Below are 60,274 nucleotides of genomic sequence, written 5' to 3' on the forward strand. Positions count from 1 at the left end.
AAACAACCGCTGTCCTAGTATACTACATTCCCTCTCTTTCTTCGCTTAGATGGTTGACCTCGAAAGACAGAAACATTACAAACTTCCACTTTGTTTAGACACCGTAAAAGTTCAATTCGATTCCAAATGTTCAAGACAAAAATCACGCTAAACATAAACATAGCCTTGGCCGTTCAGCTTATAAAACAACGTTTCAATGTCACTCATGTAATAACAACGAACAGTAATATGAAAATGCCAATGTCACTAGTTTTAGTACAGAACGTAGTCACTCAGAGCCTTTGGACGGCTCGTAATTCTGCCGGATCTTCTCACATGCTGCTCAGCTGTAGGTACAGTAGAAGGTACATCTTCTGGTGGTGATTCAGTCATTGGTACTTGATCCTCTGCCACAGGTGGCGTCTCAAATGACTTAGGTTGAGTCCGTGGTTTAGCGTCCTGTTGTGGCGTTTCCTGTTCTTCTAGATCTGGCATATTAAAGGACTTAATATGCTGAAGGCTGCGTTTGTACTGGACACCTTGAGGCGATCGCAACACCACCTGGTCCCCATAACGAGATATCACCTGATATGGTTCTTTCTCGTAGCAAGGTGACAGCTTATTTTCTTTCTTCTTCTCAAGCAGAACACTGTCTCCTTCTTTCACATTTCGATCTCTGGCATGGAACTTCTTGTCCACATAGTCCTTGTTAAACTGCTTTCTCTGATTGTCCCGATCACGAACGGCTTGGTCGCTCACTTCTACCTCCTCCTCTTCAACATTGACTAGCTCAGGCATTTTAGTTGTCAGCTTTCTCCTAAACAATAACTCGGCGGGACTCTTTCCTGTAGTTGAATGTGGCGTGGACCTGTATGCCAAAAGGAACTTGTTTAGCTCCTCTCTCCAGTTCTTTCCTTCTGCATGGGCTGCTCTCATGGATTTCAGAAGCGACCTGTTTTGCCTCTCTACCTCACCATTAGCTCTTGGCCATAGAGGTGTTGTGTAATGGTGATCAATCCCCATTTCATTCAGGTAATCTTCTACTTCTTTAGATACAAGATTTGAGCCATTGTCGGTACGCAGACCTTTAGGCAACCCATGTCTTGCAAATTGGGCATTCAAGCAATGAATGATGGTTTTGCTGGAAGTTGTTCAGATAACATCAACCTCTATCCACCGGCTGTAATAATCAACGAGAACTAACAAATGTTCCCCAGAAGGTAACGGACCCATTAGATCCACAGCTACTTCTTCCCATGGTTGGTTGGGTAACGGTGTTGACTTCAATGGTGGGGGTGGAACGTTCTTTGTGACCATCTGGCACCCGTAACACTCTGCACATCTTTTCTCGGCATCACGATCCATAGCAGGCCACCAGACTTTTGTTCTAAGTCTCTCCTTTGTCTTTGTGACTCCTTGGTGCCCCTCGTGTGCCAAACTAACGACTCTCTTGCGAAGTGCTTGGGGTATAACAATTCTTGTCCCCCGGAGAATTACATGGCCAATAAAAGTCAACTCATTGCGCACTGACAAATACTGCTTTGGGGCATTGTCCCATTTCCCTTCGATGAGACAATTCCTGAGTGCTTGCAACTCAGAGTCTTGTGCTGAGACTTGTTCAATCTCTTTGATTCTCAATGCAGCAGGGACAGCATGTAGAGCTATCGCGCGTACATATCCATCATCTTCCGCGGAATTGTCTGAAGCAGGTATCTTCGTCAGTCGGGAAAGGGCATCTGCGATGTTTTTTCTTGAAGGCACATAGCAAACTTGATAGTTGTACGGTTGTAAACGCAGAACCCAGCGCTCTATTCTGGCTGAAGGTTTAGACTTCCTTGAATAGATGACTTTAAGTGCTTCATGGTCTGTCACCAGATCAAACTGTGGAAGCCCGTACAAGTAGAGGTGGAAGCGTTCACAAGCCCAGACTAAGGCTAGTGCTTCCTTTTCTGTCTGACTATAACGACGCTCCACTTGACTCAAACTACGACTAGCATAACAGATGGCACGGCTTTCCCCATTCTTTTCTTGCACCAGCACGGCGCCAAGTCCAACAGGACTTGCATCAGCAATAACACGGGTGGGTGTGTCCTTATCGAAGTAAGCTAGGACTGGTGCACTTGCAACTTGACTCTTCAATCTCTGAAACGATTGCTCCTGCTCCTTACCCCAAACGAACGGTTCCCCTTTTCTTGCAAGTTTTCTGAGGGGATCAGCAGTGGTAGCAAAATCGGGTATAAACCTGGCACTGAATCCAACGAGCCCCAAGAAGCTACGGACTTCTGAGGGTGTCTGAGGCTGACTTGCCTCTGCAACTGCTCTGACTTTTTCCTCCGTTGGGCCGATGCCATGCTTACTCAGCAAAAGACTCATGAATACCACTTTAGTCATTCGGAAAGTGCATTTTTCAGCATTCAAAGTCAGCTGCTTCTCACTAAGACGTTGCAACACACTGTGTAAGTTCTTATCATGTTCCTCAGTGTCTCGACCATGAACGATAAGATCATCTGCTATGTTTGACACCCCTTGTAGACCTGCCATTGACTGGGTGATGATATGCTGGTACTTCTCTGGTGCGGCATTTACACCGAAACTCAAACGTTTGTAGCGGAATATACCATCATGGGTGGTAAAAGCAGTGATATGCCTTGAATCAGGATCCAGCTCAATTTGGTGAAAACCCCACCTTAAATCTAACTTTGAGAAAACACCACTCCCATTTAGACTTTCAAGGACTTCATCTATGGTTGGTATGGGCAATCTTTCCCGAATAATGGCCTCGTTGGCTCTCCGCATGTCGACACACAACCTTATGTCTCCGGACGGTTTAGGAGCAACAACGACTGGGCTTACCCACACCGTCGGCCCCTCGACTTTCTCAATTATGTCCTTTTCAAGGAGTTCGTTAACCTTGGCAGTTACTTTGTCCTTTACAGACAAAGGTACTCGTCGCATTTTTTGAACGACTGGAGTTACACTGGGGTCAATGTGTAGCTTCAACTGATAATCTTTAAGCTTTCCAATTCCCTGGAATACACTGGGGTATTTTGCTTTGAGTCCTCCCACGAAGGTACCATCAACAGTGTTACAGTCTCCTGTCCCAAGAGTTCCCGAGAGATCCACACGAAGGATTCCAAGATCTGTGGCGGACGAATATCCCAGCAAACAACGCCCGGATTCAACAACAATGAAATCTGCCACAACCTTTGCTTTGGGTACGGAAACTTCTGTCTGAAACTGGCCCTCAATTTTAAGTTCTCGACCCCCATAAGCATACAATCTCTTCAGACAAGGTTTTAATTCAATCTTGCGCCCCTGATACTTAAGTTCCTGCAGTGTATCTTTACTAATGAGGTTACTTGCAGAACCTGAATCAATCAACACATCTCTGCTGATTCCGCCAATCTTCACTGAGATAACGGGTTCAGAGGAATTTGACATAGCACATGTCTGTTCTTCTATAGTAAAAGCAAAACTGTCATCCTCACCTGACTCGTTACAATGACCCTCAACATGATTTGCCTGTCTCCCCTTACCATGACGCTGCTGTCTGCCTCCCCGTTGTTGGGTGTTACCTTGTTTTCCAGGCTTCGAGTTCCTTCCCCCTTTGCAACAGCTTGCATAATGACCATATTTACCACACTTGCTGCACTTGCGACCTCGGGCTGGACAATTTGTACTTTGAGCAAAATGACCTTCTTTACCACAGTTGAAACAAACGCTTTTCCCTTTGTCTCCACGCCCAGGACGTTCTTCAACTGCATGAGTACCTGCTCCAGGTTCTTGGCTTGGCATGACCATTTGACTTGCCTGCTCGTGTGAGGCTTCCCACTTTCGAACTTTATCCATTGCTGCTTGCAGAGTAATATTAACGACTTCCAATAGCTTCTTCTTTAGCTCAACATTAGGCAACTTTTCAATCAATTGATCCCGTAAATTTTCTTCCAAAGTTGGACCAAAATTACAATGACGAGCTTGTTTACGTAAACGAACCATGAACTTATCGGCGGTCTCTCCCTTTGTCGGCGTAAGTTGACGAAAGACATGACGCTCGTACGGTACATTGTCCTCGGCTCGAAAATGAGCATCCAACTTTCGCAGACACACCACATACTCATTATCCTCGTTAGCATTCAGTGGTCCAGGATCTGGAATATCTTCGTAAATATCTTGTACTTCCATACCTGCTAAATGAAGTAACTGAGCTGTTTTCCGAGAAGGATTCGTAATTCCCTTACCATCGATGTAATACTGATACGATCGTTTCCACTGTCGCCATCGTTCCGCGACCTGAGAGGAAGACCCTGTTAAATCTAGAGGCGGAAGCGCCCTTTCTACTGAATTCGACATCCTCGTCGCCAATTTGTAGTGTCTAAAAATGAAGAAGTATGCCACAAAAGGCAGCCACGAAGGCGAACAACAACAGTACACACAGTACACGTTTCTTTTATAATCTTCCCGCGCTCTCACTTTCCCGGATGTATACTTTTACATAAACAACCGCTGTCCTAGTATACTACAGGCGGGGTGTAGTTTTTGAGGTGGGGGAGAAGTTGGTTGGTCTGATCATCATTCCACTTTTTGCAGCTGAAATTGGATTTCCTAGAGGGCAGTGGCATAGAGTACTATTGTACCACCATCCTATCCCACATTTCTTCACACACATATGCCCTGTATGGCCATTGCTGACTCGATCTCTTGTGGCAAATTTGCCCATTGGAATATTTCAATGGCCCCCAATCACTTCCTAGACAAATAAAAATAGAGAGATATATACTAGCTCAGTTAATTTGCAAAGTTTGAGCTTGGGAGATAAGTAACATTAGCAGGCGATGCATGCAGAATATCCTGTCATCAACATATCAAACTGTTTCCCCACTGCGATGGAAATTTGTTTTTTGTCGGTTCCAGCCTGGCGCGGCCGCTAACCCAGATGCCCTCCTGAGCAAATTTTCAAAATGGCGGACAAGCCAAAGAGAGAGATAAGAGAACCAAAGCCATTCTGCAACGAATACTCAGCATACACCCCTGTTTAAAAGGTCATTTGACAGAGAAAAGATACAAAATTGTATGATATTGAAGACACCGAGGTTGACAAACCCAAAAAGAGACTGAAAATTCACTAGATTGGCTACAGTACACGCTGCGATGAGTGGAGACCCATCGGGGTTCTGTCCTCGTGTACCGGTTCACCAGAGCCAATACAAAAGACCAAACAATATACAATAGCTAACCGATAACTCCTAAACAAAGAAAGAACAATGGTGATTCCCTTGTGAACCGGTACACCAGGACAGAATCCCCTTCGGGGACGGTCAAGTATCTGAATATTTTCCTTCGAAATTGTATAGATTAGTAGGCTGCAACAAAAATTTATTGGACGACGTTTAGGGTAAAAACAGTAATCTAACCTGAAAAAAAATTATTTATTCCGACTCTTTCGGAAAATAACTTTACAAATCTTACTTGTTTATCACGTAAGTAAACGATGGTGAAGCGCTTTCCAAGCTACCTGATTCTTCTCCCACTGCTTTCACGCTTATAAAACAGGAAACGAGCAAAAGGAGGAAGGTGTGGCCGTTTTGACTAGCCATTTGACGAGGTTCCGTCTGCTCCTTGTTCGACAATTTACATATCAAAACAAAGAAAATTTGTTCCTCTCTGTGATTTTGGCGTACATTTTCAATTTGCGCTTGCGTAAGAGAGAAATCGCCCAAGACTCCTTGCTCGGTCTTGTTTTGACCACGAACGCCTTCTTAATTTTGACGGACCCGCTCGGGAAAAGGTGAAAATGACGAGGGAAAAACTTTACTTTGTAGTACGAAAATACACGAAATGGAAAGCAATGATATTATAGTTCAATATTTCGGTGGTACATTGTTAACTTTTTATACACCGAGTCGGCAAGATGATATAACATCCAAAAATCGCACTCGATTTGATTGGGCCGATGAAGTGGGTGTGGTCACGAAATTCAGTAAGAGACTATTTGTACCCCGTGAGTTTGATATGATCACTGATTGGACGTTGGTACTTGAGAATTTAGTGATTTTTCCTTGTGGAAGCTCAGGTATATTTATTTGTTGTTTTTGCCATTTTAGCGTTCTCAATTCATGCGAGTTTCTTTCAATGTGATGTTTTTAAAAATATATAGAAAAGCCACAGTAGTTTTTGGAAAAAGATCTTGCATTGTTACTTTGTCTTCATTGTGCGGTAAATATAATGACAGATTGGTTCTCATGGTAGTTGGCAGCTGAGTTTATACTCGTAACTTCAATTTCCTTTCCTAAAATCAAACTTAACACCAACCTTTCTTAGATAAGCAGAAACTTTTAATTCTATTTTTCATTTTATTTTATAAGCTGCTCTGTTGTGATTACCATGGGTATGTTTTCAATATCAAAGTTGTGAATTCTCACCTAACTTTCCTATTTTTAGTGGCATACAGTCTAGGGAATCTGCTCTTTCATTTTTGGTATATAAATATTTCAATGTAAAACATTTAGCTACCAAGAGAAGTTTTCCGTTTTCTTTTTTTTAATTCTTATTTAAATACTGTCAATTTAAAGAACAACAGAACCTCACACCAATTCAATACATAAGTAAGCACTTTTTAAAGGTTTCCCGATTACCAACTTGAGTAAGCTGGAGGTCATGCCAGTTGTTGGCCTGACTCAGAATTAAAAGTTTGCTATGGAAAGAAAGGGTTGTCTCGTCCTTGATGTCCGTAAAAGCTCACTCCAAGCGGATCGACGTGTGCCAGGGAATCGTGACGAGTACCCGTTCTAGCCGCGAGTCGCTCTACAAAGCTAGTCCTCCCCCCCCCACCCCCACCCCCGTTGTTGTATTGACTTCCGAGAAAGGTCAGTTGGTACGCCGAAAACGTATCGTCACAACGTAAACTGAGAAGGGTAAGTGTTTTTTATGACTCATCAAAGACCTAACAAACAAAGAGACCTCAAATGCTAAAAGCAACTGAGCATCAACGAATTTTAGAGGCGAAACGACTTTTTCAAGAGTTCCTAGATACTTTTTTAAAACCTCAATCGCCGCTTCTTTTCTTACTCTCATCGCCTTTTATTTTCGTTTCAGACCAACAAGAATCTTTCCTCCCTTAAGATAGGGCATTGGAGATATAACAACAGAAACAACATCGCAAATAAATAACGACAACAACAACAAGCCATCGGCAATGATAAAAATAGTAATAATGAAGAATATTTTAAAGAATTAAAGGAAAAAAAAGAAAAGAAGATAAGAAAAAGAACAGAAACCGGAACCCGAGGCAGGATAGTTAAGACAGGATCTGAGTCATGATCGCAATATATTTGTCTGTGAGCAATGTACAAACTACAGAAAAATGGGTCGGCAAGATGTGTATTATCATTGAAGCCTCATCATTACCTGACCCCTCCACTATCACTCTATAGCAAGCTTCCTCACTTTCGACTTGGAACTGGTCAAAATGAAAACGAATTGAGTTTTGCGTTTTCCAATAAACAACAAGTTTGTAATTGTCACTTTTTGTCAGGCGATGCACTTTGTCCAACCCGAGCCATAAATTTTCAGATAGATTTCCAAAACCATTCTTGTAGTCAGTCCAGTTTCTGTTGAAGTCGATGGAGTCGCTTAGTTTCCTTTGGAATACTGTCCATTCCCCTTGGCCTCTAGTTTGGTTACAGAAAACATCAAAGGAAACTTCACCGTCAGGGTCAATTGTATGAATTCCATTGGTATGTTGTCCTCTTTTGTACGCCTCAGCACAGTCCTTATAAACTGGGGAAAAATGTCCTTAAATTAATCTTCGAGAGGAAAAATAAAACTCTAAAAATGTGTCTCTGGATTTTCTACTCTGTTCTCGACTGAAACAGAGAGGTTAAGTATAGCGTTATAATGTTATCCTCTTTAAAAGATGTTCTCATGCAACAGTAAACAAAAAAAAAAGGTTCACTGGTCATGAGCAGGAAATTGTTTTCAATTTTGTTTAAGATTTACTTTAGAAGGGAGAAAGAGAAAGGTATTAGTTTGTCTCTCCTTTTTATTCGTGTCAAAAATCAAACAAAAAATGCCTTCTCCAGATGGGACCCACACAATTCTTTCACGCCAACGTTCATGTCTAAATTATTGCGATAATGCATATAATATGTACCTATTGTCTGAATGGAAGGGCCGGACGGAAAAATACTTCTCTCCCATTTACTTTCCAATCAATAGGCATTTTATCATATGACCACTTGCTGTCGAGAAGTTCAACCTCAATGGGGCACGATGGACAGGTATAAGCCGTTACACGGCCACAAAAAAAAAAAAAAAAAAAAAAATTCTGCAATTATAACTTTTCCATTATTTGTTAAATCACAGACAGAAACTCCCCGTTCCCTGTAAAAGCGACTTTTTTTCATCATGGTCTTATATTGGATTGCGTAAGCGTCGTCGGACGGTTCGTATGATTATTTACCGTATGCGTAGACGTCATTGGGTCATAGACGGGATCATTTACAGGTATCTAGCTAAGAAAAATAATCTTTATCTTACTGGGCAGAACTACTCAACTGACTCCGGGAAACCTTCTTCGCACTATTATAAACTTCCTTATGTTGGCCGGTTTTGAAAAATCGCTTAGACTAAGTTAAGATAACTACTAAAACGTTATTGTTAAGCTGATTTGGACGTTAAATTAGTCTTCAGTACGTTTAAACTCAGAAACATGTTCAGTGTGAAATATTCAGTACTTCTAGGTCTACGTTCGCGTGTCGTTTATAAATTTTCGTGTGCTGGCTGTAATGCCAGTTACATTAGTGAGACCACTCGCCACATTTGTACACGAGTTCGTGAGCACCTCTTCTTGTCAGACAAGTTTTCGCATATTTACAGACACCTGCAATCATCAAGGACCTATCTTGACTCTCGTGATACAGGATGTTTCACGATCTTAGAGTTTACCGCCTCAAAATTCCAAATAAAGATCAAAGAGGCATTACATATTAACGGTGGGAAAACCCATTCTTAATCAGCAATTGAAGCAACTAGATTTATCTCTATCCTTTTAATTATGTTCTTTCTTTTGTCTCTTATTATTTATTTATTTATTATTATTATTATTATATTTTTTGGTCTAGTTATGCGCGAGCTACTTTCATTTTACGCGTATTCAAACGCTGTTTTGTCTGGCGTGCAACTATCTGTAGCTCTGAAAACAGACTCAAGATCCCGTCGCGTTTCGATTATTCCATCTTTTTAAATAAAGTATTTTATTTCCAACTTCATAATTCATAGTGCCCAAACTGAGGTGGTTTATGGCGGAATGGACGAAACCTTTTTTTTTTTCGCTCGTAAATTGCAGCAGCAGCTGGACAGCGAAGGGCGCGAAGTGGTTACTTTCAGATTTAGCGTGACCCTTTCACTACATTACACACGTGTAACGTATCACTTGACGTGACTTGGATGGAACCGTTTTTAAAATGGCCGTCAATTGAGCATCAAAAAAAATTTGTAGAAAACTTAGTTTTTGCGCAAAATATCGTTTATTTGCTCACTTAGGATTCTTTAACTCAAGAGGAATGTATCGGTACAACTAAAATAGGGGAAATTTTGGACGTCAGTTATCCTTTAAGGCGAGGATGGTGATTTCTGCCCAAGATGTAGTTTTGACGACAGCTTAGTTCCCTGTATTACCAGGTTACTTGCACATCCCCTATTTTCGTTTATCTTACAACCCATACCCTTTGTTTTGTTTTTGTTTTTTTTGGAACATTTATCATAACTTTCTCTGAATGATATTTTCTTTCCGCTGATTAATAAGTATGCCATCGGACGGGTATCTAAAAATCACGATTAAGTGCACCATTACCGTAATAAAATTTCGTTTGGAAAATAAAGGCATTGTTACACTCTTAAGATATTTTCCGACAAAGTACGATCGTCTTTTGTATATTTATTAATTCCATCCAAGATCCATCTCAACTCACGCGTGTCTGTGCGACGGAAAATACAGATAGACTTTCCCATCTCTCCTAGAAGGACGTAGTGATACAATATGGCGATTTTTCAATATTTGTCACAACTTTCATACATCAAAAGAGACCTTAGAAAATCAGATATACTCTGTAAGGGCTCTTAGAGTCCAGATGCCTTAGAACTTCTCTTTACATATCTGTTTCGTTATTTTAAAAAAGAGTCGTGTAGAGCCTATGAATTATCAACTACCCTCTGAATAAGCTAGCACAGTCTTCAAACACCTTTATGACCATTCACGCTAAAAGCAATCATTAAAAAAAAAAACATTTGTGGGATCAACAGATGATTGTCCATAATTTTTAATCTCAAAATTTTCCATTCTATAACTTCCTCTGACGTGTAACGAGGATAAGTTATTTAATTTGATAACAATTTGGTTTAAAATTTCATTTCCACAATGGTATTCAAAGTCACGACCAGTGAGGTAAACTCAAATTATTCAGTACAACTTGAATATATAATGTAGGAAAATTATTGCGGAGACACAACATTGGAACAGAGCTAGAACACGTATTATCAGTCAAAACTTTTCGCCGTACTGAATGAAATTAAAATTAAAATTTCAAAACATCGGAACTAGAGCTTCCTATACCTTGTATATACCTGGTTTCGAATCCAAACAATGTGATTCCCTCTCTAGTGGAGACTGTCGATAAAATTGTTCAGAAAGTAAATTAACAGCAAGATAATTGTTTTACGTTTGCTTTGAGGCATTTTACGTGTAACTTGGGGTAAATTACACTAAGAGACATAACGCTTTGTTTAATTATTCAATACTGATTTCATCTAAGTTGATTAACAAGTGTCTAGGTTCATTTATCTGGAAATTTCATTTTCAAAACTGTGCCAGTGAAAAGGGTTTGAACTCACAGAGAATGGTAAGCATCAAAAAACTTACGGAGATTTTAAGAGAAATAGTTCCTAATCAGCAGATTCAGAACAGTTCATATTTTGTACATTAATGGCAACATTTCTCTTGATGTACATACTTGGTAAGGTACAGAATCCCTGTGACTTTGGAGGAAAAACTTCAGCTCCCTGGTCAAGTTCAATTCTTTTGAATATCTTACAACGCGCAGTCGGTCAGAAATTATATGGAGCTTGGATTAAAGACCTTAGTGAAATACCTCGGAAAATGCTTGATTATAGCATTTTCGAAGAGAATCTCAGCTGTTTGTTCATAAGATGTTTTAAATATTCAAGAAAAATAGTTTTTGTTACATGGAAAATTAGCGTGTAGGAACTGTACTACTCTACATACATGGCTCTCATAAATGCTTGCCTAAAACGGTGCTATAGTTAAAAAATACATCCCTCCTGCAGTTCGTTCATGTATCCGTATCATTTAAGCGATAATCTCGAAAAGAGTTAGCTCCACATTTCCCTCGATAAATTTATAGAATGAATTGAAGTGGTCAAGAATTTTTAGTTCCTAGTCACCGATAACAGGCGACAAAGGAAATAATTTGTGTGAAATGATGCGTCAAACTGGTTCAAATAACTGTTTCACAATTATTGTCGTCCTTTGATGAAATATAAATAGCTAAGTAACATCACTGCGTTCTGCCTATTTTCCACGGCGTTAGTGGAAAAGTAAATTTGGTTAGAAAGAAAACATAGCTTTTGACGCAAACTGAATTATTGGCTGAATCAACTCTTAGAAGCGAATTTAAAAATACTAAAGTTTTGAGCATTTCTTGGATTCACTGGAAAATTATCACCTTCAAAACATTTAAAAAAATTAGTGGAAGATATTTCGCCAATACCTGTAAAAAACAACTTTGGAAGGTTCAGAATATTTCAGAACTGCTCAACAATCCCAAACAGGAGACCATTTATCTGTCAACTTTTTTTTGCCTGTACCACTGGACTACTTATTTGAAAGGTGTTTCCAAATAATTGAACATTTAAGCGCCGGCTGGGAAGGATTTTTAAGGTATCATATAAAATAACCAACCTGCCAGAACCTCATGCCTTTGGTTTTCTACTAATTACTGTGTGCAAAGTCGTTACTGGGTATATTGTATCAAAACTGCAGTCGAATTATGATATGAATGAAACCTTGAATGAAATTAGTAAACAGAAAAAAGAAAAAGAAAAAGAAAAGAAGAAAACAAATTATCTTTAACAAAAACAAACACGCGACAGAAAGTAAAACAAAACAAATTACTTAGAAGTCACACTCCCTCAAAAACTCCAATGTCATATATAACGAATATGCGCCATATCTGTTTGAAATAATAATAATAATAACAATAATAATAATAATAGTAATTATAATAATAACAATTAACAACTATTCGCCGAAGATGAGGTGAATATCGTCGAATAATCCCCAAGACGAAGTCGAGGGAACTATTCGACAATAGGGAGTTTTAGATCCGAGTTTACCGCGAACCTCTAACTGCTAGAGGTCACGTGACAAGTCTTCGCGTCACGTTTGAGGTTTACGACGTGCGTTTTCAACGTAGAGAGGTATGTTTTCACGTATGTCATTTACCTGAAAGCCTTTAGCATATAATTCTTGTTTTAACCCACATAATGATACAAAAATTTTGTGGAGCAAGTCTTTATCCATTAATAGAGGCATAAATTCGGGCGAAATGCTACATTTGATAAATCCTATTGGATCTTGAAAACAAGTCCTATTCTCGGCTGCTGATTCAAAATGGCGGCCGTAAATTTGCAAGAAGAACTAATGTAAGAATGTACAGCTTTTTGCAGCTAAATAACCCAGTTTTAGAGTAAATTTCTTTTATTTTATTTGATCGATATTTTCTCTACTTCTAAATGGAAAAATAAACCTAGAATGGCTCCATTTCGTTGGCCAGAGGCTCGACATGAGTTGGCTCTCGCCAAGGAAGTTGCTCAGCACAACCCCGAGAAACCTGATGAGTGGGAAGCAATAGCTGGGAGACTCAGCAAAGCATTTTCTACGGATTCATATACTGTCGAGCTTAAGGGAAGAGGCTGCCGTGGAAAAATAAATCGGATTTTAACCAAATACAAAGAAGAAGACATGAAAGGTTAAAGAGGTAAGTTTGCTTTTGGTAGGCTTTTTGATACTCAGAATGGAGAACAATGCTCAGCCCTCTGTCTGGCCCTCTGTTTTTATTAGTCACAATAACATAATGTACGACAGGTTCATATGTTTTTTTCTTGTATTGCCTTTTTTTTTAATAATCAGTGCTTGCTCTTTTGATTCTTAAATGGTAAAATGTACAATCTATCACGAAAATAAATTTTCATGCAAAACACGATTGATAGCCTTCAGGTTTAAGCCTACAATTTGATAGTGCCATAGAGTCTAAAACCAAATTGAGATTTGGACTCTGGCCTACATTTGTTCATTTAACTTAATTCAAGGCAAATCCAATCCTTTATTATAATTTTACAATTTACAACTTTTGCAATTTTCCTGATTAGCTCCACCCTCCTTATTTCGTTTTTAGACAACACTGGCTCAGCATTAATGTCAAGATTTTTAATTCTGTCGTTTATTTTGGATTTGGGATACCTGGTTTGTAATGGGTTTAGGGAGGTCTTAGATACAAGCAGTTAAGGTCCCTCCACCAACTACTTAATTCCATTAGATCACAATACATAAATAGTTATCAACAGAACTTTGTCAGACCTCGCAGACAGCTACTTTTTGGGGACAGCCATCCACTTCAAAGCACTCTGACCATACTGATCAAATATGCTACAATGTGACTACAATGTCATGATGATTATTATTATTTGTGTTATTGAAGATCAGGCACAGAGGAAGAATTCACTGAGATACAGCAGTTATGTGAGGATATCTTAGTATATAGAAGAGATATTGTAGAGATGCAAAAGATAGAAAAGGAATCAAGAAAGAAAAGGGAGCAGGAAGATAAAAGGAAAGGGGAGGAGATGCGGCAGGCAGATGTGGAAAGACTAGCAAGTTAATTTCAAATTCAATATGATTTTTTCGAAACAAGCATCGGTTTATGGTGACGAGATCCATCAGGACCATAACTCATTTTGTGTTAACCAGTTTAAATAGAACCCATTGCTTTCATTTTAGAGCGCCGTAGTGATGCTGGCACATCAGGTGGTGCTACGCGCGATGTGTCTAGTAGCGGGTCAGATGAAGAAACTCCTACAAAAGGTAACATTTGTGAAATCTAACAAGCTATTATTCCAACTTCTCTTACCGATTGGTTACAATAAATATATGAAGTTGTTTTTCTCTTCTACTGGGGCCACAAAAAGGAAAGGCTTTGGTTGATCTTTTACAAAAATAAATACAACACTTTTTCTTTATTTCTTTTGAAAATTATTTCTTCAGGAACCAAAAGCATAGTTGCCAGGTCAAGCAGAAAGTCAGCAATTGAAATGCTGTCTGAAAAGTACAAAGAGAAGGCAAAGCTGAAAGAAAAAGAACTGGAAGGGAGAAAGATGGAGCTCGATCTTCAGAAACAGAAGTATGAAGATGAAGCTGAAGAAAGGAAGCTCTTAATCTCCATGCCTCGAGAACAACTGAGAAAACAAATCATTTTATCTTCAGTTGCTCTTGAAGCATTGACAACATAAACTTTTTCTTCTGCTTCATATTCATACTTCTATTTTCTTTTCTTTCAGTGAACACAAGTTATGTCAAGGGTGTCAATAAAGTAAAACAAAAAATTCATATCTTGTTTTATTTCACTCCCGTTGCTATTTACATAAATAAAATAATTATATTAAGAAAGACCAAGTAAACATGGTCATCGATTGGATAGATAGGTCTCCAGGGATGGTGGGTCTAAATTAAAATAAGTGGTTGTCTGTGACCCATATAAACAGGTGTGACAATTGATAAGAATACATGCAACTAAATAATATCTACCCACAGGCTGTAAAAGGATCTTCAAGTTCTTTTTAAAGTCTAAATAAGCAAAATTTTGGCAGATTTTGCCAAAACCCCATTCGACACATGTCCAAACTTTACTCATTCTTGAGTTGAATTCCTGCTCATCATCTGTAAGGTGTGCTTGACGGAATGGAGCAATAATATTCTGAGTAATGCCATAGGCAGGATCCCCATAAATAATGTATGGCTCTCCACTGGGTTGAACAAATCGACGCAGTTTAGCTGACAGGCCACTCACCCCAAGCATGAGCGCATCGTGTCGGCGACCCTCTATAGGACCAAACATATGGGCTATCATGCCATTTGGGGCTTGAACAGACTAAAGAGTAAATGAAATATAGAGTTGTATTACAACATCCTATATATTTTTCCTGGCTGAGGTTAGGGTCATTTTGCTTGGCTTGGGAACTTGGTTTGGAACTAGTGAATTTTAGATTTTTCCAAAGCAATCTTTATTGAATTGGATTTTATACCCTCCTTTACAAATCTTTAAAGAGTAAAACCAGTTTATAATTATTTATTACAAAGTCACTCCACTAAATTACAAATAGATGGTAAACTAAATTAATTGTTATTATAAAGAAGTTGTGGAGAAGTAGACAGCCAAAAGTTCTAATGCACTGTACCTGGGATGCCCCCAATAATTAAGATGTAAAAAAGCATATACAAATAAAAAAAATAAGATGCTCTATTAATCCTTATAAGGATAATAATTATTAGATGGGTTTCTTATGGCAAAAGGGAACCCAACCCCTTCCCCTGCATTACTGCTTGGAGTGCCTTCACAGGAGAGTCCTTTGTTTTGATATTTTTGTCTAGTCAAGGAAGTTTGCTTTCTTTTATGCAACACCTTTTATATACCTGGAATTTTAAGCAGTGTGTTCTCTTGTGACCACTGAACATAAGTCGATGATTACGGACAGGACGAGTGATTGGTCAGGGAGTCCCATCGATAAAACCCCAACACCCAGTAAGAGGAGCTCCTTTTTCATGAAAAGCCTTGGCAAAAGCCTCAGGATCAAGCAATACCAAGTCAAGACTATCTAAGAGGTGTTGAAATCTGTCATAGATATCATCCATAGTCTGAAACCCATGGAAAGTACAGCAGTGTGAATGTGCATTGTTTTCTTGTGTTTTTTTTTCTTTTGTTTGTTTTATCGTTTTTAATGAGTTGGGTTGTTTGGAACCACATGTGGGAATATCATTTTAATCACTGTAACTGCAAAGAGAGTAGGGAGCATGGTTGGTGCAGTGGTGAGAGCACTTGCCTTCCACCAATGTGGCCCAGGTTCAATTCCTGGACTTGGCATCATAATTAGGCAGAGTTTTAAGGTTCTCTCTCTACTCTGCTCTGAGAGGTTTTTCTCCAGGTACTTTGGTTTTCCCCTCTCCCTAAAAACCCACATTTGATTTGACTTCATTTGTGACAAGGGATTTGATAATTAGACTTGTCATTTGTAATTTGAATTGTGATGTGCAGATGAAAATTATCATATTGATATCTGTGCAATATAAGTTAATAAATATTATTATTATTATTAGTAAAGAGTTATTCCAATGAATATGATGAGTTGATTTTTTCACTCTAAAAGCAAAAATCAAGAAAACAAACACAGAATGTACTGAAATGCTCTCTACACCTCCTAGTCTAATTCAAGAGTTGTAAAGAGAAAGAGGAATACAGGAAACCTCTACAGGGATGATGGATGAACAAAGCAACATCTTTACCTTGTTAAATATCAAGCTCAGTTCTGATACCGTTCGGCCGAAAACAGGAACCACATCACTCCATCGATTAGGGTACGCCAATCTTCTTAAAAGAATCATCAGTGCCTCCATCCCGGTAGCATTAGTCTCTTGACTGCAAATGTAATTGGCTGGTAGTTGTAAAGCATCCCGGAGTTTTTCCATATCTCCTTTTGAAAATCTGAGATTGAGGGTGAGCATTTTTAGCTTGAACTTGCTGAAGTCACGTTTACAAGTATAAAAACTCAGCCGTTCAAGAAAAGACCAAAAGCAAAGAATCTGTACCTAAACATGGCCTCGCACTGGACATCAGGTATATCCTGGAGATTAATACGGGGGTAGTTTGCATCGTCTTGTTGTGGAAACATGAATTCCAGCAAAAGTTCATCCAAGTCGTCTTCGCTACTACTCGAGTCATAACTGCTGTCTTGCCACAGCATCACGTCGACGATATCATCAAGGTTTTTCCTGATGGACACAATTTTTGATGCCAAAAAATTGTTTTCCAATGCATAAAACTAATAATAAAATCACCCTTGTCGAAAAATGTTTGAAGTTCTGACAAACAAATAGACACTAACCTTGCAGCAGCCGCCATTTTAGATTTTATTACCCAGAATCCACTTATTTATCCACCGCCAATCTAAATCGAATTATGTTTGAACGTCGAACCACAAACGGGTAACCGCAAACCGCGGTGAGAGGTTCGCGGTAAACTCGGATCTAAAACTCTCTAATATTCACCGAACCTGAGGCGCATAATTGTTTTAGTATAATTTCAGAGCTGAACAACAGAGCAATTTCTAAAATCATAACATTTTAGTAACATTTATTAACATTTTATTCTAACATTTTATATAAACCGCGTGGAGCGGTTTATATAGCGTCATATAAGGAGCCGCTCGACCAATCAGATCGCTAGAAACTCTTTGCTCAGCTCTGAAATTATACTAATGACCTTTATCAGCATATTTCCACATAGTGGCTCTTCGCCACTAATATAAAAAACTAACTATATACATATTACTTACAATAAATCAAAATTGATAAAATAGTGAATAATAAAAACTGTACTAGATTATCCATTGCATGTCAGTATGTGTCTCTTAAGATTTATACAAAAAAGTGCATGGTGACTGCAATTCCTTGGCTCCACAGGAGGCTTATTAAAAGCTCAAATTTTGTTGGCAAGTTCTAATTTTGGTGCAGCTAATGACCTAAGACTATATCTATTTACGACGTGTTGCTTGAGTTTTAGTGGAAAGTCCTCATTGTATAATGACTTGTGCGCTAACTTAGCTATATTAAATTCTAAACGCTCTTTGATTGTGAGCCAACCTAGCTTTCTAACATCCTGTTAACACAAAACCCGCATACGTGTTCTGTACTCTTTGAAGGCGTTTTGGTCTGGTACTCTGGGAGAGGACTAAAATCCTTATTAAAGCCTGAATTAACAAGCTTTTTTCGAGGAACGTTCTCTCTTTTCAACTCAAATATATGGCATTGACACGGATGAATATCTGGGCGAGTTTATTTTTAGTTCATCTCGATCACTGATACGCAAGCGAAGTGTTGCGAGGTAAACAAGCTACAATTTGCGTTAATAAAAAGGTCCTTGAAACCTTTTCTGGGGTTTAAATAAAACCAGCGCAATAGTTATAGTTGTATCCCTCACACAGTTCGCTCGAGTATACTTATCTTTTGTGCGATAATCTCAGCAAGATTTCAGTACCACCTTTTCCCACGATAAAACTTTTGACACGAGGCACTCATAACTTTTGAGTTCCTAGAAATAATTTTTGGGTGAGATTATGCGTCGACTTGGTTTAAATAACTATTTCACAGCTGCTATCGTCCAGTATTGTTCCTACCAGTGAAATCTCATAAAAAACAGCGATACTGTAGCTTACATTTATATCAATGCGAAACTAATAGAAATGCCAATTCTTGAATATTGTGACGCCAATTCAAGTCGCGTCAGCTTTTTTCTTTTGAAGATCTTTAAGAAGATCGATATCAATGTGCAACCCCGTTAAATTTCATCCACTCTTTTCAATGTGACACCACCAACCAGCACATTCCTATTAGCCTATTTCTGGAAAGTATCCCTTCTACCCCTTCGAGCTGATCTTAGGTAGCGAGAATGATTAGCTTTGTATGCATGACTACAAGATTTTGGTGTGAAACTGCGGCTCAGTATCACGTGTGGAAAGCAAAAGTGACATGTAGCTATTACGTCTGTTCGAAGGTGAATCTGGCTTTCCGACCCATGATATGCAGGTTTAGTGGTACAACAGATTTGTCATAGCCGAACCATACCAGGAAAAGAATGTTGACATGTAAGGCGAACTGTAGAGAGATAAGGTATAAAGCATAGGATAATAAAATGTTCAGCCTTGAGGACGTCGTAGTATTAAATTAACTATTTTGCCGCGCGGTCCTTCTGTTGTCTCTTGACATGGAAAATGGAAAATTTTCAAAGAAATTTAGTATACATAAATGGTTTATTTGATATTCTTGCATAGAACGTTAATATTTTATATTGTATCTGAAAGTTATCAATACAAAAAGGCCGTTTTACATGTACAACCATTTCGGTCCATCAATGTTAACTTCGCGGTGGCTTATTATAGTCTCCTTATTTTCGAACGCCACTTATATAATAGATCTAACATCCATTGTAATATATCAGATTAACAAATAAATTCATGTTGCAATGCTACAGTTCAGCGATACATCACATATGACATCAAAATGTGGTAAGAACAAGAAACAGATGATGGCATACGAGGCACAGCCGAGTATGTCACTAATGTTCTTACCACATTTCTACGTCTTCTGCGATCTATCAAAGTACCTACTTAGGGCAGCAACATGGAATCTATTTTTTTAAATATATTACAGAAGCAAAGTTTCTTAATTGTGATGTCTTCTAGGCGCGTGTCCTCAAAAAGATCATAATTACGTAAGAACCAATCAAATGCACGTAAATCAAAATGAAAGAGACACCCGTTGTAGAACCATTTCAGCCCAACAACATTGAGTTAGTTGTGGCTTCAAACAGTTTCGCCACTTTCTACAGCTCTTAGTTGCTATCGTGGTTTTGACAGTTAAGGTGGCTGATGAGGAGAAACTGCCATTTTGAGACACTTCAAATAAAAGAAGACAAGAAAAGGTTTATCTTTAGGCAAAATGCAGATAAAGGCTAAAGGGGGGTTCAGAGTCACCAACATTTCGATAGCTTACGGTGTGAAACTATATATTGAGTCATTTAAAAATTTCTGTTTTAAAAGGAACAAACCCATTTGGACCCACATGTATCAGTGAAGTTTCCAAAGTATGAATTAAAAAAAATTAAGGCCCCATCTTTCCAAAAACAGTCATAGATTGCAAGTTATGATGTTGATCAATTCTAAATTAGTGAAAATGGCAAACAAACCCCTGCAGCCCAAAAAATATTGGTTTAGGGAGGACTCTAATGCTTTTTCCTTTTCTTTTACATGAAAATCTAAACGTTTATAAGCTAAGGTTCACCCAAAAAATGGAGTTTCAAATATAAAGATACTGGTGAGTGGACAATACACGGCCTTTGCTTTACAAAAATTTAATGCATTGTAATTCTTCACCAAACGGCAATATACTATACCCATAGAAAACTGCAATATCTTGGCAACACACCAGGTGAGGTCCTTGATTATAATTTGGTAAAGGCCTTGGTTTGGAGGAAACGAAGAGGACACTTTAAACACTCGAAATAATATTGTAAACTACTCGGCTCTGCCTCGTAATTTACAAACTTCTCTTGCGTTCTCTCAGCATCCAAGGTGGGTTATCAGCCGGTACACCGATTTCAAATAGCCAATACACATCGATGTGGACCGAAACACATAACTGAACACGAGGGAATAATACACTTTTTCACGATTTAGTTTTGCACTCTTTTGTTTAAATCAACGCTAGATTTACAATAGTTAACCCAAGCTGAGACGTTTACGGCCAGCCCCATTATCTTCAAAAGAAACATAACGAACATCTATCAATAAATATTTTTTACCGACCAACTCCGTGAGGTCAAGGTGGCTGGATATTAGACAAGTTCTTCTGTTAATTTTGGTTTTTTCGTTTTTTTGTTTTTTTTTAACGAAGTCGCGATCTGATAATAACCAGCCATCCTGATCGTGCAAGCTTGGTCAATTTAGTATGTTTCAAAGATTTATTTTTAACATGAAATCATTTTATCTTACCTACTGGCGCCGTCAGCTATTTCATAAATAAAGGACTTAGCCGCGAGGGGATACGTATTTTTCCTTCGAGTGTTAAATAATATTTGAAAGTGGGCAGTTATGATTCCATTTTTTATGTGCGGGTTAAAAGTTAAACGAAAAAGGACAATTTCTATTAGAGACGTTTTTCACTACTTTGGCTTTCTGGTGTAGGGTGGATATCGTCGCGTTTTAATTTAGCAACATTTCGTTAACATCGCTCATCGGGCAGTATCTAGCATTACAAGAGTTGTGCCACCATCCCATCTCACATTTCTCGGCACAGTTATGATGTGGCGCTCCATCGTTATCTTGATCATATGTGGTAAATTTTTGACCATCAAAAAATTTCAGTATGCTGGAATACATTCCTAAACAAGTGAAAAGAAAAAAAACATATATTAATAGAGGTTAATACACAGCTGAGTCTCATTTCATAGTAGTAAACCATCGAATATAATTAAACGAGAAGATAACAGATATATGCAATTTATCGGGCGGGGTGTTAGTGAAAGAAAAGAAAAGCTGGAAAAGGGCTCAGTTTTTTCCTATACGGACCGATCTGGGGCGGTAAATGACTACTTGTCATAATGAGTCCAGTTGCTCGAGCATTACCCAATTTTTTTTAACATCAATGCACTAGTCTTCATATTAACAGCTGATTTTTGCAATCGATCGATCAGTAAGACTTCCGCGAACGAAAATAATTATGTGCTTTTGTGAGGACAAAAAACAAAAACAAAAAAACTCCTTGAGTTCACTGCGTCGAATCTTTAATTTTTATCTGCCAAAAATGAAAACATGTATTCATATTAAATGCGATTCAAAGTATATCGTTCTGAGGCAGAAAACTGATAGAGAATGGTTATCATACGCAAACGTGAGAAAACCCTGTAATACAACCAAGACTTTACAATGATATCAGAGGCCTTTGTGACTGCGACACATTTTTTTCGCCTTACCGTTATACTCCAGGCGCGAGAGGAGCTCTCTGTTAGACATTCCTCTAAAAGGATGCATAGCACGGCCTTTGAGAACTCGCTGTTCGTCAGTTTCTGCCAAATCCTAAAACTGTCTTTCGCTCCGTCAATTTTCTATAGTCGATTTCATAGGTCATTTAAAGTGGTTTCTTTCAGAGGGAATGTAGAATGAAAACGACAAAGAGGTAGCAGACAGACGATAAACACATATCAATTTCATCTCTGTCATTAACGAAATTGTTAAAAAAGTACAATTGCAGCGAGAAAGGCAACTGCATAAACAACGAGAAATCTCACGACTGCTCTTGCAATCATGGGTTTAGAGGGGACACAAGTGCGCAGGTAATATAAATCATTAAAGGAGCACTCTTATGAAACCGCCCTATAATTTGAAAACCCGAAAAATTCAGTTATTTCATTATAATATGAATGTTTAGCGATTAATAAAGCCTTTTCAAAAATAATTTTAGTTGAAATTAAATTTTAGGGCGAGAAATTACGATTTGAAAACCGTTCCGCCATTAATTTTCGTAATGACTTGTCAACCTCAAGAAGACTAGCGCGAGTTTGGAGATTACTAATTTTGACGCGCCGTGCTCGTGGATAATTTTCAAAAACAGTATTTTGATCGTACATAATACTTTTTATAACGCTAAGACTATTTCACTAAGTTTCATGAGGTTTCTGTCTAAATATGAAAGTGTTTTGAGTAATCTACGTCACAATGGGAGTGACCGCTGACCGAATATAAGCTGGCCGTGATTACGAAAATTAAGAGCGCAACGGTTTTCAAATCGTACTTTCTCACCCTAGAAATGACTTTTAACTACAATTAGAATTGAAAAGGCTTTATTAATCGCTAAAAATTTATATTATAATGAAATAACTGAATTTTTCGGGTTTTCAAATTACAGAGCGGTTTCATAAGAGTGCTCCTTCAAGAGTGTGTTTACAATATCACAAAGCACGTAAATTTACAGACCTGATATTGTGGCATCAAAGAAAAGATGACAAGCTCTGCTTTCTCTATTTTATTTCTTTTTTTTTTTTCTTTTTTCTTTTTTTTTTTACTTAATGAAGAGAGGCGTTCACAAATCCTACTGGATCAAGATTGCAACCATTTAGTCGAATAAATACATCTTATTAGAGGTTTTGTTGACAAGTCGGTAGTAAAAATACTCAGCGATGCGACACACCAAAATGTCTTCTAGGGTATTCATTATCGAACATGCCAAATTTTTATTTCAGTATGCCCGAATTTCGCGGATATTTATTATCTAGGAGTATGTGACAGTAGTATGCGATGCACAACGGAATTGGCGCGTTGTCGTGTTGTTGTTTCTATTTTATTCAATAGATGATGAAATTCTGTTGTCACGTAACTGCTTTCCTTCTTTCGATTTCTCTAATAAACTTGGATCAGTAATCGCCAGCCATTCCGATTCTTCGTCGTCAAGAAAATCATTTAGATTGTGCACCTTTTTTTTCTTTTTTTTTAGGAACTTCAATCCAATTTTTCGCTTGCGCGATGCGAGAAAACCTGCCTTGCCGGTTCTCTGGAATACAAATACAGCGTGATATCTGTGCTCGTCTTGGATATTATTTGTACTCTACGGCAGGTAGTTGGATAATACTATACATTACAAACAGGTTAGGCTTTCCTTTTCCTGCTTTACAGAAAACGTTTAAAACTGCCACTTCACACGTAATGCATTTTGGTTGAGCGTAGTTCTTTAAAGCCAAGAGAGGATCTGAGATGTGATCGCGCTATCTGTTTCCTAGACATAGCCTACAACTAAAATATTTCATAATTGTACCTCAGTCAAAACCGACTACGATATACAGACATAAAAGGCTCGTCATTACCTGTCCCAGGCACCTCCAACGTGCAGTTAGTTTCCTCACTCAGTACTTTAAAGGATTCAATAGCTCTAAGGGATTCGAAATGTCGATCATTGGGGGACCAATAAACGTGAAGTTGGTGGTGGCTACTATTTGTCAAGCGGTGTAGTTTGTCCAGCCCAAGCCAAAAATCTTCGGAGAGATTTCCAAAGCCATTTTTATAGGCATTCCAATCTTTGCTGAAGTCGCACGAGCCATAAAGTTTTCTTTGGAGTACTATCCACCCCCCACCGTCCCTCGTTTGGTCACAGAAAACATCAAAGGCACCTGCACCGTCAGGATTAATAGTGAAAACTCCATCGCGACTTTGTCCAGTTCTGTACAGTTCGGCACAGTCCTTAGGAACTAGGAAAAAATAACTGAACTAAATCTTCAAGAACAAAATTCAAACTTCTTACGTGTAAATGGGTTTTTATTCCGGATTTCCTGCTCTCTATTTTTAATCAGAATAAAGAGGTTGATAATTAATTTCTTTATTCATAAACAATACTTTGGTTCTGTTTTATTTTTGTTAAAATTTCTATAAAAATTCGTTTGTTACCACTGGCTATAAAAGTCACTATTTTCACCAAGAAATACGACTGTGGGACAATACTCTCGTGTCACCGTTGATATTGTGGGAAACTCCATACTTATTCGTCAAATCCCATTTTCACTGAATAGTGAGAATTTCAGATATTTCTTAACATACTCGTCGATGTCCAAAGTTAACTCAACCGACCGTAATCATGCAATGGTTGAAATACAGAGTAAAAAGGGAGGAGAGGGTGGTTGGTGAGCTTGAGCAAATCTTAGAAGTGACACCTGAGGGATGAATTTAAAGAGTTACTTATTCATTTATGATATATGCTTAGTTTAAAGACTCATTTATCAAAAAACGTCATGCTTTGCCGGATTCTACCTTGGCAGTGATGTCCGTCCCCAACGTATCCAGGATTTCAAGAACAGTTGAATGATCCCCTGGTATTTGCACAAGTAGCATTATCCTTGCTACAATTATGGATATTCGCGGAACACTCGTCGATGTCTGAAATGACATCAAACGATAGGTGGAAGAAATGACGAGGCAAGGGAAAGGGTTTCAATATACATGCACCATGCGAGATCATAATGCAACAACTGCAACACCAGTTAATCCAACTAGATATAACCAAATCGATTTCAGATAAAATCATAGTAAGGAGGCGGAAACACCTATTCTTGCTAAGGATACTGGAAAATATCAAGAGAACTAATATACAAATATACCAAACAGCAAATAAAAAAAAAAAATTGAGCTCGTCTTCCATTATCATATATCATAAGTGATATATCATAAATGATATCATAAACTGGTTTGTTTAGCGCGTGCACTTCTCTGTAAAAGTAAGGTCCTGGTTTTGGACGAAGCAACGGCTGCAGTGGACCTGGAAACTGATGAACTCATCCAACAAACGTTTCGACGGGAGTTCGCCGATAGTACAGTGTTCACCATCGCCCACAGGCCTAACACCATTATGGACTATGACAGGTATTAGCAACGGTGCGGTGCGGTGCGGACGTGTCCTCACAAGCTCTGGTGTTATCTACTTCTTTATGCGCTTAAAGATGGCCATTCGTTTTCTAAATTGGTCCTTGTGGTTGATAATCCTACTGAGATGTGTTGGCGGGGATTTTCAAATCACCTCTGAGTTCGACAGCTTCGAAAACCAGTTCCAAAGAGTTGTTGAACCAACTTCACCGGGAATATGTTACGCTTGGATTACTCGTTGGCAGAGAAGCTCATTTGCACTTTCCTCCCATGGGATGGTTTTCTTTATGAGTCATGCTCGGATTACTCGCTGGCAGAGAAGCTTATTTGCATTCTCCTCCCATGGGATGTTTTTCTTTATGAGTCCGAACAAAGGTTTGTTATTAAGGACTCGGAAGAGAAAATGGTTTAAAAGCAGAATATCTTATTGTAGTAATACTACGGCCTCTTTTAACTCCATGGTAATATCTCTATTGGTTAGTGGTGACGTACATCCGCATCCTGGGCCTGAAGTCTCTTCACAAAATTCTGCGCAAATTCCATACAGTGAAAATGGTTTATCGCATTGCTTAAATTTCTCTCTACTGAACACACGATCCGTGCGTAATAAGACAATGGAGGTTAAAGATTTTGTGGTGGATTTTGATGTAGATATACTAGCTTTTACTGAGACCTGGCTGAGACCACACAATATGGATGATGTTGAGATTGGAACACTGTGTCCAACAGGTTATAGATTCCTACATGTTCCCAGGAAACAAGGAAGAGGAGGCGGTGTTGGTATCTTATTTAAGGATGTGCTGAACATCAACACTTCATTAACAGTTGATTATGATACATTTGAAATCATGGATGTTCGTCTTCGGAGCCTATATAGTGTCAGGATCTTAGTCATCTATCGTCCACCTGATAATTCCTCTTTCAATCGATTTTTTGAGGAATTCTCACATCTACTTGAATCTGTAACTGTGGAGTCTTCTGATCGAGTCCTAATTACTGGTGACTTTAACTTTCATATGGATTGTCAAGATGATGTAAATGCCAAACGTTTTACTGACATCTTGGAATCTTTTGACCTTAAACAACGTGTCTGTGCTGAGACTCATCGCAATGGCCATACTCTTGACTTACTTATAAATAAGTCTGATGATAACATGCTCAATAATATCAAAGTCTATGATCCTAACATCTCTGATCATTTGGCGGTAATGTGTGATGTCTCCATAAGAAAGCCCCAGTTTAGGAAGGAAGTTATCTTCTATCGGAAGCTTCGGTCTCTTGACATGGAGTCGTTTCTTAGTGATGTTGCTGACTGCCCTCTCGTCATCGACCCATCCAGCGATCTTGATCATCTAGTTCAACAGTATGACACCTTATTAAGATCAATAATGGACAAGCATGCTCCTGTCAAGCGCCGAGTTGTTACTATTAGGCCTGCTGCTCCGTGGTACACTAATGAGGTATCTGTAGAGAAACGTAAGCGACGACGCCTTGAAAGAAAATGGCGAAGAACCAGGCTGCAGGCTGATCGACAAGAATATAATCGTCAGTGCTGCGTTGTGAATAATTCGATCAAGTCGTTGAAATCCTCTTACTACACTACCATCATTACTGAAAACTCAAGTGATCAACGGGTTTTGTTTAATACAGTATCAAAACTACTACAAAAGCAATCAACTGCACGGTATCCATCATCTTGTAGCGATGCACTAGCCAATTCTTTCGCTGATTATTTCATTGACAAGATTGATCGTATCCATGCCACACTAATAGAGAAGAATTCTGCGCAAGGTAATGATGCTAATGAAGTGACTCTTGGTAACTACGTGGAATGTAACTCTGTGTTTTCAGACTTTATTAATGTCAGTTACGAAGACATCAAGGGACTTGCATTGAGATCTATTAATAAATCCTGTGTACTTGATCCTCTGCCTGCAGTGGTAATGAAGGAATGTTTCAATTTACTAACTCCTGTGTTGACTAACATAGTGAATACATCTTTATCTACTGGAGTTATGCCTGATGTCTTGAAGATTGCAGCTATGACACCGACTTTAAAGAAACATAATGCTGATTTCACTAAATATGAAAGTTTTCGACCGATTTCTAATTTGAAGTTTGTGTCTAAGCTTGTGGAAAAAGCGGTATGTGTCCAGCTTACAGACTATATTACATCTAACGGTCTTTCGGAAACGTTTCAATCCGCATACAAGTCATTTCACTCCACTGAAACGGCTCTACTGAGGGTTCAAAATGACATTCTTTGTGCTTTAGATCGTAATGAGTCGGTCATACTGGTACTTTTCGATCTGTCGGCGGCGTTTGATTCGGTGGACCATACTCTTCTATTGACAAGGCTGTCTACTTGTTTTGGTTTTCAAGGAACTGTGCTTAAGTGGCTGAAATCATACCTGTCTTCACGAAAGCTGTTTGTTAAAGTTGGGAATAGTCATTCTTCACAACGTGCATTGAAGTGTGGTGTCCCTCAGGGATCAGTTCTGGGCCCTTTGTTGTATTTGTTATACACATCACCTATTGCGAACATAATAAATGATCATGGACTATCATACCATCTATATGCTGACGACACCCAATTATATATTACCTTTAAATCTGCCAGCTTGAATGACATCCAACAAGTGAAGTTGAGAGTGGAATGCTGTGTGAGGGACATTGATGAATGGATGATAAGAAACTATCTTAAACTAAACCAGGACAAAACGGACCTTGTAGTCATCAGTTCCAGATTCCATCCCATGCCTGACATCGGTCACATTACTGTTGGTTCTGAGTGCACTGCACCTCGTGACTCTGTTCGTAATTTAGGGGTTCAGTTTGATAGCATATTTAGTTTTGAGGAGCACATTAAGAACATTTGTAAATCATCATCCTATCATTTGAGAAATATTGCTAAAATCCGCAAGTACTTAAGCCAAGATACATGTAAAATCTTAGTCCATGCATTTATTAGTTCGAAAATTGATCACTGTAATTCCTTATTACATGGCCTTCCTAAGTATCTGTTAGCTAGACTACAGGCAGTTCAGAATGCTGCAGCTCGTGTTGTCACATTGACACCGAGGCATGTTCATATATCTCCTATTTTAATTAATCTTCATTGGTTACCAGTTGAGTTTAGAATAACTTTTAAAGTCCTTTTATTGGTATACAAGGCTCTTCATGGCCTTGCACCTTCTTATATTTCTGACCTTTTGAATTTTAAAACATACTCTAGGTCATTGCGTTCTTCATGTAAAGAATATTTAGTGGTTCCAAGAAGCAGATTGAAAACATATGGAGACAGAGCTTTCTCTATTGCAGGACCTAAATTGTGGAACGATTTACCTTTAGAGATTAGGAAATGTGCTTCAGTGGCAACTTTTAAGCAATCCCTTAAAACTTTTTTATTTAAGTTAGCATATAGGTTATGAGATTCGTTTTGTTTTGAGATGTTTTTGATTTATATAGTAGATAACTTAGGCTATATTTGAATTATATTGTATATTGTAGATATTTTATATTATATATTTTTTATATTTTATTTTGTAATTAGGTAGCGCTTTGGACAATTATTGGATTTTAGCGCTATATAAATAAAATTATTATTATTATTATTATTATTATTACTATTATTATTATTATTATTTGATACCACGATATCAGATCACCGCAAATTTTACAGCCATTTTCAATGTTTTCAAGCAGATTGGTATTTATACTTGCCCATTGATATTGCAAAACATTACGCTCTAAATAACTTTCATCACCTTTGCAGTTGTATCCGTCCCCTTTGAATCCAAGATCACAAGAGCAGCTGAACGATCCCTTGCTGTTTTCACAAACAGCGTTGTCCTCACTGCAGTTGTGGATGTTTTCAGCACACTCGTCGATGTCTTATATGAAATCAAAAGACCGGATTCATAATCGTAATAATACTGACGTGGTGGTAGTGGTTGTAAGGGGGGGGGGGGGGGGTTAATGTTAAAGTGTTTCAGGGCAAATTTTAATTCAACCTTAGTACATCTAGTTTTTATGGTAAAAGTAAGTGTTGAATCTGATCTTTAAGCGCAATTCTGAGGGATAAATCGAGATAAAAGAGGTTCTTATGCCGTTCAGTCCAAAATATACGTTGTAATTCTCGAAAACAGATCTTATGGATCTGGGTTGGGTTGTTCAAAGGTGGGTTAGGATAATCTAGGGCTAGTGTGAAATTTGATTTCAGATCTGCAAGTTTCAAAAGAGAATTCAGTATAATTATTTTTGTCTAGAATCTTGTGATTGGATGCTTTGAAAAGAATAAGGAATATTTTTCCAAAAAGATATTTGAATAGAGAATTAAGGAAACGTGGATTAAAATTTAAACTTGGGTTAGTGCTAATCGCCCTTTGAACAACTGGAACCAGCTGAATGCTGTGCGAACTATTATAGATATGCATCATGGTCTGAAGTGTATATATTTTTTTCACCTGAGCAGTTCTGTCCATCTCCGCGGAATCCAGGTTTACAAATGCATTCGAATGATCCCTTGTTATTCTGGCAAGTTGAGTTTCCATGAGAACAGTTGTGGGTATTTTTCTCACATTCGTCGATGTCTGATATAAAACCAAGAATGATACAAATGATCATGATAAAGCGTAATGATGGGGAAGTGTGGAGGATGTGACTTTAACCTAAAAGTAAGGTAAAAAAACAGCTGCTCTAAAACATTCGTCGGGTCCTTCAAATCAAAAGCTTTAAACAAATTCAAAACTAGGAATTCCCCCCGCGTGGCGCCATTTGACAAGACAGGAAAATTATTTAGTTTTCTATGGGTATACAGGTACTCACACAATAGAAATTAGCCAATCAGAGCGCTCGTTGTGTCCAAGTTATGTCATAAAACAGCATCATCTTCCGAATAATATTAGGTTACCATTTAAGGTGCCTTTGTTTCGGCCACTTCTATGTTTTTTTTCCCACTGATACGACAAAGCATTATGTTCTAACTACTATTTAGTACCTGTGCAGCTGTGTCCGTCACCACTGAATCCTGGTTTACAAATGCACTTGAATGATCCCTTCGTATTGTTACAAGTGGCAGTTATATCGCTGCAGTTGTGGCTGCTTTGAGAGCACTCGTCAATGTCTGAAATTAAATCAGTGGTCCACAACAATAAGGCTGATAAATAACAAAAATGAAGAGGGGCTGAAACCTACAACATGAATCTGAAAACAACAAGTTGCTCTAAAGGAAAAAAAACTCTAACGTCGCTATACTGCCAATAGAGGCTGGCTGAAGCTCTTTCTGACCACTTAGACAAAACCATAAAATGTAATGTTCTTAAATCATACCATGTCAGGAACTCAGTACTTGAGTTTGCAATCGAAAAGCAATATACTGGTCCGTGGCATTCTTAAGGGGAAAGGAATACCAATGGATTGCATCTGTTTCATAGGATCGTATTCTGCAGAATTTTACATTCGCATCCATGTCCATCTCCGCTGAATCCAGGATTACAAGAGCAGTTGTAAGATCCCTCGATGTTTGTGCAGTTGGCGTTCTCGCTACAATTGGGGTTTTGAACACACTCGTTGATGTCTGAAATGAACTCGAAATCAGCAGACTGTTAAAAGAAATTACGAAGAAGGGAAAGTGTAATGGTAATACTTTTAATTGATCTATCAAAATGCTAAAAATGGTATTCACAACAATTCTATCAATAATTATACATGGGGAATAGTGTTGGTATCTTTCTTTTGAAACATCGAAGTCTGAATAAATTCAAAATCTAATAATGTGGTAAACCTAAAAATATCTAATACTGTACAGACAAGCAAAAGGTGAAAGGCTAATCTAAAACACTACATACAAGGCTGCTAAGAAGCATTAAAAAACGTCAATGGCTCCTTTAGGAGCTACGATTTCAACATCACAATTCAAACACAGCGCGGCGCTTCACCCACGATCCTCGAAGGCAAACCAGGGCCGTCCGAAGGAGGGCAAAGGATGTCCCTGCTCGGATCCAGGAAATTTTTTGCGAGTACTGTTCTCCTTTCTTGGTGGCTATCAGCTCAGGCAGTCGACTGTGATATCTTATGCATTCCTTCCCCCTCCCCCCAGTAATTGTAAAACAAGTAACACAGAGGCGTGAACGAGCCATGCTCAACATTCAAAACTCTCCTTGAGTACAACCGCTTCTTTTCGTCTTCATGGATGCGATAAATCTGCTGTGGTTCCTGGTCCTTTTAAGACTCGGCATTAGGTTGGAAAACCCTCATACCAAAGAATGCCGAGCTCTGGAGATCCCAGCAGCCACGCCCTCGAACGTCCAATCTTGCGTCTTGTGCTCTATTGGACCCTCTACTGAGCTGCTCTTCAGTGATGTCTTGGAGAACTGGCTCGACCTCGACAACGCTACAGATTATACTCAAAAGGCTGGCCTCAAGGTATCTTGACTCATTATGACATTGGATTAAAAACCCCCTCGTTTAAAAATCACTTCGTGGTCTACCGTGAATTTTTCTCCACACGCAGATACTGATGGAATGTCATCGAATGGCCAATCATAGCATCACGAACCTCTCTCTTACTAAGGTTCAAACCATGTTCTTGAAGGGGAAGAACTGTGAGCCATACAGAGGAGCCTTTTCCTTGCGCTAGTTCTACAGCTCGCTTGGTCATCCCTGAGGCAATTTGTTTTAGGTTATCTGAAATCTCTGAGAGTTCTTCAGCTTTTCTACGTTTGACAGCCTGACGCCCAAACTCGAGGAGGGACTCGTTGGGTAGTTAATGAGTTTGAGCCATGATATGTTCCACGAGAGGAGATGTTACCTGAATAGATGATACATGTTCGCGTGACACCTCGTGACATGGGTTGCTCATGCCCAGGCCGCCTAGGCGCACTGGTAGTGCAAGAACATTTCTATCCAGTTTGCTACACTTGCGCTCAACGATTGGTGGTATAAGGACCTCGGAAATAGTCTTTTCAAGTGCCTCTAGAAGATTTTGGATATCAGGGAGAGTTCGTGGGAAGAACGCCCAATGATGTTTTAAACCAAACGTGTTGACGGCATAGCTGGCTTGCGGTTGAACCTGTAAAAATTCGGCAAGGTAAACAACTTCATTAACCCAGACTTCTCGTTGACTTAGTCTTGCAAATAATCTTATGAGCCTATCACCGCTCCAAGATGCTTCTGCCCCTCTACTGTCACGTTAATGCCTGTATCTTTTTAAAGCTTCTCTAACAAGTGCCTCCTTTTTTGGCTTTGCAATAATCCAGCAATTTTTTGCGTTTGGAAAGTAGTCAACATCTTCACCGAATGTATTGAGACCATCCCCCCATTGCTTGATTTCTGAGATAGTGGCAGCTCCACTAGCATCATCTGCAAACCAGTATTCCTTTACATCCAACATGGCCTATAAACTAGTTATCAAGGGCTGGATGCTGAGAGCATATAGTGCCATAGCAAGTGGGTCGCCTTGATATGTTCCCTCGGCTGATGTTATCTCTTTGCCACCGGTGATAACTAACCGGGCGGAATGGCGATATATGTTTATGGTGTGAACTTCAATGACAGAACAGAGAACGCGGATATTGCGTAAAGCCGCTGCCTTGTTAAAGGCATTAAATGTATTAGACGCGTCACTGTCATCTGCTTCGAAGACTCTATGCATAGCGCGTATTGCAGCTTCGGTCCCTGATTTCTGTCCCACACATAATTGTAACGAGCCACTTGCCTCAACTACATCCGGCTTGGCTATATTCATGACGCACCTCCCGCATATTCTCCTGATCACTTCTCCAACTCCTATTGGCCTCACAGCATTCTCTCCCTTATCTAGAGGGACGAGGCGACTCAATACTAATGGCGCTATGGTTGAAGGATCAATGTATTGAGTGCATAGAGTCTTTTGCCATTGTAGCTATCGCCTCACACAGCTTTGTCGATGACTGTTTGAACGATTTACAAGCCAGCACTCGTCTGAAGCTGTTTGCATCAACACCACAGGGACTCCTAGAACCTTTTGCTCTGAAAGCAGCTTGTCTGACCGTCTCACCGTTGATCCCAGAGTAAACTGATTCAGGAAATTCGTCACCAATCGGCCCAAACAGGAGTGAGCCCGACTTAGCTGAGGATTGGGGTGTTTTAGCTGTAGTTGCACCATAACCTCATCGGTCAGCGGTAGTACGCCACCACTGGTACTTTCGCTCAGGAAGCGAAAAGCTGAATTTATCTGACCCTTGAGCACGAGTTTGGTGAACACCTTCGATTTACTACGTGAATCTGTAGATCTGAGTTTTCCTATTCGACTTTTAAGAATCCGACCTTCGCGCAGCAACTAGAAATGGCAGTACTATTTATGATGATAATAATAACGGTGATAATAATGATAATAACGGTAATAAGAGAGATGATGAAAAACCTCTGTTAAAACTCAAATACCACCTCACAATAATCCTAAATTTGCACTGATTTTAAACTTGTATGGCTAAAGCAAAATAAGGGTTCACTGGTAAAATAATAACTTATAATCATAGTTTAAAATGATGATGATGATGATGATGATGTTGATAAAATTATAATAGTAATAATAATAATAGTAATACAAATAATAATAGCCAATAATAATAATAATAATCAAGAAACAATGAAAAATGATAAAAACAAAATCAAAAAGCAAAAACATAAAAAATAGCGCTTACCTTATTTTCTTAGATACCCCAATATTACATCTCCGTCAAGGTTATCGCTTTCTATGCATGTTTGCAAGTTTACGTGTAAGAAATCTCGTGCTCTGAATAATATGACAGTGAAACATAATAAAAAAACAAAAACAAAAAATTAAAATCGGAGCTCGCCTTCTTTTTCTTTATTAGATACCAGAATATCACATCTCCGTCAAGGTTTTAATGCAGAGGGGTTGGTAAGTTTTAATTGGTTATCTTTTTTAAAGCTTATAGCCTCGAATTCTTTTGAGAAACTCATATAAAGATCCGCTAAACTTATATCAAGGTCATCTAAAATTAATGAACATATTTTCACAGATTCTTTGCTCGCACGAACTCAAAGAAGAGCTTATAGTTACGCCAAAATCAGGGAAATAAAAATTGATGTATTGACTACGTGGAAAGGAAACTGTTTGAATTCGAAAAATTGCTTACAATATTTCTCAATTGTCCTGTGGAGATAAGAACCTCTCCTTGGGCACATTATTATTCGCCGGTGTCATATTTAGGATATATCAACAAAGTTGAAATGGTAAATTGGCCACCGTAACGGTTACAAAAGGTTACGTTTCGAGCGGTAGCCCTTCGTCGGAGCGAAGGTGTCATGTTTAGTTGACATTTGTTTTGAACTGAGGAAAACCGACGCAGTAAAATTTGTACACTTCGAAAACATATTGCCGACAGCTGTAAAACATATACCAAACGCTTGTCTTGTAATTTTTAGAACTTGGCATTCGAGGCAAATTTTTTTCGTCATAGCAGCCTTCCTATGTTGTCTAAAGCAATTTTTGCAAGCCTGTTGAGTAAGTTTGTTCAAAACTAATAAAGTAAGAGGGAGTTGTTGAAATGCAGGCAGAGCAATTATGTTTCCAATGATGCAAAAGTAATACTGGCTGCGAATGAGTGAGAACATCAAAACTTCTCATTTGACAGGTGGCTAAGAGATAGACGACATGGATGTCTACCATCAACATATTGAAGTTTTTTATATTCAACAACTCTTTATTGGTGCATTTTCATAATTCATTTAAAATCGATGCACAATGAAGCGACGGGAAGATTTTAAACTTCAGTAGCGGTTTCCCAGGCTTTTTTCTATTTCATTCAACATGTACAGGTCTTATTATAAAGAAATGTAATTAATATGGTTCATGAAAAAAGTCAAACAGAAGAAAGAATTGCTTGAGGTGGGGCAAAAATCAAGTGCTAAATTTGCTCCTTAGAAGCGAAAAAGAAACAGGTTTTCTGTATTTACGACGCCTGCGTAGTACATTTAGCATGCTTGAATCATTTTCGGCTTGAATTTACGACCAAAATGTGAAGCTCTGTGTCGAATATTCTGAAATTGTAAGATTTATAGACAAAATATTCAATTCAACAACACTCAGTTCTTACTATTTAAAGAAGAGTTTCGAAGATCGCAAAGCCTCGCGTTACGTAAAAAAGTTCGGTTTCATTTCTATGGCCATAACTCGTACTGCGTTATTGTTTTCTGTTTAGATATTTACTTTATATCTTGAGCTTCAGTAGATGTATCTCTATCGGAATGAAACACTGAAAAACAATCTTAGTGTGAGTTCTGAAACCACTCGGCTAAGCTAGACGGGAACTTACCAGCTGAAGTTAATCGCACACGTCGTATTATATATTTTTGTCTTTTATGCTTTTTGGGTTTTGGTTTTTTGGTGTTTTTGCTATTTTATTACTCTTATAGTCTTACCTAAATACCTCTTTGGAGGTCTGTTTCCACATGAGGTCAGGGACTCCTGTACAAAATCTCAAATTGAAATCAACCGCCTACCGTCAAAGCCACCCCGACCCCCACCTCCAACCCCCATTCACTATTGACACCGTCATAGTACTACTGTGTGTAAGTAGAACAAACCATAGAAATTGACAATTACTACGAGAACTTGGAGTTGACGAAGATATGAAAAGGATATCTTAAAACAAAGCTATTGCTCTCACAGTTCCGATGCATCGCTGAACGTTGTGTGAATATATAAACTTTTACATAAGCTTAAACGTTTTTCCCTCCATAGAAAATCCAAAGACATTCATCATCGAAGTCAGATGCATGTTTTTTTTTTTCAGTAAAGCCTTTGGCCCCTTTACAACCCAGCCTAAATGAAAGCCCGCATTATTATTAATGCTTCGACACGAGTTTTCTTCGCCAGCGGGAAAGCGTGAGCCTTTGAGGAAGAGAGCCAGCGGCGGTCCACTTGTCACCGATTCGTTTCAAATCTTCCCGGGGAGGAGAAACGCGAGCCAGTCTTGCTCTGCTTATGACGAGGGCCTACTTGGAAGCTATTCACAGGCACTCAGACTACTCTTATTTTTTTTTTACCTTTGCAGTGTCACTCAATCCAAGCCAGATGCTTCCAGTACTGTATCCTCTCTACTTTTTACCTTTGCTCCCTCTGCGCAAGGCCGCTAGTTCGCGGTGTGAGACGGTTGAGCAGTCAGAGGGTGGAAAGGCTCTCAAAGGTCACATCTTTTAAAAAAAAAAAGGTACAACATCCGTACGAGTGTCTGGCGTTTTGCTACAGCGAGCTCACATGTCAAAGCCACAATTACGTTAAAACTGGCCAAATTTGTGAGTTGAATAACAGAACCAAAGAAGCAAGACCCGAAGATTTTGCCCATGATGAAACTAGATTTTACATGCGTCGGTGGAAAAACAGAGGTATGCAAAAAACAACATAGTCTTTGTTAGTATTATCAAATAAATGCGGTAAGTACAAAATAAAAAGTTATTTACATAGTTCCTTCCACTTGCAAAATGATAACTAATTGTTCTTGTTAAGAAAAGATTTTCAGCCATACATCTAATATTTAAATCTTCCATATGACGGTAGCGCACTTTCAGCAACTTTTGATAAGGGAAGGTAGTATTGAAGAGAGGGCGGGAGATATAGACAGAAAGACATAAAGAAGGGGCCAGCTTAAAGCTCATTCAAAGATGGCAAAAGTCTAGTGCATTATCACAATATCACTAGATTAAAATGATATGTGACGAACTCCGCCAGCATTGTTGTGGGACCGAGGTGAAACTCAGGTATATTTGGAACACATTCCGCAGAATGCGCGTGTATTTTATTATATTTAAAGCCTAATTATTATATTAAAGAATAATTGAGTTGGAGAGGAGGGTGGGGAGAGGGCTAAGGGTGGGGTGGGGGTGGGGAGATACTGAGCTAGAAGTCTCCTCTATTCAACAAAGGAAGTTGAGCTCAACGGTGATGAGAGCTTGATGAGGTTGGCCTATGGTATTTCCAAAGATGTTAGCCTCAGAGTAAGCACGTATTAACATTCTAAAAGTTTTACGCAATGAAACTTAACATCTCAGACGTAACCTTATAGCAGTCAAGGAGTTGTTGATTTCGAAACTATATCATGCGATTTGGTAAGACCACATTGGGGTATACCTTGTTGAAATGATCTTTGTTTCGTTAATAGAACGTAAATGGATCTAAACAGTAAATGCCATCGAGCGATAACTATTTCATTGCTCCTTTTTAAAGTCCCTTTAGGTTCCATTCCCGAGATGCCTGTCGAGTCTTGTAGAGAGATCAAAGCCAGCGAACAAGGAATAGCAGTCAGCGGGAGATATTGCCTGGAGCCCCTGGAGACAAAAATGAAGTCCAAGGAATTTCTGGTAACTAAATGATTATTCCTTACTTATAGAAAGTACACGAAAAATGTATTTGGATCATAGGATGTAAGTTTGTATGAGGATCATAATTTCTCTACAGGTTTATTGCGACATGGTATCATTGAATCGGGCTTGTACTCTTCTCGCTCGATTTTCAAACAATGACACTACAAACTGGATGAAGGACTCAGGATACTGGTGGTACGACAGTACTGAAGACGTAGGAGAAACTGCTGATCCGTCCACCAACGTAGACATAATCTCGCCAGCGTTCTGGCTGATCAGTGGCAGTGAGTTTAGGATCACGCGCATTGATAACTCTGGACACACTCCTTTGTTGCAAACAACAGGGAACTGTCTGAGCATGCAAACATTCCGATCAAAAATCACTAGCTACGGTGACTTCAGAAACGGTTTAGTTTGGTCCGATAGAAAATGCTTGGGAAAGTGCAAAGTTCAATATGGTGGACTGTACCTAACAACTGAGGGCTTCGGACAGGCCTCATGCAACGGTGAACTGTAAGCTGCTGATGAGGTCGGCTTCTGGTGTGACTGGGGCTGCAGTGGTTCTGTAATCATGATTGGAGGCGGCGGGGTGGGTTGTTCATCTGCTGACCACGGAATTGGGACAACGGGGGCAAAACTTGCCTCTTTTAAAATCAGGAAAAATACGAGACCAGAATCTGACTTTAGTGATAACGCTTGAGGTAAAATAATTGAAAGTTACTCGTTGAATTTGTGGGTTTGTTAATACATCCGCTGTTGTATGATTCGCTTTAAAGTTTACTCATTTAAGTTCGCGACGCGTGAAATGCCGTTTAAAGTTTACTTGAAGCGTGGAATTTCATTCAAAATTTGTGCGTAAAATACATGCGTTTGTCTTAACCGATAAGTGACCAAGACAGAATTTCTCCTTGCGATATCAATAAAATATCAAGCAGACAAGTAATGAGGATAAGGAAAAAAGAAATTCAGGGGATGTTAGTTGATTCAATACCGAATTCTCCAAACTAACAGCACAAGAATTGTATGGCGACAATAAGAAGAATTACTAGCGAGATCTTGAGAATCTTAGGGTTAAACTGGGTCTAAACTAGAAAATATTTTTCCTGATTCATAAATGTTACCGAATTCATAGATTTTTAGGGTTTATTTATCAGGTTAATAAGCGCTTACACCAGAAGAGTATCCGGATGCACAATCGTTAATATGTGTCAATAAATCTGCAAACACTCCCTAATGAGTGACTACAAAGCTTTTTCTTGCCTCGATTGATGACAACAAAGTCGCACCAAAAAGAGGGATCGAGTCAATCAATATGCAAATCTAAGATGGACAGATGACGAATTTAAACTTGTGCTCGAGGTCCTTCGTGTATATTCTTCCGAAAGGATTGCGAAGGTTAAGAATGGGAGAGTATCAAAAGAAGAGAACTCGTCACGTTGTATGAACCACAAGATGGACTGCCATATGATCTTAGTCTGTTTAGCAGGGAAATGATTGCAAATTTTATAGACCACAGGCAGAAATATCCGAACTCGTTCCTAAAATCGTTTACACGAATAAGCTTTCCGGATTCAAAACGGGTTTCGGGTTCGATGTTCTAACTTTAGGATGGGGGGGGTAGGGGAGGGGCAGGGGGAGGGGAAGGGGATTGATATTATCAACTGATATCAGACTCATTAAACAAGCTGAAGACAACATTCTTTGTTAAACAACAAACATATGAAATACATATATATGAACTGCGGTTATGAAACGTATATGTGCCTGATCCTTCGCAGTAAAGCACTATTTGAGCAATAGTGAAAATCAGACCTGAAAAAAATTCAGGCGTGTACGGGATTCGAACCACTGACCTCTGCGATACTAGTGCAGCGCTCTACCAATTGAACTAACAAGCCAACTGGGAGCAGGCCATCAAATTAATTCGACATAAACCCGTAGATGATAAATCAAACAACAAACATATGAGATACATATATATGAACTGCGGCTATGAAACGTATATGTGCACGATCCTTCGCATTTTTTTCAGGTCTGATTTTCACTATTGCTTAAATAGTGCTTTACTGCGAAGGCATTTGAAGCATATAAATCGTACCTTGAAAAGCTTCTCAAGTTTCAAAAGCGAGCTCTTCGCTTTATCTGTTTCTCTGAGCGAAATCAGCATGCAATTCCTTGATTTATCGACGCCGGTGTCTCACCGTTAAAATTTTTGTTTTATGAGCATTTAGCAAACCTTATGTTTGAAATAAGATACAGTAATGCTCTTGGAAACATTCAAAATCTTTTTCAAGATATCTCTGATATTCATTCTTATAATACTGGATCCTTTGCCTGTAATAACTTTTACACACAAAGTTCCAGACTCTCAATTCAAGTGAATTCATTTTCTAGAATCGGAACAAAAATATGGAGAGAAAAGAAAAGAAAGAAAAGTTTCAAAAAATGCCTTCAAGAGGAAAATAAAACAAACACTTTCTGAGATCCTAGCTTCAGAAGATTGTTATATTGATCCTCCAGAAATCGTTGAAGAAGTTAAGTTGAATTTATCTTCCTCTTCATTGATCAGTTGATATGTATTCAATTCTATCGTTTAATTAATGTAGCAGCAATCTCCCGTTAAGGCTGTCGTCATTTAATATTAACAATATCATTAGTTTATCCGTAGTCTCTAGTCACTGTTGTCAATTCTAGCATTTTTCAGTTCTCTTGTTACTTTTAGCTGTATTTAGTTGTATCTATTTCCTGTAAACATGACCCGCCTAGATAAGCTTAGCTACCCGTGGGCATGTTACTGTTGTTTTATCTCAAAACAAAATAAAATGTATGTATGTATGTATGTATGTATGAATAGATGATAATTATTTCCTTTCGTACAGACCAACTGACGAGATACTCAAATGAGTTTTGGGTGGGTAAGTATTGTTACGTTTAGCAAATAAGTGTCATGATGAGTGATTGATATCAATAATTCTATACATTGATTTAAAAGCGTTAGCTTACTCTATTTCAAACCAGTTTTTTAGAAGAATCGAAAAGAGAAAGGAGTCATTGCACGTAGTCTGTTTATAAATCCGCAAAATGAGTAAAAACATTGAGCAAAGCCTTTTTGTCTTCGACAGGAAGTTGAGAAAACGGCTTACAGCGACAACGATACTTAACAACAGAGTTGACTTTATACTTTAGATATCTTTTCTTTTGATGCTGCTTATGATCACTAAAACAGGTACAAAAAGAGTCCTTAAGGATAGCGAGTGAAGGACGGAAATAACTGCTCGAGGAAAAAAGAAACAAATTCAAGTATTTCGGTACACATCAATTAATCTGACAGCGTCCCTGTAACGGGCGGTGAAGCATTTTTCATGTATCTTGGCCAAATGTGATTGTCTAGCACGTTTCTAGGAAGTGTAGCCTTAAATTGGGGGTACATCTCAGTCAGCAAACTACTGTTAAGCTCCTCGGTTTGACCAACAGCTCCAAAACATCGAAAGGATATTTTTTCAGCTGGTTTTTCGAGGACATGGGAGTTTTGTTTCACTTGTTCCTCGTGTCTGTGGTCCTCCCCCTCGTCCATACGAGATCGGAGATTTCGTTGGTTAGTGGGGGTCTGTGGCAAGCCCTCCCTCTCCCCTCCGCACATTTCGCTCGCTCCGCTCGCCCCAATACCCCCTCCTCTTCCCCAGGGCTTGCTTCGCAGGCTAGACAATTTCTATCCTGCCCAGATGGTAGGTATAAAATCTTGCATTTGTTGATGAGAGACCTTTTTTTTTCTCCTGTAGATTTTTCAGATATGTAATTAACTAAAAACCGAAAGGAAACACATTTGCAAGGACTGAAATTCTCGTAGAAAAGGAGGCCTAACTAACAAAATGGCTACATAACTCATCGTCGTTTTTAAAAATATCCTCGATCCGTTTCTACAAAATGCGAACGTAGGTTTGCAAAGTTTCTAGTTATGAACGGAAAATCTTAGCAATCTGTTAACTGGTAATAGTTTTTGCTGGTTATAATCTCAAACTCTTTTCAGACAAAAGATGTACCAAAGATTTATCAAGGTCCTCCAAAAATAATGAAAATATTTTCGCAAATCCGCGGAAATGTCTGGTGCTCGCACGCAGTCAGGGAAGAGCCTCAGTGTTTATGAAAAGCGTCGCACCCAGAGAAATAATAGTTTAGTTACTAACTGGTTGGAAAGGAATCGTTCTGAATTCGACTAATTGCTTCCCCTGTTTTTTACCTTCTCCTGCGAAATAAGAATCTTTCTTTGGGTACATCATTATTTGCTATTGTCATATTTAGTCATATTTATTTGGCGTTCCATTTCTACACCCCGAAAACACTTGCAAACAGTTGTTAAATATATACCAAAACGGTTGTCCTGTAACTTTTAGAACTCGGCATTCGAGGCATAGAGTTTCCGTTATGGCACTCTTCCTGTGTTATGTATTACGCAATTTTTGGAAGCTTAATGAGGAAGTTTTTCATAGCCAATACCAACAGACAGAAAATTTTTTAAATGCAGACAGAGAAATGATGTTACCTTTTAATAATGCGAAAGGAATACTGACTGCGAATGAATGTGTAACTGTGAACATATTAATATTCGTTATATTTAACAAATCTTTATTTGGAACATTTTCCTAATCCAATTAAAACCGATGCGCAATAAAGCGAAGGGAAGGTTTTTACACTTCAGTAGCGGTTTCCGAGGGTCTATTTGATTTCCTTCACTATGTACACGTTTTATCCAATACAAATTTAATTGGTATGGGTCATGAAAAAAGCAAACTAGAACAAAAACAAAATAAAGATCAAAATGTAAAATTAAAAATCTGGTCGCACTTGGCGCATGCATATCGTGAAATAGATGCAAGCAGGAAGTTTGCAGAGCACGAGAGAAGTATAAGAGTTGCTTCAGGTGAGGCCAAGAGATATTTGAAGATGAAAGCTTTTTAAAGACTCTACGACCACAGATATAAAGATTCACTAAAGTTTTATCATGGTTATCCAGAATGAATAAAATATTTTCGCAAATCCGTTGATATGTCTGTGCTCGCACGCACTCAAGGAAAAGCCTTTGTCAATGAAAAGCCTCGCACTCGGGGAAGTAAAAATTGATGAATTAACTAGTTGGAAAAGAAATGATCTGAATTCAAGTAATTGCCTCTTTTCTTTTTACATTCTCCTGCTGAATAAGAGTCTCTCCTTGGGTATATCATTATTCGCTGGTTTTATGTTTAGTTGAAATCATTTGAGGAAACTCTCGTGGTTAAACTCTAGTACCAGGAAAACATATTCCTGACAGGTGTTAAGCATATACCAACACGCATATCTTGTAGCTTTTATCACTGGGCAGTCGATAGTGACGATAATAATATAATAATAAAGTATTTATATAGCGCTAGTATCCTCAAGGTTCAAAAGCGCTTAACAAGTGCGGCACAATAATAAAATTATAAAAATGCTTTTTTAAAGAAAATTTTCAGTTTCTTTTTAAAAACGGACACTTAGAAGCTGTTCATAATATCGGACTGCAAAGTGTTCCAGAGTGTGGGGGCAGTGGAAGTTATTGTTTGAAGAGATCTACACCATGTTTGCTCATTAGGAATTGCGCGCGCGCTCTGTCATAATAATTTTTAGGATAGGTGAGGAAATTGCGATTTGAAATAATGTACACAAGTTGGGAGTTTATGATTGAAAGGTCTTACCACTTATATTATTAGACTTAAATGGAACTTATTAAGTTTTTTGGGTACGAGTTTTTATCGGAGTTCGGTCTCGTCAAAGTTACACTTTTGTCGTATCATGTTTAACAAATGTGAAGCTATTTGTTCAAGGTGTCCCGCAGAAAGTGAGTGAAATCAGTAATCAACCGCCAACCGTAAATCAAGTTTAGAACACAACCATGTATCATCTGCTAACAAGCTTCGGTAGTGACTTTTTGTTTTCTTTCGGTGATTAGAAAAATAAGCATTAGAGGCTGTTTATAATTGAGAAAGCCTTCTCAGCCTAGAATCTTTTGTTAACAAAAAAATGACAAGACCTGAGAAGACAGGCCATCTGGCAAATGACTTACCCCCCTACAACCCCTTAACCCGCAAAACAGTCTAATTCAGTCAAAACTCAAACAAAGAACAAAACAAAATCAAAAAATGGAAATAGTGTCTCGCGATAAGTTTTGAAACAATAGCCAATAATATGTGGCACTACCTCCTCCCACCCCAGAAAACGGCTTCACATTAAGTAACAAATACTGTTTTCAGCTCCTTGTATAGATATGCGAGAAAACTGCATCTTTGGAATACCAAGTCATAAAACAGTTAAGAAATATAGCAATAATTTCTTAAAAATCCTGGGCAAATACAGGCGCAAAAAAAAGTTTCTTTCCAAAAGAATACCCGAATGAACACAAATTTGTGTCTAGTTATTTGTACTTCGGCACGAGCGTTTCGTATGAGGCCTTGAGCAATACGAGTCAGCGACGGCAAACCACTCGCCGATTTGTTACAAATCTTCTTCTTCGGGGGTCTTGCGCTTCTTATGATGGAGGTATACTCGGTAGTTATTTACAAGTACTTGTCAAAGCTACAATTACGTCAAAACTGGCCAAATTTGTGGGTTGAATAACAGAACCAAAGAGGCAAGACCTGAAGATTTTGTCGAAGACAAAATCTTCATTTTACATGCCACGGTGGAGAAACAGAGGTATGGATGAAAAACACTTAGTGTTTATCAGTATTGTTGTATTAAAGACTAGTACAAAAATGAAAAAAATGTAACTATATTATGCGATTTGATAGAGAATATACCTTGTTGAAATTAATGATCTTTTCTTGGTCAATAGAAGGTAGGTTGATCCAGACGGTAATTGTTATCGAACGATAACCATTCTATTGCTTCTTTTGCCAAGTCTCTTTAGGTTCCATTCCCGAGATTCCTACTGAGTCATGTGGAGAGAAATGCAAATTAAGTTAGACAAATAGCGAAGTTGAACTTCTGCTTGTAGTTGTTCGTGCATATTCCTCCCAAAAGTATCACGAAGATTTGGAATGGGAGAGAATCAAAAAAAGATATCAGGGAGACTTCTTCATGTTGTATGAACAACAGAATGGATTTTGATACGATCTTAAGCTGTTCAACTGCGAAAGAATAGCAAACTATGATGACCGTAGGAAATGTACTCAGATTCGTTTCTCAAATCGTTTACACCAATAAGCTCACTGGATTCAAAACGGTTTTCGGATTTAATGTTTATCGGGCGCGAATGTCGAACTACTTAGATACTCTGAAAAAAGCCGATAGGTATCACCGGAAAAATAGGGTCAAAATTGGGTTCAGATGGAAATTCTATTGTTACACTCTCACTCACTAACTCACTCACTCATCTGGACAATATATGTAACACGCCCCTTTTAGAAGGCAGTTGCCAGCCACAACAAAGTTGATGGGAAGGCGCATCCCCTATAATTTTTGTTGAATCAGGTCATGAATCACGCGCAGTGTATAGTATATCAAAGATGAAAAACTAATTGTGGAATTGTGGTCATTACAGACATAATATTTTGCTTAAAAATACGAGCAAAGAAGCTAAAAACGTTAGTTAGAAAAAAGCGAGGATACAGCCATGCCGATCTGCAAGAATTTGTGCAATGTCGTCTGGGATCTAGCTTATGAAACACAATGAACAGGACCTCCTTTTGCAGATAATTTCCTGTCATTTATGATTTTATGCTTTATCTGACCGTAACTTTCTTGAGCAATAAACTCAACAATTCCTTGTGACCAACAAATCCAGCTAAACAAATCATGGAAAGGAAAGATTGCAGCAGTTGCGAGCATTTCGACGGATTTTCAGCCCTGATTTCTTTTCCAGAATACCAGGGCGACACATCAAGTTGCATGCGTTATTAGCCAAGCGTGAGGTCAAGATAGCTGGATATTGGCCGGGTTCCTTTTTCGCAAAGGACGAGGCCTACATCCAGCCATCTTGACAGAACAAGCTTAGTTAATAAAGGATCTAATTCATTGCAGAAATATTTCGCTATATCAAGAATTAAGAATGACTTGTCTAGTTTGGGAGCCATGAAAGAAAGCCAACTGTGCTTGTAGCACAACAAAATCACGAGAATCGTTTCCGTTTTATTTGTTTGAACTATCTTCTACCGTGGTTTCCGTTTCCATCGCCGACACTGTCCAAAATCCATGAACGTAGCTCTAATTCAATTTTTTTTTTTTCATGCGCGGAATCAATGGGGGCATCCCCAGCCCATCTTGCCCGCTCGGGTAGCCAATCAGAACATAGAATTCGCCTCATCTTGCCCACGGGCGCTGCGAACGATGTAATAAGTTTGGAGTACAACCAGCACAGAAAGTCTGTGGGTAATATGGCCAAGTATGGAATACCAGAGGAGATCGTGGAGATAGTAAGAGTATTTTATGACGACTTCAAGTGTGCTGTAGAGGATCAGGAGGAAACTTGTGAGTGGTTTGATATTGAAAATGGTGTAAAACAAGGATGTAGTATGTCGGGATTTTTGTTCTTGATTGTTATGGATTGGGTAATGCGAAGAGCAGTTGGCAGTGGTAAAAGTGATATTAGATAGAAGTTTACTTCGAAACTGGATGACTTGGACTTTGCGGACGATATAGTCCTGCTCTCATCTACCAAGGAGCAGATTCAGGATAAAACAACAGGGCTGGATAAAGGGGCCAGACAGGTGGGACTCGAAATCAACAAAGAAAAGACACGCGATGAGGATCAATGCAAAGAAGATGAACAAAGGAGAAGATGAAGCAGTGAATGTATTCCATAATAGGTGCCTACGAATGACCCTTAGAATGCAGAATGATTGGACATATTGTTAGGAAAGATCGTAATAATGATTGCAATGTTGCTATGAGCTGGGCGCCAGAAGGTAAAAGGAGAAGGGGAAGACCAAAAACATTTGAACTTGGAGACGTACGGTAGGGAAACAAAGGAAAGAGGCAGGTTGGAGGTCCTGGGAGGTGCGGACCGCAGCAACCAATCGAGAGGAGTGGGAAAGCTCTGTGAACGCCCTATGTGCCACGAGGCATGAAATTGATTGATGATGATAAATACCAGCTATCCAGCGAATTTCTTCTAATGCAAATTAATTTTATTTCGGCGAGTTGATTTTGGCTTCGAGAGGGAAAAAAATTAAGAGATAGCAGCTACTCCAATCTTTGCTTTTCATGAAACAGGAAGGCATTTTAAAAGACAAAATTCTCATGTATTTTCGTTGTAGACATACCTGCACGCTTGGGGCAATCAGTAACACTGTTGCTGTATAACATTTCCACTAATATGCTTTTTTTATGACGCCGTGTTTTATTAAATTGTGTTTTAAAATTTCTGAGGAAATTTGATCAGAAAACCACAGAGATATCGATTTAAATCTTAAAAAAAAAAAACAAAACTAAAGGCTTTTTTATTCGCTTGCATTTTCACAGAGTTTAGCTAATAATATTTGTCATTTGATGCTGCTTCTAATTACTGAAACAAGTACAAAGGGAGTTCTTAGGGAAAGCGAGTAAAAGAAAGATATAACCTCCTGAGGAAAAAACTAACAAAATAAACTTCTTCAGTACATATCAATTAACCTCGGCGTCTCTGTGACGTGCGGGAAAACATCTTTCACATATCCAAATTTGATTGGCTGACACGTTTCTGGGAAGTGTAGCCTTAAATTGGTGGCACATCTCAGTCAACAAACTGCTGTTAAGCTCCTCGGTTTGCTTGACAAATCCAAAACATCGAAAGGATTACTTTTCAGCTGACTTTGTGCAGACATGGGGGTTTTTCTTTACTTGTTCCTTATCAATGTGATTCTTCTCCCCGGACAATTTCAATCCCGCCCAGATGGTATGTTTTTAAAGTTTGCATTTGTTGATAAGATACCTTTCATTTTTTTCCCTTAGTTTCTCATCGGAACACTATATCAAAAACAAAATAAAACGTACATTTTCCAGGACTGAAATTCCCGTATATAGAGGCCTACGTAACGAGATGCGTACTGAGACTCATTGCCATGTTAATGCGTTGTTATCTTTCGTTCATTCAGAATTATTCTAAGTTTCTTTTTTACAATACGCGAAAGTGCGTTTCAGTTGCAAAGTTTATAGTTGTGACTGAACAATATCCGCAGTTACTTAATTGGTTATCTTTTTAAAAGCACATAGCCTCAAATTCTTTTGAGAAACTGAGTAAAGATCCACTAGTTTTATCCAAGTCATCGAAAATAAATGATCATATTTTCGAAAATTCCGTATAAATGTCTGCTTGCACTAACTCAATGAAGAGCCTAGAGCTAGCCTCGCACTCAAGAAAATAAAAAAATGATGTACTGACTAGCTGGAAAGGGAAATGTTTGGACTCGAAAAATTGTCCCCCATCCTCTTAGATTCTCTTGTGGAATAAGAACTTCTCTTTGAGTAGGAAATTACTCACTGGTGTTATATTTATTTGAAATTTGGTTTGAATTGAAGAAAACATGCGTAGTAAAGTTTATACACCTCGAAAACATATTGCAGACAGGTGTTAAACGTACACCAAACGCTTGTCTTGTAATTTTTAGAACGCGGCAGTCAGTGCATATTACTTTCGTCATAGTACCCTTCCTGTATTATGTATTACGCAGTTTTTGGAAGCCTAATAAGTAAGTTTTTTCAAAGCTAATAAAATCAGCCGGAGAGAAAATTGTTGAAATGAAGGCAGAGGAACTATGTTTCCAATAATACAGAGGGGATATTGGCTGCGAATGAACAGGAACATGAAAACTTCTCACTTGACAGGTGGCTAAGAGATAGACGACATAAATGTCTAAGCATTAACATATTAAATTTGGTTATATTTGACAACGCTTTATCGATGCATTTCATAATTCAACTGAAATCGATGCACGATAAAGCGACGGGAAGATTTTAAACTTCTGTAGAAGTTTCCAAGGTTTTTTTTTTTCATTTTATTCAGCATGTACACGTTTTATCAAAAACAAATGTAATTAATATGGACCATGATAAAAAAATAAAACAGAAGAAAGATAAAAGGCAAAATGTAAAATGAAGAAATTTTTCGTGCTTGGTGCGACCATATCGTGAAATGGATGCAAGCAGTAGGAGGTTTGTAGAGCACGAGAGTTGCATAAGTTAGTGTTTTGAGGAGTTTTGAAACCAATCAGCTAAGCTAGACTGAATTTACCAGCTGAGTTTGATCGCACACGTCTTATTATATATTTTTATCTTTTTTTCTTTTTTTTCTTTTATTGTTATAGTCTTACTTAATTGCCTTTTTGGTGGTCTGTTTCCACATGGGGTCCAGGACTCCTGTACAAAATCACAAAATGAAATCAACCGCCTACTAGTCAAAGCCACCCCCACCTCGGACCCCCCATCGACCACTGACACCTTCAAAGCAACTCTGTGTGTAAGTAGAACAAACCGCAGAAAGTGACAATTACCACGAAAATTAGGAGATGACAACGGTATTAAAAGGATATCTCATATTACAAGGCTGTTGCTCTCACAGTTCCGATACATCGCTGATCGCTGTGCGAATGAATAAACATTTAAATACGCTTAAACATTTCTCATCCAAAAAAAGGCCAAAACATTTATCACCAAAGTCAGATACCCCGTTCGTTTTCAGTAAAGGTCTCTTCCTAGCAAGAGGAACGCGAGTCAGCAGCGGTTTATCTTTCCCCGATTCGTTTTAAATCTTCAAGGGGAGGAGAGATGCTGCCAGTCTTTAAGGCTGTAACCAGACTTCAGGAAAAGACGAGGCAATTTTCGAGCGCCGAGGGCGCGAGCCGCTATGGGGGGTCTGGGGGCATGCCCCCCAGAAAATTTTGAAATCTAGAGGTTCAGAAATGCTCTTTAAAGGACTTTTCGTGGCATTTTTCTTCAGAAAGGTCAATCTTCAAGAAAAAAAAAATTAAAAAAGGGCCAAAATCAAGACGAGGCAATTGCCTCGTCTTGCCTCATGCTAGCTACGGCCTTCAAGTCTTGCACTGCTTATGGTGAAGACCTACTTACAAGCTATTCACAGGCACTTAGACTAATTTTTTTTATATTATCTTTGCAGTATATCTCGATTCAAGGCAGATGTTTCTGGTACACTATCCTCTCTGCTTTTTACCTTTCCTTCCTCTGTGCATGACCGCTAGTCCGCAGTGTGAGCCCTCTCAGCATTCAGAGAATGGAAAGGCTCTCAAAGGTCACATCTTTAAAAGAAAACGAGTACAGGATCCGTACGAATGTCGGGTGTTTTGCTACAGCGAGCTCACTTGTCAAAGCTACAATTACGTCAAAACTGATCAAATTTGTGAGTTGAATAACAGAACCAAAGAAGCAAGACCTGAAGATTTTGTCCAAGATTTAACTAGATTTTACATGCGAAGGTGGAAAAACAGAGGTATGAATGCAAAAAGCAACATAGTCTTAAAAAGTATTATTATATAAAAAGTAAGTACAAAAGAAAAACTTATCTACGTAACTACTTTCAGTTCTTGAACAATCAAAACTTATTGGTCCTGTTAGGTAAAAGTTTTCAGCCATATATCTAGAATTTAAATATTCCATCTGATGTAGTGCACTTTAATCAACTTTTGATAAAAAGTAGGGTTGGAGAAAGGGCGAGAGAGGTAGAGAGAAAGACATAAAGAAGGGGTCTGCTTAAAGCTCATCCAAAGATGGCAAAGTTTTATTAGTCGATTACAATATAACTAGATTGAAATGATAAATGACGGATTCCGTCAGCGTGGTTGCGGGACCGATGTGAAACCCGGATATATTTGCAACACAATTCGCAGAATTCTTGTGCAGTTTCTTATAATAAAGCCTCAGATTATCTGAGGTAGGGAGGGATGGGCAAAGGGTGAGGGTTAAGGGTGGTGAGGGAGGGGGAGAGGCTCAGCTACAAGTCCCCCCTATTCAACCAGGGAGGTTGGGCCTAAGAGGGATGAGAACTTGATGGAAGTGGTCTACGTTATTTTTAAAGATGTTAGCTTCAGAGTGAGGACGTATCAACATTCTACCAGTTTTATCAAGTAAAACTTGACATATCAGACGTAACCTCATAGCAGCCAAGGAGTTGTTGACTTCGAAACTATATTATGCATACTGATGTGACCACATTGGGGTATACCTTGTTGAAATGATCCTTGACTGGTTAATAAATGTAAGTGGATCAAGAAGGTAATTGCCATCGAACGATAACCATTTTATTGCTCCTTTTGCTACGTCTCTTTAGGCTCTATTCCTGAGATGCCCGCCGAGTCTTGTGAAGAGATCAAAGCCAGTGAACAATGGATGGCAGTCAGCGGTAGATATTGGTTGGAGTCCGTGGAGACAAAAATGAAGTTCAAGAAATTTCTGGTAACCAAATGATCACTCTTTACTTATAGAAAATACACGAAGAATATATTTGGATCATAGGATGCAAGTTTGTATGAGGATCATAATTTCTCTACAGGTTTATTGCCACATAGTATCATTGGATCGGGCCTGGACTCTTCTCGCTCGATTCTCAAACAGTGACACCAAAAACTGGATGAATGACTCAGGATACTGGTGGTACGACAGTACAAAAGCTGCAGGAGAAACTGCTGATCCGTCCATCAACGTGGATATGATCTCGCCAGCCTTCTGGCTAGTCAGCGGCAGTGAGTTTAAGATCACGCGCAGTGATGACTTTGGAGACACTCCTTTGTTGCAGACAACAGGGAACTGTCTCAGCGGGCAGACATTCCGCTCCAAAATCACTAGCTACGGTAACTTCAGAAACGGTTCAGTTTGGTCCGATACAAAGTGCCTGGGAAAATGCAAAGTTCAATATGGTGGACAGTACCTAACAACTGAGGGCTTTGGACAAGCTTCATGCAGCGGTGACCTGGTGTGGCTGGGACTGGAGCGGTTCTGTGATCATGATTGGAGGAGGGGGTGAAAATTGTTCAAACACCGACCACGGAATTGGAATAACGGTGGCGAAACTTCCCTCTTTTAAAATGATGGAAGATAACAGAAAGGAAGCTGACTTTGGTAACAACGGATGGGGTTTCAAAACTAAAAATTGCTCATTGAATTTGTGGATTCATTAATGAAAACGTTAGAAAACAGCACGCATACAGCCATGCTAATTTGTAAGAATGTTTGCAATGTCCTTTGGGATCTAGTACGTGGAACACAATGAACAGGCCCTCCTTCTGCAAATTATTTTCTGTCATTTATGTTTTATCTGACCGTAACTTTCTTGAGCAACAAGCTTAACAATTCCTTGTGACCATTAAATCGAACTAGACAAACCCGGCTTGATGCATTGCGTGACGTGATTATGCTTATTTATTTCCCTGTTCTGTGACTCCTTTCGCGGGTGCATAAAAGTGAAAGAGGCTGTGAAACCAACAACTAGTTAACACAACAAGCTAGAATCAAAAGTTACTTTTTCATGGAAAGGAAAGATTGTAGTAGCTGCGAGCTTTTCCACGGAGTTTCAGCCCTGGTTTCATTCCTAGAATGCCAGGACGACGTATCGAGTTATAAAAGTTATTAGGTAATTTAGTTACATCAAGTAAGTTGAAATTGTAAATTGGCCGCCTTAAAGAGTTAATATAAAAAGCTGACGTTTCGAGCGTTAGCCCTTCGTCAGAGCGAATGGAAGAATTGTAGTAGTGGTGGGTCTGTATGCAGAGAAAGGAGCTACGTTATTAGTGGGAACATGGTAAGAAGAAAGTTACGAATAAATTAGTAGAATGAAAAGCGTTGATACCTGTGAGATTAAGAGTGCCGATTTGAAAGATCAACTTTTGTTCAAGAGTTTTGCAGCTTTCTGAGCTACCTAAATGTAAGGAAAGGCCGCAGATTACCATATGCCTTTTAGAACGATTAGGTAGGTTAAAGTGTCTAGTGACTGGTTTTGATGCATCCTCCTCGTTCCCTTCTATGTCGCGATGATGTTCTCGGAGTTGGTCACCTAGTCGTCTTCCTGTTTCAACGATATATATCGTTTTGCAATAAGTGCACGTTATGCAATACATGACGGTCACAGAGGTTTACGTGAAAGGATCAGTGATCTTTAAAGATCGTTTGGGTCCCGATATTTTCTCAGCGTTGTGAATGAAAGGACAAGTTTTGCATCGTGCGCGAATGCCTTTAAAAGTGCCAGGTTGGTCATTAGTATGTTTCTGTCGCGTTTAAATAAAATGAGTGGAAGTTGCGAAAAGATAATACCAGTCTATGGATCGTTTTGAAGTAATTGAAAATTTTTAAGAATAATGGGTTTAACTGAGTGGTTGTGAGGGTGAAATGTGAGAGTGAATAGAGTGCGGTCGGAATTTTCCTTCTGTGACGTTTGTAGTGCTGACAGTCGATCGATAGGTTGCAATTGGGCGCGGTGGTGACCCGCTTGAACAACAGAAACAGGGTAGCCATGTTTTCAAAAAACTGGCTCATTGAATCTGATTTGCGGAAAAAATCAGTCATCACTATATACAAGATGAAGTATTAGAAACTGAGAAAAGGGAACGGAATTCTTGAAATGAGATGGATGTGAATACGGATACAACAAGTAACTATCTGAGTCTGTAGGTTTGTAATACACACTATTGCATAGACCTTTCCCTTCAATTGAAACTTTGATGTCTCAAAATCATAAAGAATTGTCGGAAATTTTCCAGGTATATATATTTGAGAGCCGGGTGAAAGGAATTGACTGCGGTTATGAATCGAGTTAGCTTCCCTCTGGTAGAGGAGGTAGCGTCGACAGACAGTTGTCAGTGTAGCGGCCGCAGAGTTCAGGTTTGAGGCCGTTGTATTGGCTGAAAAATTGGTCTTCGACAAACCTACAAACAGATTGGCATAGCTGGGTCCCATTTTGGTACCCATGGCTACGCCATGGGCTTGTTTAAAGAAGTTGTCTCCGTATGAAAAACAAGCGTGATGTCAAGATGGCTGGATATTAGCCGAATTAATTTTTCGCCAAGAACGAGGCTGATATCCAGCCATCGTGACCGAACAAGCTGGGCTGGTAAAGGATTTATTTCGTCGCAGAAAGATTTTGCTATAATAACTGGCTTTGCACGGACCTGGGAGTTTTTGTCCACTTGTTCCTTATCTCTGTGGCTCTTCTCCGCAGACAATTTCAGTCTTGCCTAGATGGTATGTTTTAAACCTTGCATTTGTTGATAAGAAACCTTTATTTTCTGTTCTTGACTTCTTAGCCAAGCAATATATTAGAAACAAAAGGGAACGCAGGTTTTTTGTATTTAGAGGCCTAATTAACGAAATGGCCACTGAAACTCAACGACCATTTCCATGCGCTGTTATGTCTAGTTCATTCAAAACTATTCTAATTTTTTTTTTTCACAAAATGCGAATGTGTATATGCAAAGTTTTTAGTTATGACCGAACAATATCCGCATTTACTTAATTGGCCATCTGTTTTATTGCGTGGAATTCTTTTGAGAAACTCAAGTAAAGATACACTAAAGTTTTATCAAGGTCATCTAAAATTAATGAACATATTTTCGCAATAAAGTTTTCTATGTCTGGTGCTCGCACGAACGAGATATGCCGAACTCTTGTCTTGTAATTTTTGAAACTCGGCATTTGAGGCATATTGTTTTCGTCATAGCAGCCTTTTTGGAATTTTTGGAAGCCCATCTGGCAAGTTTTTTTCAACGCTAATAAAATCGGAGAGAAAATTGTTGAAATGCAGGCAGAACAATTATGTTTCCAACACTACGGAAGGAATATTAGCAGGGAATGAGCGGCAACATTAAAACGTCTCATTTGACAGGTGGCTAAGAGATAGACGACATGTCTAAACGGTTAGCTCTGAACATATTGAAGTTGATTAAACTTAAGAACGCTTTGTCGGTGCATTTTCATAATTCACGATCAATTGAAATCGATGTACAATGAAACGACGCCGAGGGGAGGATTTTAAACTCCAGTAGCGGTTTGCAAGGTTTTTTTTTCTTATTCAACATGTACGCGTTTGATGAAAAACAAATTCAATGCTATTGATACGGGATCACGAAAAAAGTAAAACATAACAAAGATAAGAAGCAGAATAAAGAAAACTTTTTTGGACGAGAAGTCGAGAGGACCGCTCTTAGCAGGAAAAGCACGCAAAAAGCCATTTGCAACATTTGTGCGCGTGTATGAGCTCTTTGTGATATTTTGAGTTACCCGCACTTGTAGCTTTGGTATCACCCGCTCTTCCTTTCGTCCTCAGGGGGGGGGGGGGGGACGCACGTGACCCCTTGTACTTGCGTTTTAACCGAGCAGTCACGTCATTATCGTAAGTGATTCCTGTTTCGTGAAGAGCCTATGACGCGGCACCGCACTGATCATTTACCCATCCAAAGGAACAAAGCGCCATCGTAAAATTATCCTGAAACTTTTTATCGCTACAATATTAATACTTGATAAGGACAAAGACATTTGCGCACGAATAGGGGGAGGAATAGAAACTCGGTGTAGTCATAATATTCTCACTTCCAAAATGGCGGGCCCTACTGGCATCATCTTGTCTCGTGTGGAATTTCGTTGTTAATGGTGCCACATAGAGCTTAATAATCCCATAAAAGAAAGAGTCATATCTCAAAAAGCACCCATAGCTCATTCATGCAGTTTCCAATAACTGATAATTACAAGATGTAAACTGACCAGTAAGTAGTTTACACAGAGCTGTGAGTGGAATGTTTTCTTTTTATTATTTGCAAACTATAAAGATAGGATTTTGATATCTTGCATCCCCTACTGGTGAGCTTTAGAGTTTTCTTTACAGATTGAAGGTCAACCATCGGCCATGTTCCGTTTTAAGTTTTATCAATCTTTAAACTTTGACGACTAGCGAGTCACTCCCTTGGGGAGGTTAATCTACGAGGAGGGGGTGGGGGGAGAGAGAAGGGGTGGAGGAGATTTCTTTGCAGATTAAAGGTTCAACCATCGGCCGTTTTCCGGCTTAAGTGTTATTACCTTTTAGCCTTTAATTAACACCATTAATTAATATCGCACGCTTTAAACAAACTGAATAGGACAACATTCCTTGCGTTAGGGAATTTTAAGGTACAATTACATTTCTTTACTTGAATAAACTTTTTTACGGAATCATGCCCTTCGGGGAAGTTAATCTACAAGTTTAAATAGCAACGCGCAGCTTCATCTGTTTGATGAATAGATGATAATTGTTTCCTTTCGCAGAGAACAACTGACGGGATACTCAAATTATTTTTCTGTTAGCCTGCAGAGTAGGCGTAATTTGGGCGAGCGAGCACTGAGTATTTTCATAGCGAAAAATGGCCGCCATATTTGATTTTAATGGCAGCGGAACGCGGTGAGAGAAAGAAATTTGTACCGTGGAGGTGACTTACCGTCAACTATAAAGTCAACTCGCCCAAATAAGACGCCTGGTCCGCAGGTTAGTTTCGTTGGGCAAATATTGTTTCGTTCAACAAATAGGCGTCGCCCTTTCATGACAGATTTATTCGATTACAAGATTAGTGACTGACATTAATTTTATACATTGAGTTAAAAGCTTTACCTTATTATATTTCAAACCAGTTTCTCAGAGGAATTGAAGAGGAAGAAGTCATTTCATGTAGTCTGTTTATAAATCCGCTCACCTGAATTGTAAACCTGTTAAGTGAGGCTGTTTTAACAGCCAGCAACGTACGTTATAGTTTACAATCACGTTTTCTGTATTTAGCTGCGAGATAAAGACTTGATTTGCGTTTGTTCTGTTTGCGAATGATAAATGTATCTCTTTTGCATCGACTAATTATTAAAGCCTGTCTCAATATCATGCGGTTTGTGGCGATCGTCTGAGGTAAGCAGTTCTAATAAGGGAACAGGTGTTACGTCTTATAAGATAACTATCGCTGAATGAGACTCAAGAATTACAAAATTATTAAAAGATCATGGGTGACAGAGATGGAAGCTTTTGGTTCAGGCCTTGGGATGTGTCAGTTTCACTGACACTCAAAATTAACCGTTGAAAACTAAGCTTAGAAATCGATAACGTTTAGATAAAAAAACACGGGATAATAAAACGTTTAGACTAACTAAACATTGCAAATCTTTTTTTTTTTTTCATGTGCAAACTTTCATGAAATAAAAACCGTTGGACAAAACACTTGTCCCTCAGTGCGAGAGTCATGTTTCGTTGAAACAACGATCCGCATCTGGTGCAAATAGCTTTTAGTGTTTTAACACTAAAAGCTATTACCACCAGGTGCAAAAAGTTTTTACACATTTTAGTAATAAAAACGATTGTCTCATGTCCATGTCCGTTACATTCTACCCCCTGCAAACGAGTTAGAAATACACTAAAAACTCTGCGCACATGTCATTCTATGTAGTCACCAGTCAACGGTTTTATGGCTGAGTGGCGGTCAGTTATGATGCTAACACCACAATTTACCGATTATTTTTTTAATATTATTATTAATCTTAACAGAAGAGTCTTCTCATAGTAAAGACTTCTAATCATGTAATCACTTGATTTATAAAAACGACCGTAGCTGCGGTATTGTGCAATATCAATAATCGACGATTATCGCAAAACTTACGAGCTATCGGCGATATTTGCTCGTTATCTCAGTTGAGAAAATATGTCACGGCAGCTAAGTGATATTTTTATCCTAGATACGCAATATTTCACTGCAGACTAACGATTGATAATTTTTCTCCAAAAAAATAGAGAAGTTAAATAGTTCCTTCCAACTAACAAACGGTAAACACCGCAGCATACACTATGGAGTTATAAATGCATGCGGGAGGTTAGCGTCTTGAGTACTTAGCAAACCACCTAAGTGCATCCATAACTCAATAGTGTACGCTGTGGTGTTTACCATTTGTTTTAAAACATAACATTGATACATTGTAGCAAAATGGTTCCCTTTTATTTAAAAAATCTTAAGTGACCAGAAAGAAGAAGCGCGCCAAAAGTAGTTTCTGCATTTGCTCACGTCACGTTGTCTTATCACGTACACCCATTGGTAAATGGTGACTCCTGAATTGACCAATCTGAGCACGTGTCTTACTTTGCTTATGTTTTAAATACCTGTCTAAGTCCTTCCAATCTCTGTAACTGATTTTCTTAACCATTGCAGCATTGCTAAATTCAAGGCAGATGCCTAGCACTGTATTTCTTTCACTTTAAATCCTTGATCCCTCTGGTTAAAGCTACTGGTCCCCAGCGCGAAAAAAAATTCGTTGGTATTACTTAGGATTATTAGAAATACTTGATAATTCTATCACAATTTTGGGCGAAAAATGTAATAGTCAATTCATGCCAAAGACACCCAATACCATATATCTTAGTTATCAGGCGCACCATGATCAGCAAGTTTAGCGGGTCGTATTTCGTTAATTTTGTACGACCCGCTTCATTTAAAAGTCTGTTTGAATTTAAATCTTGCCTCTTAATTCGAACCCAGAGATGTAAAAAATATCGCAATAATCCGTCGCGCTTGGGCCTTAAATCGGTCTGGAAAATACGAGGTTTCGTAACTTACAAAAACGACCGATAAAATGATGTTAGTACGATACTTATTTGTTACCTGGATTCAGATAGAGCGGGAGGATATCAATCCAAATAAACTATTTAATTTAGCAGGCCGTACAGGGAAATCAGGATTCTGTTTCTTGAAAGTCCCGGTAACTAAACGGGCCCGAAGCCATGTTTTAAAATCAAACTATAAAGGATAGAAAAGCAGGTTCTAGCATCCAAATCAATTCATTTTGTTTCTTTAGTTGATAATTTTATTTCAATATCCTCAAACCTTTCGAAATCCCCATCATGAATGAAAACAGAACAGCTTTGCGGGTCCGTGAAGTAACCGTGACTTTGGAGAAACGGATCCCTGGTCCGCTAAATTGACCAGTCATAGCACAAGTACTAACTGGCTGATATGATAGTAGGTTTTACATTTGCACACAGTCTGAAAAAAAAATGTGAGGTTAGATTTATCAAAAGAGATCATCCTCTCCACCAAAGAGACGCCATTTTTCGAATATCTCAAATTGGAAACAATATATCAAACTCAATATATCAAAATGTTCGTAACAGAAGACAGAGAGAGACCCCGCAATTACCTATCTAGAGTCAAATCTCCGCAATTATCTACCTAGAATCGATTCTACCCATTATAACCCTATAGAGAAATCCTCTGTAACTGCCTATGAACAATACTGCCGCTCTATGAGTACTTATGTCAATAGATTACTAGTCTTTCAATATAATTTGGCATTAGAGTTGAAGGGAGGGGGGTGGGGCTCCTGCATCTTTTATACTTTGTACGCTACATGTTTTAATTTGTAACATAGGAAAGGTATTTTTATCCTGTGAACGAATTAAGATATAATATTATTGATCATATCAATTGATCCGCTCACTCTGTTTGTGGCATCATGGGGTGCAATTTAAGGGATTCGCTGTAGAGAGGGAGGGGAGGGTGATTGGAGTAATGTATGACTAACCCTCTTGAAGAGAAGAAATGATACTTAGTTAGGATGATACAAAAATCTACCGCGCTAAGAAATGCTAGGAAGAAAACTCTTAGAAAATTTTGTGCAAGCTATTATAATGTGACATATAATGTCTGGATATTTTAGATTTGAAGATCTTCCAAAGGAACTCGATCAGAATTGAATAGCATTGTACAGCACACTCTGAATAACCCAGTCCAAGCAAGATACATTCGATTTTATCCTGTCACCTTTTCGACATTCCCTTGTAGAAGGGTTGAAGTGTTTTTGCAGTAAATACGGAATCATCAAAAGTGACTTTCACTGCATAAAATGATCGCGTCAATGATCTATAGAATACATTTATTCCAATTTCCGAATTTCACCTGTGATTTGCTAAAACTTGGGTGCTTTTTACAAGAGTAAGTCTTGTATTTCGAGCACTAACACTATTCATTTTAACAGTTTTGAAAACCAGTTAAATTATTGTAAAAGAGTACAACATTTTACCCTGCGAGTAGAGCCTTTTTAACCCGTTCTCGAATCGAAAAGGGAAAAAGGCTCTACCGACATTCTCTTGTTGCTTGTTTGAACATGCGCGGTGGTTGCCTAGAAACTGATCCTTTTCCACGCCTCCTTGCGTTTGTGGGCGCAGATTTGGTCATCTGTTTACATGAAAAACAAAGGCGTACGCACCAAAACCGGTTTGACTAGATGCAAAACCGGCTTGAGCAGCCCGGAGTTTTGGGCTCTCGGCACTTTAAAGCAGCAACAGGATGTCGGCAGAGCCTTTTCCCCTTGTAGGGTTAAAAGTAAGGAAAAGAAGAAAAGGTTCTGTTCGCAGGGTAACAACATCTAGTTACTTAACGTCGACGCATGATTGTGCACGTGTAAATCACTAGAAACATTAAGACTATCCAAACAAACGAAAGCTATTTTGTGTGACAATTAAGCCTCCGATATCCGGATTCGTGAAGACTGGGCTTGATAGCCCGGATAATCGAGAATCGGATTGGCATAAATATGAATATGAACAAGTCAGAAGTAAACTAGATATGTATCATCTGATCAGTACAACACACGAATTAAAGCAAATTCTCAAATAATTGAAGGTCACTGTTAACGTTTGCCAAAAGTA

At 38.7% G+C, this 60,274-nt stretch overlaps 2 protein-coding genes and 2 pseudogenes across 4 annotated transcripts; 2 read left to right on the plus strand and 2 right to left on the minus strand.

Moving 5' to 3' along the window:
• Window positions 1-14,640: 14,640 nt before the first annotated feature.
• On the minus strand, window positions 14,641-17,360 carry LOC111318867 (uncharacterized). Of its 3 annotated transcripts, none has more exons than XM_088748228.1 (3): window positions 16,910-17,360; window positions 16,607-16,805; window positions 14,641-15,197 (listed from the first exon to the last, which is right to left on the minus strand). In XM_088748228.1, exons 1-3 carry the CDS (start codon window positions 17,062-17,064, stop codon window positions 14,733-14,735), a joined length of 819 nt encoding a protein of 272 aa, XP_088604354.1. In that variant the 5' UTR covers window positions 17,065-17,360; the 3' UTR covers window positions 14,641-14,732. The 3 variants fall into 3 exon arrangements, with proteins under 3 accessions (XP_088604354.1, XP_088604355.1, XP_088604356.1); XM_088748229.1 differs by lacking the exon at window positions 16,910-17,360 and adding an exon at window positions 15,740-15,961 and having other exon boundaries at window positions 16,607-16,747; XM_088748230.1 differs by lacking the exon at window positions 14,641-15,197 and adding an exon at window positions 15,795-15,961.
• A 3,412-nt stretch (window positions 17,361-20,772) lies between these two features.
• Window positions 20,773-30,412, minus strand: LOC111318868 (uncharacterized). Its single transcript, XM_022921731.2, has 6 exons — window positions 30,278-30,412; window positions 29,745-29,870; window positions 29,046-29,171; window positions 24,670-24,795; window positions 23,733-24,113; window positions 20,773-21,257 (listed from the first exon to the last, which is right to left on the minus strand). The coding sequence occupies exons 2-5, from the start codon at window positions 29,829-29,831 to the stop codon at window positions 23,985-23,987; spliced, it is 468 nt and encodes a 155-aa protein (XP_022777466.2). The 5' UTR covers window positions 29,832-29,870; window positions 30,278-30,412; the 3' UTR covers window positions 20,773-21,257; window positions 23,733-23,984.
• Window positions 30,413-36,361: 5,949 nt separating this feature from the next.
• On the plus strand, window positions 36,362-38,460 carry LOC111318869 (uncharacterized; annotated as a pseudogene).
• Window positions 38,461-46,031: 7,571 nt separating this feature from the next.
• LOC111341250 (uncharacterized) lies at window positions 46,032-52,405 on the plus strand (annotated as a pseudogene).
• The last annotated feature ends 7,869 nt before the right edge of the window (window positions 52,406-60,274 follow it).

The sequence above is a fragment of the Stylophora pistillata genome, chromosome 2 (genome assembly GCF_964205215.1).
Source record: "Stylophora pistillata chromosome 2, jaStyPist1.2, whole genome shotgun sequence".
Classification (NCBI taxonomy): Eukaryota; Metazoa; Cnidaria; class Anthozoa; order Scleractinia; family Pocilloporidae; genus Stylophora; species Stylophora pistillata.

Coding starts and splice junctions, on each gene's coding strand:
- LOC111318868 (XM_022921731.2), bottom strand. CDS start 29,831: ATGGAAACTCAACTTGCCAGAATAACAAGGGATCATTCGAATGCATTT. Junction 29,172..29,744: donor AGATGGACAGAACTGCTCAG/GTGAAAAAAATA, acceptor ATTTCATATAAG/ACATCGACGAGTGTGCTGAA. Junction 24,796..29,045: donor GGACGGATACAACTGCAAAG/GTGATGAAAGTT, acceptor ATGTCATTTCAG/ACATCGACGAGTGTTCCGCG.
- LOC111318867 (XM_088748228.1), bottom strand. CDS start 17,064: ATGCTGTGGCAAGACAGCAGTTATGACTCGAGTAGTAGCGAAGACGAC. Junction 16,806..16,909: donor CAGTGCGAGGCCATGTTTAG/GTACAGATTCTT, acceptor CCTCAATCTCAG/ATTTTCAAAAGGAGATATGG. Junction 15,198..16,606: donor TGAGCTTGATATTTAACAAG/GTAAAGATGTTG, acceptor TTTACTCTTTAG/TCTGTTCAAGCCCCAAATGG.